Source organism: Dromiciops gliroides, chromosome 5 (assembly GCF_019393635.1).
Source record: "Dromiciops gliroides isolate mDroGli1 chromosome 5, mDroGli1.pri, whole genome shotgun sequence".
Lineage (NCBI taxonomy): Eukaryota > Metazoa > Chordata > Mammalia > Microbiotheria > Microbiotheriidae > Dromiciops > Dromiciops gliroides.
In genome coordinates, this window is record NC_057865.1 from 272,118,803 (window position 1) to 272,179,750 (window position 60,948).

Below are 60,948 nucleotides of genomic sequence, written 5' to 3' on the forward strand. Positions count from 1 at the left end.
AAACCAAATACTGGGGATGTGACTTAGAACGTCAGGAGTCAAGTTGGCTCTTTTTGTTCTGGGTGTCACTCTTGGTGTAACCCTCTTATAGGAATTTAATGCCTATTAAGTTATTCAACCAATTGGATTTCAAGTTCCATAGCCAAACGGACAATTGCTAGATACATACATATTGGACGGCAGGGCTTGTAATGGGTTTAATGAGGTATGTAAGGGGAAGGAAGATCTTTACACATCCTTCTCCATAAGGTCTGAATTCTGATGAATAACTGGGTTCAGATACTTTAGGAGCTGTGTGACCATAGGAAAGTTGATTAACCTCTCTGAGACTCATACGTAAAATGGGGATAATTACAAGACCTTCGTCACAGAGTTGTGATTGTCAAGTGAAATGATGTATGAAAAGTGCTTTGCAAACCTTAAAATGTCCCTAGTTACTATTAAAAGTGATTATTGGGGAGAAGTATGATGTAGTACCTTTTATTTTAAAAGCACTAGTGGAAGAATGTGCTGAAATCATCTTCTAACCAAGAACGGCTTGGAAGGTCAGAAAGAGGGAGCTGCTGTGCTGATACAGGAGTCAGGCCCAACCCCACAGTCACCCTGACACAGATCCAGTCCCAGGAAGGCCTCACCAGAGAAGGAGACCCCCAGAGCCTCTGAATCAGCTAAAGCACCAGTGTCCTCTGGAACTAAGCTTACAGTCTGGTGAGTGGGCTGAGCCCTGGGCAGGGGAGAGACTACAGGAGTCTATGCTGGTGCTGAGGCAGAACTTGGATTTTACACCCCTACTGAGAACCAGGTGGTAGGCTCCAGTAGCAGTGGCCCAGGTTGGGGAGGGGCACAGGCTCATAAGGAGCTAACAACCACAACACACAAAGCTGGTTGATTGGCAAGTTGGTCTGGGGTCATCTAGGACCAGGAAACAGGCCAGGCCAGGGAAGAATCTGATTCTCCTTAAATCATACCACCTGGGACATCTTAAGCTTGGGATACTGCAGCCTGGAAACAGTGCCCCACTTTAAGGAGCTAAAAGTCTAGTAAAAGAAAGGCAAGATGAGCCGACAGAGAAAGGTGAGGACCATAGAAAGTTTCTTCAGTAACAAGGAAGACCAAGGGGCACCCTCAGAGGAAGATGTCAGCATCAGGGCCCCTATATCTAAAGCTTCCAAGAAAAATATGAATTGGTCTCAGGCCATAGAGGTGCTCAGAAAGGACTTTGAAGATAAAATTAGAGAGGTAGAGGAAAAAATGGAAAGAGAAATGAGGGTGATGCAGGAAAGACATGAGAAAAAAAGTCAACAGCTTGAAAAGTCAAATGGAAAAGGAGGTACAAAAGCTCTCTGATGAAAATAATTGCCTAAGAATGAAGATTGAACAAATGGAAGCCAATGACTTTATGAGAAACCAAGACACAATAAAGCAAATCCAAATGAATAAAAAAATAGAGGGCAATGTGAAATATCTTCTGGGAACAACTGCTGACCTAGAAAGTAGGTCCAGGAGAGATCATTTGAAAATTATTGGTCTACCTGAAAACCATGATCAAGGAAAGAGCTTAGACACCATCTTCCAAGATATTCTCAGGGAAAATTGCCCTGAAATTCTAGAAGAAGAAGCTAAAATAGAAATTGAAAGAATCCACCGATCACCTCCAAAAAGAGGTCCCAAAAAGAAAACTCCTAGGAATATTATAGCCAAACTCCAGAGCTCTCAGGTCAAGGAGAAAATACTGCAAGCTGCCAAAAAGAAAGAATTCAAGTACTGTGGAGCCCCAGTCAGGATAGCACAAGATCTAGCAGCTTCTACATTAAAGGACCGGAGGGCATGGAATATGATATTCCAAAGGGCAAAGGAAATGGGATTACAACCAAGAATCACCTACCCAGCAAAACTCAGCATTATCTTTCAGTGGAAAAAATGGGACTTTAATGAAAAAAAAAGACTTTCAGATATTTGTGATGAAAAGACCTGAACTGAATGGCAAATTTGACTTTCAAATACAAGACCCTAGAGAACCATAAAAAAAAAATTGGAGCTGGGGGACATACAGCGAGGGAAGAACCTGAGGGTTATACAGTGGGCGACTGTCTTGTGTCTGAGGCCAGGTTTTGGCTGGGATCCCCCTGGGTCCAGGGGTGATGATTTGTCCACTGTGTCACTTAGCTAGATGATAACATCTTTAGGGTTAAATTGAGGGGTGAAGGGAATTCATTGGGGGAGGGGGAAGGGCAGAAGCGAAATCCTACATGAAAGTAACAGGAAAAGGTTTATGGAGTGGGGGAAGAGATGGGAGAGGAGCAGGGCAGTAAATAAATTTTACACTCATAGGAAAAGGCTCAAAGACCTTAAACTCATCAGAGCTGCCTCAAGGAGGGACTAACAGACACACCCAACTGGGTGGAGTAATCTATTTAATCTGGGCAGTAAATGAGCCTAATACTCATCAGAATTGGCTCAAAGACCTTAGTCTCATCAGAGATTGGCTCAAGGAGGGAATAATGTACACACTCAATTGGGTGGAGTAATCTCTATAACCTTGCAGGAAAATAGGAGGGAAAGGGGATAAAGAGAGAGGGTCAAAAGAAGGAAGGGCAGAGTGGAGGAGGGGACAGACAGAAGTAAATTCCTTTTGAAGAGTGATAGGATGAAAGAAGATGGATAATAGAATAAATATCATGGGGAAGGGAAAAGGATGGAAGGGAAACAGTTAACAATAGTAATCATGAAAAAGAGAAAAGGGGAGAAAATTGTACAAAAAATATTTATAGCAGCTCTTGGTGGAGGCTAAGAATTGAGAATCAAGGGAATGTCCATCAATTGAAGAATGATGGAAAAAGCTGTGCTATATGATTGTAGTGGAATGGTCTTGTGCTACAGAAAATGACAAACAGGATGATCCCTGAAAAACCTGGAAAGACTAATGAACATTGATGTATAATGAAGTGAGCAGAGCTGGGAGGACATTGTGCATAGTGACAGCAGTATTGTTCGGTGAGCAATTGTGAATGACTTGGCTACTCTCAGCAATGCAACGATCCAAGACAATCCCAAGGAACTAATCAGGAAGCTTACTGTGCACCCCCATAGAAAGAACTGATAAAAAGAACACTTGTGGGTTGCACATATATAACCTGGTTGCGATCTTGTGGAGGGGGGAGGAAGAAAAATTTGGAACTCTATATCTTATGAAAATGAATGTTGAAAACTACCCTTACATGTAACTGGAAAAAATAAAATAAATGTTTGTTGCTTAAAAAAAACAAATCTGGCCTCAGACACTTAACACTTACTAGCTGTGTGACCCTGGGTAAGTCACTTAACCCCAATTGCCTCACCAGAAAAAAAAAAAAAGGTACCTCTTCACTTTGTTCCCAAGGGTTTTCTGTTTGTAGTAGGGGTGATGAAATTAAGTCAGCCATTTGCCCTGAAGAGGTCAATGCACAGGTCTAGGTATGTCATTCCCATTGCATATCTTCCACCCCTATAACATACTTCTGCTGGGACTGTCAGTCTAGAAATACAGAACATTAATTTAACAGTACCATTTGAGAAGAAAAAGATTTCTAATCCTAACCTACGTTTGTATTTGGGGCAGCTAGGTGGTGCAGTGGATAGAACAGTGGGCTCAGAATCAAGAAGAAATCTTCCTGAGTTCAAATCCAGCCTGTGTGACCCTGGGCAAATCACTTCACCTTCTTTGCCTCAGTTTCCTCATCTGTAAAGTGAGCAGGAGAAGGAAATGGCAAACCACTCCAGGATCTTTGCCAAGAAAACCCCAAATGGGGTCATGAGGAGTCAGACACGACTGAAAAATGACATGTTTCTATTCAGCTTGATTCTCCCCTTACAGTTCCAGATCTTATTTTAATAGAGTCTAAGGATATTATAAAAGTATGGTCTCTTTAGCTACAGAGCAAATTCCAAATGTCGTGCATAGATTTAAAACTAGAAAGACCATAGAAGTCATCGCAACCAATCCAATCATTTTTATAGACGAAGACAGTGAGAACATAGGTATGGATAAAACTGGGCCAGGTTGTATGTACTAAGCATCTGGCCAATGCTCTAAGAACATTTGGGACAGAGGTCTTGCCCAAAGTCTCATTTGGAATACTGTAAGTAGCAGAAGTGGGATTTGAACCCTGGTCTTTTTGAATCCCTTGAGGAGAATAAAGGAACAAATTCTCTCAGCCAATGTTCCTTGTTGAAGTTCCTTCTGTCCTAGGCTGGAGAGCCAAGATGAACCAGGTACAAAGTGTGTTCCCTACAAGTAACTGATGAAAATCACTGCTCTCCCAGGTCCATCTGGCATTTTGATTGACTGAGCTGGGATGAATGGGCTTTTTTCTGACTGACCTCGGAGTTCACTCAGTTTCTTTTGGAGACCATTTTCAAAGTAAAAAGCATGGAAGTATATTGACCTTGATATATTACAATACAGAAAGGAGCCATGCTTTCAACTTGCAGGAGATTAGCAAACTAGATACAAAAGCATAAAATATCATCCATCCTGTTTGTTTTGGCTTTTCTTCAGAACATTACAGAGTGGCAAAACCAGTATCTCTAGTTCTGGGCCACACAGCTTTGTCATGAAAATTAGCTTACCATATTTTTTGACATCCAGGGCCACTGCCATCAGCATCTGCTCTTTTTTTTTTTTTTTTTTTTTTTGCGGGACAATGAGGGTTAAGTGACTTACCCAGGGTCACACAGCTAGTAAATGTCAAGTGTCTGAGGCTGGATTTGAACTCAGGTCCTCCTGAATCCAGGGCCAGTGCTTTATCCACTACACCACCTGGCTGCCCTAGCATCTGCTCTTAATTGTTTTTTTTGTTTGGTTGGTTTTTTTAGTCAGGCAATTGGGGTTAAGTGACTTGCTCAGGGTCACACAGCTAGTAAGTGTTAAGTGTCTGAGGCCGGATTTGAACTTAGGTACTCCTGACTCCAGGGCCAGTGCTCTATCCACTGCACCACCTAGCCACCCATCTGCTCTTAATTGTAAAGATTCAAATGCACAGAGCAAAGAAATTTGGTTTAAATAGATAAATAGATGAATGAATGAATGAATGATATATGTGTGTGTATTTGTATTTATCAGACTCTGTATTGTTTGACCTACTGATGCAGGTATCTGGTTTCCTGACTTCTACACATAGAATATCAGTGTTTCCAAATGATACTTATATTCTTGAATCCATAATATGTGAATAGAAAAAATTTCAAACCTTCTGAAAAATCAACATTATCCTATGCCTTGCCTTTTGATTATAGCCCCTTTGGGTTCATTCAGAATGGTAATGAGATCACGACTGTATGGGCCACTTGGGAGAGTAGTTGTTTCTTCCATTCACTTTTTTTTTTTTTTTTGTGAGGCAACTGGGGTGAAGTAACTTGCCCAGGGTCACACAGCTAGTAAGTGTTAAGTGTCTGAGGTCGGATTTGAACTCAGGTACTCCTGACTCCAGGGCCGGTGCTCTATCCACTGCGCCCCTTCCATTCACTTTTTAAGGATTTACAAAAGAGTAGTTGAGAGAATGAAGGACTTAGTATAGTAGACAAAGAGTATAGAACTCAGATCTTCTCAAATCCTAACTCCAACACTGACTAGCTGTGTGATACTGGGCAAGTAACAACCTTTCTGTGCCTCAGTTTAAACATTTTTATTTATAGTTTGGGGTTCCAATTTTTATCCCTCCTTCCCTCCTTCCCCTCCCCCTCCCTGAGGGGGTAAGCAATCAGATATGGGTTATACAAGTCCAATTATGTAAAACATTACCATAAGGAATAGGGAATTCCAGAAAAGAGAAAGGTGTCTGTCAGAATAATAACGAGTTCTGTTTTGGATATGTTGAGTTTGAAATGTCTGTAGGATACTCAGCTTGAGATGTCCACAAGGCAGTCAGCTATTCCATCAACTAGAGGTCAAGAGAGAGGTTAGGGCTGGATATAGAAATCTGGGAGTCATCTACCTGGAGATGACAGTCAAACCCATGGGAACTGATAAGATTGCCAAGAGAGATGGTGTAGAGCTGAGGTTCTTAGCCTGGGCTCCCTGTACTTGTAGGTACTTGGGGTATGATCATTCCCGTTTTACAGATGAGCTCACTGAGCATCAACCATTAAGTGACTTCCCCATGGTCATACAGATAGGAAGTAGTAAAGGCTTCATTCAAACCCAAGTTCCTCTTGGCTTTTTCCTGTATTCTTTTTACCCTTGAGATTTTTGTGACACAACTCTTTCCTGGTTTTCTTTCTGACCGCTTCTCTGACCACTTTATTTTACAGACGAGGAACTGAGGCCTCGAGAAGTTATGACATATCCAAGGTTACAAAAATAATGTCAGAGTTTAGATCTGAACCCAGGTCCTCTGACTTGAGATCCAGGGATCTTTCTCTTCTACTGTACTGCTTTCCTAACGCAGTTAGTAGCATGTGTCAGAGATAAGTGTTGAACCCAAGTCTTTCTGACTTCGAGGTCAGATCTGAATCTACTAATCTATCCAGTTCACCTCTCTATAAATGACCTGTTTTTATAAAACAATTCCTTGCCCAGGGTCAGACAGCTAGTAAATGTCAAGTGTCTGAGGCCAGATTTGAACTCAGGTCCTCCTGAATTCAGGCCTGGTGCTTTATCTACTGCACCACCTAGCTGCCCCCTCTTTTTTTTTTTTTAAAGCGTTCCTGTTGCCTTTTTAAAATTTTATTTTTTATTTTGAATTTAAACATCCCATTTTCTACAGGAAGCCTTTCCCAACTCCTCTTAATTCTAGTGCCATGCCTCTGTTAATTATTTCCTATTTATCCTGTATACAGCTTATTTTATAAATATAGATGTGTATTAGTATATGTGTGTGTGTATGTGTTTGCATGTTGTCTCTCCTGTACTATATCTCCTTGAAGACAGGAACTGTCTTTTGCCTCTTTTTTTAGCCCCAGTGCTTAGCACAATGGTCACTTAATAAATGTTGATTGATTGACTGAAAAAAAAAAAGAGTTTTTCCGTAGACAAAACAGAATTCAAAAAGAAGATTCTGTTTGAAATTGTGAATCTCCATTTCTCTGTCCTTGGGTTTGTTTTTTTAAGTTTATAATAAATTAAACCATCCTACTTATCTGTGCAGGAATCACTTTCAAAATCTGTGAGTCTATGACTAAATTTCTCTGGTGTGTGTTCAAAGCTATCAAAGTTATCTTTGACTTGAGTAATAACTATCCTCCCGGATGTGGCCGTTTTCTTTTCTCTGCCTCGGATGCCTTCTCTGAGCTCATCAGAGTGCCTTTCCTGGCAATTCGTCACCCAAATTTAAAAGGATTCAATCGTGTGTGTAGTCTTGTCCCTGAACTCGGAAGGAAAGCAAGGTTCTGGCCGGCGGCCAGTCTGCCCACATCATGGCGTGCCCCCAAGCTACTCCGCAGGGCAGGACAGCTACTGAGCATTAATATACAGCAGTCGGATGTCTAAGGATCTGGTGGATGAGGAAGGGAAGAGGACTAATGTAGGCAGGCTGGCCAGGTTCCTGTCCATGGCATCCCTTCAAAGGGATTCAGGGCTTAAAATCTGCAGGGACAGACAGGTGGGCTGCTCTTACTTTGAAATCAGCCAAGAGATGACAAAGACAAGGGCCTAAATGAAAGCAGCAAATAAGCACTAAATAAAAAAAGCAATAAATAAATCCTCACTCCTGTGTGCAGGACACTGCGAGGCACACAAAGTTATAGAAGAGCTGTTCCTGCCCTTGATTCATTTATAATCTAGTATAGAGCGCTGGGCCTAGAGTCAGTAAGAGGCATCTTCCTGAATTCAAATCTGGCCTCAGACACTTGTTGGTGGTTGTTGTTTGTCCTTCATTCTGGAAGAAGACATCAGGAGGTGATGTCATGACTTGGAAGTGAATTGGATTTAGGTGAGGGAGGGCTGTGCAAAGTCACTAGCCTCACTCTCTCATCCAGAGCTGTGTGATCCTGGGCAAGTCTCTTCACCCCGCTTGCCTCAGTTTCCTCATCTGTAAAATAAGCTGGAGAAGGAAAGAGCAAATCACCCCAGTATCTTTGACAAGAAAACCCCAAATGGGGTCATGAAGAGTAAGACACGACTGAAATGACTCAACAGCAAAGGGGTTCTTAGCCATTTTGGGGACATGAGCTCCCTTGAGAGTATGGTGAAGCCTATGGACCCCTTCTCAGATTGATGTTTTTAAATAGTTAAAGGAAATGTTAAATGTAGTTACAAGGTAGCGATAATTAAGATGTCATTTTCAGGGGGCAGCTAAGGTGGCACAGTGGATAAAGTACTGGCCCTGGATTCAAGAGGACCAGAATTCAAATGTGGCCTCAGACACTTGGCACTTACTAGCTGTATGACCTTGGGCAAGTCACTTAACCTCCATTGCCCCGCCCCCCCAAAAAGGTAGGTGTCATTTTTTTCCCCATCCAAGTTCATGGATCTCTTGCAATCCAACTGCAGGTCTGTGCACTCCAGATTAAGAACCCCTATCTTACAGTGTGCTGCCTCTCAAGGAAGCCAGGATGAGGTATTTTATACTGTGGGTCAGCAACCTGGTGTAATGGATGGAGAGACTGCCCTGGGTTCAGGAAGCCCTGGGTTCAAGTTTTGACTTTGATGCTTACAGGCCTGGCCATGGGATGAGGTACAACCTCTCAGAGACCCAGGAAACTCTTAGAGCTGGGAAGACAAGAAAGCCTGGAGGTAGAAATGAGGGAGGAGAGATTTCCAGGCATGGCAGTGAGGGAACAGCAAGGTGATCTCATCAGCTCGCACAGATTTAATTACCACCTCTTTGCCAATGAGTCTCAAATCTACCCATCCTGCCCCAACCTCTCTGCTGACCTCCGGTTTCACATCTCCAACCACCTTTCAGTTGGAGTTCATCTTTTTTGTTTGTTTGTTTGTTTGTTTGGGTTTTTTTTGTAAAACCAATGATTTTTTTTTTTTTTGAGAGGCAACGAGAGTTAAGTGACTTGCCCAGGGTCACACAGCTAGTAAGTGTCAAGTGTCTGAAGCCAGATTTAAACTCCGGTCCTCCTGAATCCAGGGCCGGTGCTTTATCTACTGTACCACCTAGCTGCCCATATCTCTAGCTTTTAACAGAGAGTATGACACATAGTAAGCTCTTAATGTTTATTGACTGACTGCAGCTGAATCACAGAGTACCTTGGGTATGGGGGAGTAAAGTGTAAAAATATTGGAAAGGTAGGAAGGGACCAGCTTATGGTGAGCTTCAAAAGCCTAACATTTTGATCCTGGAGATGATAGGGAGTCACTGGAGTTTATTGAGTAGGGGGAGTGATAGGGTCAGGGTAGGGAGATCACCCTGCAGGCTATTGCAATAGTTTGAGGTGACGGGGGAGGGCGGGGTTGGGAGGGTCAGAAGAGAGAAGAAGGCACAGACAAGAGATGTTATAAAGGTGCAAAGGAAAGGACTTGGCAACTGATGGATATGCGGGGAGAGAGAGAAGCTGGAGATAAAACTGAGGTGAGGAGAGGCTGGATGACAGAGAGCATGTGAGTATGCTTGACAGTAAGAGGGGAGGACAGCTAACAAGTTTAGTGTTAGTAATGAGACAACTAATTCAAGGTATCAATTAGGAAGCTGGAGATGGGAGACCGAATGTCAGGAAAATAGTTAGAGTTGGACAAACCTAAGAACGATCCGAATAAAGATGAAACAGGAGCTGAACAAAAGAGTATAGGGGGAGGGAGTTTCAATATCAGTTCCCTAAACATGTGAAATCATGGAGCCAGGCCAACAAGAAAAAAACCAACAAAACCCTGTAATATGAGGCCTAAGTGAGCTAATGTCTGTGAAGCACTTTGCAAACTAACCCATTATATAATGCCCCTCCCCTCTCCCTAAATTAAGAGAGAGAAAACTCTGATTAAAGCAAGAATCAATCAGGATTCCAGTAAACTGATGAAAGACAATGGACTCAGGGGTTAGTGTTTTCTCTCTCTCTTCTCTGTGTGTATGTGTATGCACATAAATATATATATAATATGTAATATGTATATGTAACATATTACATATATGGAGACGGATAGATAGATATATCTATGGAAAGAGAGAAAGAGATCTCTATATTTGAACATGGCCAGTGCAAAAATCCTTTTTACTTGACTATATATTATTGTTTGATGATGGTGATGGTGATGACGCGAGGCAGTTGGGGTTAAGTGACTTGCCCAGGGTCACACAGCTAGAACGCATCAAGTGCCTAAGGCTGCACTTGAACTCAGGTTCTCCTGAATCCAGGGCCGGTGCTCTATCCACTGAGCCACCTAGCTGCTCCTTGTTTTATTATTAAATAAAATTTAATTGAAAAAATTTAGGAGCATTAAGTAAGGTCTAGTTATTAACTGAATCTCCCCAAGCTCATGCATAATCTTCAAAGTAGAATGATGTAAGAGAGTTCTTGGAGCTGCTTGTACGTGATACCGGACCCATCAGCAGTTTTCTATAAGCCAGAAGGAACGGTTGTTCCAGTTTTCCCCACTGCTGCTGCTAGTCACAAAAGCCTACCGCTGTTGGTGACTTTTCTATTTGGTTTAAATACCTCCAGGTCAGGTCTTTGGCTCTTTCTTTCTGTAAAGCAACTTCTAAAGGGTCTCAGTAAAGAGTCACAGTAGTGACTCAGCCTCTGATGGAACCACCTCCAGTGACCAAGAGCCCATGGTCTCCACAGGCCCAACGCCCCTTCCATTTTGGAACCAGCTGCCCCCCTGCAGAGGCCTCGAAGGCCCACAGGAGGAAAGGTTCTGCAAAGTGTTTCTTTTCCCAGAGGAGCTCCCTGACAAAGCAGCCCCACCGAGATTCAGACTGCTTGAACTTGTCCAGCTGGCTCTTGGTTCTTTTCATGTGTACCTCCCTTTATTCACTGTCAGCATTGTGATAAATGCTCATTACTAATTATGGGCTTCTGTGTCATTATTTTTTAAAAGAGATTCTCATTGATGTCTTTTGTTTTTAAGTCACCTAAATTGTCTTAGGTATCCATCCTTTCAAAGAGTCATTCCTTAGAGTTTTGGTCTGTTTTTTTTTTTTAAGAAAAAGCAAGAAGAAGGGGAACTCAACAAATCTATTGATCAATTTTAAAAATATGAAAATATATGCATTTTTCTATACTGGGTTATTATTTAATAAACTTAGGAAGCAAGCAAAAAGATGCTTGTGATTAGGAAAAACTTTGTAGGGTGGAGATAGTGAACAATCTGAAATAAGCATGCTGGTGTTCTGTTTCATAGATAGAGATAATGTATAGACAGGCAGACAGATGGATGATAGGCAGATGACAGAGATAAGTAGATATTTAGATAGATATATAGATGCAAGATAATGAATGGACAGGCAAATGATAGATGAGCAGATAGCTATACAGAAGACAGATATTTAGATATAGATGATAGACGATTGATAGATAGGCAGATGATAGGTAAGTAGATATTTTGATTGATAGATAATGGATAGACAGGCAGATGATAAAGAGATAAGTAGATAGATAGAGCACTGATTAAGTGCTTACAAGGGGCTGGGGCATGGTGCTAAGTGCTTCAAGCAAGCAAGACCATAAGAAGCTTATGTTCCAATGAGAGAAGACAAAACATAAATAGAAACTAGAAATGGGGGTGGGGGTGGAGGTATAAGTGGTATCCAGAATGACACAGAAGTCTAGTTTTGGCAAACTAAGGCAAAAACTTATCAGAGAGGGGCTGCTAGGTGGCACAGTGGATAGGGTACCGGCTCTGGAGTCAGGAGGACCTGAGTTCAAATCCAGCCTCGGACACTTAACATTTACTAGCTGCATGACCCTGGGCAAGTCACTTAAGTCCAATTGTCTCACCAAAAAAAAAAAAAAAAGCTTATCAGAGAGCCCTATGTCACAGGGCAGAGCTCCAAGTTGTGGTGGTGGTGGTGGGGAGAAGATGAGAATGCTTTTTAAATCTATGAGTCCAGGGGCAGCTAGGTGGTGCAGTAGATAGAGTACTGGCCTTGAAGTCAAGAGGACCTGAGTTCAAATTCAGCCTCAGACACTTGACACTTACTAGCTGTGTGACCCTGGGCAAGTCCCTTAACCCCAATTGCCTCACCAAAACCAAACCAAACCAAAATGTATGAGTCCTTCTTCTGTTTGATCACTTTCATCCTGACTTAAGAGGATCACCCCTGTAGCCTATGTAGCTTTCTGGGAGAATTCCTTTTTTATTTTTTCCTCAATAAAATGATCACGGGGTCATCATATATTTAGAGCTGGAAGGGCCCTCAGAAGCCATTTAATACAATCTTCTCACTTTACAGATGATGTGACTAAGGCCTAATCAGATGAGAGTAACTTGCCTGAGGTCACATAAGGAATTTGAAGCAGAACTCACCGGGAAGAGGCTGTTTTGTTTTTGTCTTTGTGATCCTGACACCAAGCGTGTGGTCACAGCAGACCCTTGATAATGTTGGTTTATAGCTTTTATTTTTAAACTTTAGAATATGTATTTCATTCACATAGGGAACTCTGGGTGTGTGAGCCCCCTCCATGAGGGACAGAGAGGTCAAGTGACTTGCCCTGGGATACACAGCAAGTGTGTATCAGAGGCAGGATCTGAGTCCAGGCTTGGGCTTCAGTGAGGGCTTCCATTTTGGGGACAGGCCTAAGTTGACCACCCTTCATACCCCCGCTCCTGTGCTTCTGACTCTCTGGACTTTTTGTTTTCGTTGTCCAATCATTTCAATCATATCTGAGTCTTCATGGCCCCATTTGGGGTTTTCTTGGCAAAGATACTAGTTTCCCATTTCCTTCTCTAGCTCATTTTACAGATGAGGCAAGTGACTTGCCCATGGTCTTCCTGACTCCAGGGCTGGTGCTCTAGGCCTGCAAAGCTTAGCCTGAGGCTTTAGCATATGAGTCTCTTCTGAACCCCAGCTCAGTTTCTGCCAAAGAAAAGAAGCTATTTCTGGCCTCTGCCCTGTTTGCATCCTTGGTCTGCTGGCCCAGGTCCCAGTCCAGGTTCCCCAGATTGTAGTATTTCAAATAAGGTCGTTTTAGCATTTGACGATTTCTTGAAGCTCAGGATTTTAAATACTTTTCTTCTCCTTAAACTCACTCTTGTTCAGAATCAGCTTCTCCTATACCTACCCACTAATGCAAAAAAAAAAAAAAGTTCAAAGCTGCTGCTGCTGCTGCTATTTATCTCCAGCTTTTAAAATTGTTAGACCAAACTGAGGCTGCTAGACATTAACTTGTATTTGTATCTCCAGCACAGATCACAGTGCATGGCATTTGATAAATTAATACTTTGTTTCCATTCATCCTCTCAAATAATCCTGGTCAGAATGATTATCCACCCTTCCCTCAGCCTTTGAATATATGTGGGACCTGGTGGTATGCTGGGGTATCAGACCCCGTGGCTGGCCTTTAGGGATTCAAAATGTAGAGGACAAGACTGGATACTGACATGGAAAAATAAATCATTAATTAGGAAAGGATATACACGTTGACCCCCCCAAATGGCAACTGAACCAGGAGGTCAGAGAAGGGAGGGCTTGCTTGTGGCTTAGGATGGTCTAGGTAGATCCTCACCAAGGAGGATAGAGCTGTCTTTAAAGAAGAATAGTAGGTGGTGCAGTGGATAAATCACTGGCCCTGGATTCAGGAGGACCTGAGTTCAAATCTGGCCTCAGACACTTGACACTTACTAGCTGTATGACCCTGGGCAAGTCACTTAACCCTCATTGCCTCTCCAAAAAAAAGAGAGATTTCAGAGGCTACTGAGTCCAGTTCCCTGTGGAAGCTAATGTCTACCCCTCCCCATTGGAAAGATTAAAGAAGCATTTAAAACTATCTTAGTCTAGACCTTCTGGACTAATCTGAAAGAGAAATTCGTATCAGTGTTTTGCAATCAATTGCTCCCTACTTTCTGATCAGTCCAGGAAGAATTCCTCCCTTGACATAATTTAGGGCAGGGACAAGACGAGGAAAAGATGTCTTTGATTGACCCATCCAAGAAGAGTAACCCCTCTCTCTGTTTAGGGTAAGAACCCACCTAACAGAAAGAAGAAGTTTCTTTTGTTGTTCTTCAGATGTGCTTGACTCTTTGTGACCCCACTGGGGTTTTCTTGGTAAAGATACTGGAGTGGTTTGCCATTTTCTTCTCATGAGGAAACTGAGGCAAACAGGATTAAATGACTTGCCCAGGGTCACACAGCTACTGTCTGAGGCCAGATTTGAACTCAGGGAGATGAGTCCTCCTGACAAGGCCAGGCACTCTACCCATTACACCACTTAGCTGCCCTTGATTGACCTACCCAAGAGTAGTCACCTTTTTCTAGGTGCCCTAAAGAGTTTAGGATAAGGAACTAACAGAAGGAAGTGGCTCTTTTTTTTAACTTGAGGTGATATGACTACCTGAAATGATATGATCAGATTAGGGGAAGGACCTTTAGGGGAAGGCATCATAGAGGGACTGAATAGTTTTAGGAAACTGATTCTCCCAGGGCTTTGCTCGAAATTTTAACTACTTCTGGGCTATGAAGCAAAATAGTCACTTTTCCCTTACCTTGAACTGTATATTTGGTCATATTGTGAAATTTTCTTGCTCAAAAATCCTATAAATTTGAACTTCAAAATGATTCATGGGGAGAGATGTTCAAGGGCATGGGAGAAGCCTCTGTCAGTTTGAAATTTCTGTCTTAGCTAGAAAAATTCTAGAATTTGAAATAATCAATTTAATAAAACGTTTCAGGTAGGTATGTGCCTACAATTCAGAGTACAGTATTGATACTTGGTCTTTAACACTCCACATTTTATTGATGAGGAAACTGAGTCAAGAAAGATTAAGTGTCAGAGGTGGCTAGGTGGCACAGTGGATAAAGCACCAGCCTTGGATTTAGGAATACCTGAGTTCAAATCTGGCCTCAGACACTTGACACTTAACAGCTGTGTGACCCTGGGCAAGTCACTTAACCCCATTGCCCCGCAAAAAACAAACAAAAAAAGCTAAAAAAAAAGATTAAGTGTCATAAAAAGCACCAACAAATGACAACATTCTTGTGTTAAGGGCTAAAATTCTAGCTAAACTGTCTAAAATATTTAATGAGTGGTCGCCAATAAATTATAAGCTTTAGCAAGAGTTAGACTTTTAAGCATTTATTAAGGAAAATAAGAATTTGGTAAAGAGAGAGAGAAAGGCCTAGATTCCTATCTATTAAAGGGAGAGCACATTTCTAGCTCTCTTCTCCGCTGGAGTCCTCAGGAAAGAGAGTGAGACGGAGCGCCAGTCTCTTCCTTCCTCCTCTCACTAGCCCGCGTCACTTCCTGACGCCAAAGAAAAGACTCCTGGTCTTGCCCTCAAAGACCTTCGCTTCATGGGCGGAACTCTTCTACAGTAAGTCTCCAGCAGGTGGCGTCATTCCAATCGTTACACTTGTTCTAAGTCTAGTGATCTGTTCACTCTTCTACATTGTCTCCAACCCAATGTTTCTTCACAACGAAACCTATACCCCTGCCTTTTCTCTGTTTTTCTGTCTGTCTGTCTGTCTCTTTCTCCCTCCCTCCCTCTCTCCTTTGCCACTTCTCACCCTCCCCATTTCTAAGTCAGGCTCCTCGAAGCTGGATTGTACACACTACTATAATACCCATCCCAGGTACCACTGGGAAAATTCTCTTTTCTCAAGCACACCTACTCCCATACCCTTCAGATAACCTTAGCTCCCTAGCAGGTGTCTCTGGAGGGCAGACACCGCATTCCTAGAGGCATTCTCAGTGACTAAGAGCCCCACCTTGCCAGTTTTCATTCTGGGATGGGACAAAATGAGTCACATAAAATGAGCTAGAATGGTAGATGGGTTGTGACCTGCATAGCAGAATCTCATTATCTTTCTCTCTAAAACCCACCCCTTTCCAACCTGTCACCATCCTGTCCATGATCTAGGTTTGCAATCCATATCCAGGACTCCTCTCTCTCATCCACATCACATGACCAGTTACCAAATCTTGTTGCTCCTTTTTCTACATCTCTTGAAAATGGCTCCTTTTCTCTCTACTTATCCAGGCACCACCTAAGCTCAGGTCCTCATCACCTCTCTTTTTCTTTTTTCTTTTTGTTTTGTTTTCATTTTGTGTTTTTTTTTATCACCTCTCACTAGGATGAATGTAACAATTGTAATTATGATAGCGTCATGGGTGTCTAGACTTCAAGTCTCTCCCTACTCTGTCCATCCAAGACTTGTCTGCCAAAGTGATTCTCTTAGAGTCGAATCATGGATTTTGTTACACCCCCCCCCACCCCCGGCACACACACACACCCAGGCACGAGCACATAAACACTCTGCTAAGTAAACTCCATTGGTTCCCAATTTATTTTAGGATCAACTGCTATTTCATCTTTTTCTTATCCTTTAAAAATGTATATTTCTTGTGTATTTTATGCTGTACATAATCATTAGTGTACATAGAACACGCATATAATTTATTGGGGATTGTTGTTCGATCATGTCCAATTCTGTGACCCCATTTGGGTTTTGGCAAAGATCCTGGAGTGGTTTGCTTTTTCCTTCTCCATCTTGTTTTACAGATGAGGAAACTGAGGCAAACAGGGTGAAGTGACTTGTCCAGGTTCACGCAGCTACTAAGTGTCTGTGCCATACACCTGCCCTAGATTCAGTGTACATGCATAAAAATGTTTTATTAATGGGTGGGGTGTGTAGTAAAAAATGTTTGCAGAGTTCTTATCTAGATGAGTGGTGAAAATTCCATTAGAATAGGGGGGGTAATCCCTAACCCATACATACAGATCCCTGCTGACGGCATATTGACTTACTTTTAAAATGTTATCCATGTCTTATTGTCATTTTATTTATTTTGCTAAATATTTACCAATTATAGTTGAATCAAGTTCCACCATACTTGGGAGTGTTATGGGAGCCCAGTAGAGTTTCACATCTCTGGTCTAGATGACTTCGCGGGGGTATATGGGGTGTTCAGGAGGTCTAGCACTTCTGGTTGAGAGCTTGCTTAGCCCTTTTCAAGGCTGCTCATCCACCTTTGGTGTCTAACTGGCACTCAACCCACACCTGTGGCTCCAAGAAGCTGTACCCTACACAGTGGCCACACCCTGGCAAACCTTCTGGGCAGCTGGGCTAAACCACATGGAAGGGAAATGACAGGCCTCAAATCCATCAGTCAGCTAGAGGGATGTCTCCCCTAACCACGTGAAGATACTTTCTTGCTTTTTTCCTACAAAAAACAAAAAAAAAATACAGATGTAATAACCTCTGGGTACCATGACCCAGGCCAAAACGGTAGGTTGAGTCCCCAGAGAAGTGGCGGTTACTACTCCCATGGTTCTGGGGTTGGCCCTGTGGCTGCCTATTCTCCTAAACACTAGTTCCCAACCCTCCACTGTGGGCTTCCCCTTAACAATGAGCCAGTACACCCAGTTAGTCCTTTACCAAAGGCATTTATTAACTCAAATGGCATATGGGAAAAACAATTACAAAGCATCTCCCCAAACATCAGAGGCAAAATCTCCCACAAACATGGAAGATGAGTAGGGGGCAGCTAGGTGGCACAGTGGATAAAGCACCGGCCTTGGATTCAGGAGTACCTGAGTTCAAATCCAGCCTCAGACCCTTGACACTTGCTGGCTGTGTGACCTTGGGCAAGTCACTTAACCCCAACTGTCTTACTAAAAAGAAAAAAAACAAAAACAAAAAACCCAAATACAATGGTAGTGAGGAACAAAGGTCAGGGATGACATGAGGGTAAGTCAACTCAAAATCTGAGAACTGCAGCTCTGGAGGGTCCTCACTGGTGATAGTTTCTGATTGTGTCTCCTAGGGATTGGTGGCCCACCTGGATTTGGTTTTCCAAGGGGGTGGTATCTCAACTGCATGGGCCATCCACTGTTTTGCTAGGTCCACACGGTCTTTTAGGGGCTGTGCGGGCTCCCCACCAAGGGCTCTGCTGCTGCTGTTGGATTGGGCCGGGGGTCATGCTGCTAGGCTCTCCTCAGGTCCTGACATCTCCAATGGATGATTCCATCCACTGGTCTTCTGGAATCTCTCTGTTTATTGGCAGTGTAGCATAGCTCTCTTTAGCTAGAGTTTCACTAAGAACCCTTGGTTTACAAAGGGTAGAAGCTTCTTCCCTTTGATTCCCCCAGGGCCTCTCCAGGAAAGACAAGGCAGGGGTCTCGCCTACCATATTTCACTCTGAAACTCCTTTTCCCCTTAAGCAACTCCATGCTGCCTTAGAGTGACAGGTTTAAATTCTGACATTTTTATCTTCCATGTTCCTTTGGGAATCTTATGTAAATGAATGGCTAGGGACAAAAATATATTTATATCATAGTCATCTATGCTCTGGAGGCAAGTTCATTGTTTTGCTGGCTTCTATAAGGTACTCAATGAGGGTATTCAAAGCCTTCACATCTTTCTAATAAGTAATTTAAAAAAACAATGATAGCACATAGTAGCTACTATGTAGTACCACTTATATAATCAATCAATAAACACTTATTAAGCACCTACTATGTGCCAGTCACTAGACTAAGCTGGGAGAGGGGGGGAGACAAAAGTCAGTTCCAGCCCTTAAAGACCTTATATTCTTTTTTTTTTTTTTTTGCGGGGCAATGAGGGTTAAGTGACTTGCCCAGGGTCACACAGCTAGTAAGTGTCAAGTGTCCGAGGCCGGATTTGAACTCAGGTACTCCTGAATCCAGGGCCGATGCTCTATCCACTGAGCCACCTAGCTGTCCCCTAAGACCTTATATTCTAAGGGGGAAACTATGCAAATAAATAACTACAAGGGTAGGCAGGCAGACCCACCAGCAGACTATTTCAATAGCCCAGGCATGAGATAATGAGGGTTTATATCAGAATTCTGGTAGTGGGGGGAGGGGAGAGAGAGGGGGGTGTTGTAAGAAATGTAGAGGTGAAATCAGCAGGCCTTTGCAACATATCAGATATGTCTGTGTGTATATAATACATACATGCATACATGTTTATATGTATGTGTGTGTGTGTGTGCTCCCCACCATATATAGTCCCAGAGAGGGCTAAAGGGAGGGGATTAAGAGATAGTGAGGGGGCAGCTAGGTGGCTCAGTGGATAAAGCACTGGCTCTGGATTCAGGAGTTCCTGAGTTCAAATCCAGCCTCAGACACTTAACACTTACTAGCTGTGTGACCCTGGGCAAGTCACTTAACCCCCATTGCCTCACTAAAAAAAAAAAAAAAGAGATAGTGAGGAATCCAGGATGACTCCTAGGGTGTGAGTCCTGAGGCCCTGGGAAGATGATGTTACCTTTTACAGTAACAGGGAAGGTAGGTGGGGGCAGAATAAGTCAGGTTACCACCCTACTATATGCTAGGCTCTGTGCTAAAACTTTTACAAACATTATCTCATTTGAGTCTTACAACAACCCTGGGACGTAGGTGCTTTCATTATGTCCATTTTGAGAAAACTGAGGCATTCTCATGAAGTGACTTGCCCAAGGTAACAGAGCTAATTATAAATGTCTGAGGCTGCATTTGAACTCAGGTCCTCCTAACTCCAGGCCCAGTGCTTGCTCCACAGCATCCCTGGCTGCCTTTCTAAGATGGGAGAGAATATCTATTTTGCATCTGAGGGCTTTCCCTTTTGAGTTTCATTCTCTCTGGTTCAGCCTCAGAAGACCTTGAGCTTGGATGGGGTGCATGAAGCACCACCCCTTCTTCTTTTTTTTAAAGTGAGGCAATTGGGGTTAAGTGACTTGCCTACCTGTATTTGGCTTCAGACACTTCCTAGCTATGTGACCCTGGGCAAGTCACTTTACCTAGCTACCTCAGTTTCTTCAGATGTTAAATGGGGATAATAATAGCACCTACCTCCCAGGGTTGTTGGGAGGATCAAATGAAGCAATATTTGCAAAGCTGTCACACAGCTAGTAAGTGTCAAGTGTCTGAAGCCAGATTTGAACTCAGGTATTCCTGACTCCAGGGCTGGTGCTCTATCCACTGTGCCACCCACCCCTTCTTAAAGGAACAAGAGGAACCACTCCCTTCTATAATTGGGGTTGTCCCAAGTCTTTTATACAGACAGCACTCTAAGATGCAAGATAAAACCATTTTGAAATTGGTCGTCTTGCCTAACTGCCCTAATGGAAGTTGTAAATGAATAGGCCTCTAAGAAGATAATGACACAGTGAAGATAATGTAACTATGAGGATGAAGGAGGAGAAAAACCATCATTGTCCCTGAGGTTCTCACAGAATGAAAACCCAACTATCAGGCCTGCAGCTGCTGCTTCTTGTAACTGCTGCAATTGTTGCTACTTTGCTCCTCTGTGAAGGGCACGGGGGACTGGAAGAGACTGGCTGGTCCTAGCTGCAGGCTAGTATAGTCAATCATTCATCTGGCAAGTGGAAGGGATGCTCCACAGAGTGGATTAATCATCCCACTCCATCTTAAAGCAACTAACAAGATGCCGATCCCTGCCACCTTTGCCAAGGGAGAATAGAGCTGGATTGACTCAATCCATCAGATGTGTGAGCTAGGTGAGAGCAAGGTCTGGACATCTCCATTCAATCAGCCAATCAGTCAATCAGAGGCATGTCTCATGCAATGAGAAGTCTGCAGCATTGGTGGGGAGATGTGGTCATGTCAAGCTGGTTGGCATAGGGCATTTATTTGAGTGTCTGGCAGTGGAAAGCAATGAGATGATTCTAGTTGAGCCCTTGAGAGGGAATTGCTTGGGGAAGAGATGAGGGGAGCATTGGGGCTTCTGCATCCGCATCCTAGCAACGTACTTGCAAAAGTCACAATGGAATGACTGTCTGCTTTAGGAGCCAAGGACAAACATGGTGTAAATGCAGCTTCAAGATTCTTGGAGGAATTCAGCAGAGAAGAAGTTACATTGTCACTAAAGAAACTCCATACTCTAGGAAGGAGAAAAGGACCTCCCGCAATGGGGATCTAAAAATGTTACCTTTTGATCACATATCTTCCCTAAGTCTGAGCCCATGACTGATGATGTAAGCATGACTGAGGCAGGTAGGTGGCACAGTGGGTAGAGCACTACCTGTATTTGGCTTCAGACACTTCCTAGCTATGTGACCCTGGGAAAGTCACTTTACCTAGCTACCTCAGTTTCTTCAGATGTTAAATGGGGATAATAATAGCACCTACCTCCCAGGGTTGTTGGGAGGATCAAATGAAGCAATATTTGCAAAGCTGTTTGCCAACCTGTAAATGCTATATAAATGCTGGCTACTATTAGCTGGGCAACAGTGTCAAAATGTTGCAGAGTAGAGAAAGAGAGAATTAAGAACTGGCAACTCATCATGACTCTCTGGAGAATTCACTTTTTTTCTGTGTGTGTGTGGGGCAATGGGAGTTAAGTGACTTGCCCAGGGTCATACAACTAGTAAGTGTCAAGTGTCTGAGGCCGGATTTGAACTCAAGTACTCCTGAATCCAGGGCCGGTGCTTTATCCATTGTGCCACCTAGCTGCCCCAAGAATTCACTTTTGTCTTTGCATACCTACCCTAACACAATTCCTTGCTGATGTAGGTGATTAAAAACATTTGTTCAATTAAATTGCATGTTATTCCTTACAAGTTTAAGAAAGTGAGGCAACGTGATAAAAAATACTGTTCAGCTTCAGAGAAAGAACTGATTAACTGAGAGGGCAGATTGAAGCATAGTGTTTCTTTTTCATTTTATTTTCTTGCCTTTTTGGGGGGAAGGGTGCTTAATATGGAAATGTTTTGCATGACTTCACATGTATAATGGTATCATATTACTTCCCTTCTCATGAGGTGGGGAGCACACCTCAAGGGACGGAAAGCATTTGGAATTCAAAATTTTAAAAAAATGAATGTTAAAAATAAATTTAATAAAAGTGAGGCAAAAAAATGGAAGCGTACCTTGTACAAAGTAGGCACTTAAAATGCTTGAATTGAATCTATATGAGTTCAGATTAAGATAGTACAATATTTGTATGTATTTGTAATAACATTACCACAGGCTTTAAAGTTTCCTCCTAACAAGGCTGTCAGGTGGCTAGTGAAAGTATTATTGACAGCTTTAACATCTTTAGGAAGGAAAGAAATAAGCATTTATTAATGCTCCTGCTATACAGAGGCACTGTGCCAAGTTTTTTACAAAAATTATTTCATTCGATCCTCACGACAACCCTAGAAGAAGGTAGGTGCTATTTTTATCCCCATTTAATATTTGAGGAAACTGAGGCAGACAGATGTGAAATGACTCATCTGGGGTCACACAAGGCGCTCTGTACCTAGGCTAGTCACTTAACCTCTGAGATATATATATATAGATAGATAGATAGATAGATAGATAGATAGATAGATAGATAGATATATATCTATCTATCTATATTTTTTTTTTGCGGGGCGTTGATGGTTAAGTGACTTGCCTAGAGTCACACAACAGCTATTAAATGTCAAGTGTCTGAGGTCGGATTTGAATTTAGGTCCTCCTGAATCCGGGGCCGGTGCTTTATCCACTGTGTCACCTAGCTGCCCCCACTCTGGGCATTTAAAAAAACGAACAAAAAACTCTTAAATTGCAGAGAAGGCATCAGTCTGCATTGAGAGAGGGAATTCTCTGTGATTCCACTCCAGAGAGCACTCCCGACTCTCGGGACTTTCTCTAGCATGCTCAGGAGACCTCTTCTCGGTGGATTTTCTCTCCAGCGTTTGCATTCTCAAACTAAGGTACTCTCTGCCCTTGTTGCCTTCCCCCATCTCGGACCCTCCATTTTAAGAAGCACTTCAGGGCGAGCGATGTTTTAATTCCCCTCCAGGTTGCAATGGACTCAGTACCGGGTTTAGGTACTTTCCCCTTTAAGAAGTCAAGTCCTTGAAGGCTGCGCTTGGCACAGTGCCTAAACTAGCACATAGTAAACATTTTAAACATGTCTTTTGATTTGATTTCACTATTCTACAGATTACTCTTAGTTTTTTGGCAACGAGGAAGTTGCAGATTCCGAATACACAGAGTAACAAATCAAATAAGGCAGATTCTGCCCGTAGCGGCCACGGAGGTCTTTTTTACAAACAGAAAAGCTGTCACGCCTGATTTATAGCTGTCGTCTTGCAGAAATGAATTTAGTGTCAGGGTGTCCGCTTGACATGCTGCGCAGAAAGCCGATTTACCCAATCAAAAGAAATGCAACTGGAGAAACTTTTCTAGAAACGTGAATCGTTTGCAAAGGACGCAAACTTTTTTTTTGAATTCTCAAGTAAAATTTAGTTTTTCAATAAAATCTATTTCCTTTCCTTCCTCCCCATCTCCCCCCTGCAAGATCAATTCCGGGAATGCTAACTGTTTCGGGACGCATCGCATAACCTAATCACATTTTCAAAAAATGAACACGGATGTATTTTTCTCTCCCACCTATTCATTGTAAAATACAAATGAAATTCAAGTCCTCCTAACAGATATGCATAGTCAAGCGAAATGAATTCCAGGCATGCACACTTTTCTGGCCAAATTAAATTTTACAAATGAACAGGAATGCGTTTTCTCTCCCACCAATCCTCCGTCCCAATACTTAACGCGAGTCCGCCCAGAAGCACTTTCGCGCAAGAAGGTAGAGGCGGTTTGCCCTTGGGGGGCGTGCGTGCACGTGCACGTGGGTGGATGGCTCTTGCTTCTCCCTAGCGCACGTGGGGCGTGCGGAAGCAAACTTTTCTTTTCCTGCCCGGGACTGAAAGGACGCCCCGCCGCGCGGCTGCCCCGGGGCGCGGCCGCAGCGGGTGACGTCACGCGGGCCGCAGGTCCCGCCCCCGCCTCCGCGGCTCCCCCTCCCCCGCCCGCCACGAGGCCGGCGGGTCCCGGGCGGCCCCGCCCCTCAGGCGGGGGCGGGCGGGCCGCGGCCGGGTCCTCCAAGCATCCCGGCATGCCAGTCGCTCGCTCGCACCAGCGAGAGCGGCTCTGCGGGGCGCCCGGGGCGTACGCGGGCGGCTGCGCGGGGACTGGGCCTCTCTAGCTCGCCCTCTCGTTCTCTCTTTAGCAACATGGCGGGCGTGGAGGCGGCCCGGGCGGCGGCCCCTGAGAGGCACCTGAACGGTGAGCTGGAGCCGGACGACAAGGACGACGGCGCGGCCGCCACGGCCGAGGAGACGGCCAAGAAGAAGCGCCGCAAGAAGAAGAAGGGCAAGGCCGGGGCCGCAGGTAAAGGGGCGGCCATGGGGCGAAAGGCCTCTCGGACCCCGGGGTCGCGGCCGGGCCGGGCCACCGCCTCAGCCCCGTGGAAGGGAAGCGGAGGCGCCCCGAGCCGGGAGGGTTTGGTCACCCGGGCCCCTCGGGGCCGGGGCCCGCCATGTCCCCTTGTCCTTGGCCGCCCCTCACCGCTCTCCCTGCACTCGGCGCGGCGGGGGCATCGGCCTCGCCGCGCCGGGCTGCTGGGACCCCCGCTGGGCTCCCGGGGGCCCCGCTTGTGAGCCCTCCCCCCGTGGCTGCCGAGCCTGGGACCCCTGTGTTGCCCCTCTCGGGACCCCAGCTCCTAGCCCCCTCCCCCCGGGCTCCCGGACCCCGCCGCCTCTCTCCGCCGCTGCTGGCGAGTTTTCCTGGGGTCCTTTGCAAAGGGCTTCGTTGTGGAGGAGGGTGAGGCCCGACTCCCTGGGGGGGGGGTTGTTCCCCCCCCCCTCCCCCACGGGCCTAAGGAAACGGCCTTCCTTCGGGTGTCCAGCGCTGGCCGACCCGGCCGCGTTGGGGGCAGGCGAATGAGGCTCGGCGGAGAAGCGGGAATCGGGGCGCTTGGGAGGTCTCAGCTAGCAGCCGGTTCAGTGGCCTTCTGGGGTGGGGCTCCTCCGGGGGCCCATTTTACAGATGGGGAAACCGAGGCAGACAGGGGTGAGCGACTGACAGACTCCGGCTGGTAAGTGTCATGAAGATGAGTCTTCCCGCTTCCAAGCCTAGCCGTCCTTTGCTTATGGACGGCCTTGGTGCCAGGGAGTCCGCTGAGCTGTGGGAAGGTAAATGGGACCCGACTGAAAGGGTGCAGGATCGTCTCTGTTCTTCATCTTTGTCGTCGGTGGGCAGAGACACAGTGAAAGTTTACAAAATTGTCCAAGGATTTTTTCCCCTCCGTCTTCTTATCAATCAGCAGACATTTGTTAAAACTCCTACAACGCTATGCTAAGGGCAGCAAAAGTGAAGGAGAAACGACCAAAAGTTTACAGAAATTCTGGAATAAATGAATTCATTTTTTCTTTCTTTGTCTGTAACGGTTAACAAATATTTTAGTAATGGATTTATTATATGTCAAGCACTGTGCTAGAGGCTGGAAAGGTAGAGTCACAACTGAAAGTTTACAGAAATCACCCAAGTTATTTTTTCTTCCTCTTTACCAAACAACAAGCTTTTCTTCAGTACCTGCTATGTGCAGCTCATGTCCTACCGTATTTATACCAGAAGCTTTTCCACCATCTGGCTGCCATCCTCCTTTTCCCACAAGCTTTTCTCTCTCCCAGTGTGTCGTCTTTGTATTTATCATGTCTGTACCTGGTTACTTGCTTTCTCTCCTAATGGAATGTGAGCTTCTTGAGGGCTGGAACTGTTTTCACTTTCTTCCTTGTCCCCAAGTGCTTTTGGAATATGCCCCTCCCAACTTCCCTTTCCTAATAGATTTGTAGGCTCCTTGTGTGGAAGGGATCATTGCTTCTTTGTTTTGGGAGCTCTAGAACTTAATGTAGTGCCTGGCACATAGGAGGCCCTTCATGAATGCTTATGAAAGGTGGACTGCCAGTTTCTGTGTGAGTTGATGACAGTCCCTTCTCTGAGGGATGCTGCCATCTTTCAGGATAACCAGAGTGGAGGATGGATTGGGAAATGAATATTTATTATGATGGGTAGGTGGATAGCTGAAAAGGTTATCTCGTGCATCCCTTGATTTTACAGGTGAGCAGCCTGGCCCAGGGAGGGGAAGTGACCTGTCTGGGGTCCAAGCCTATTCCCCATCTCTCAGGCTTTCTGCTCTGGATTTTTGAACATGAAGCCCAGGAGTAGTTGTGGAGTAATAGGTGAGGGATGTAAAGTGCTTGAAATATTTCCTACAGATGTGGGGACTGCAGAACAGGACATTTCAGCCTTCTGTCCAAGGTCACACCATGAAGTTCCAGGAGAGGCAACCACCAAAACCATGAAGAAGGTGGCACAGCCTAGGAACCTGCCACCATGTAATGGTGGCCTTAATTTTCTTGGACACCAGGTACGGTCTCTGCCACTTACTTTGTGACTGTGGGCTGGTCACTTTATCTCCTCAGGTCTGTGAAATGGATAGCATAGCACCACCTCATAGAGATTTTGTGCAGACCACTTGAGCTTATGTGTTAAAGCACTAAGGTAAAAGTTGGCACTTGTTTCAGTAACTTAGAAAAATCATTTCAGTGATTAGCAAGATAGGATTAAGAGGTTGGTTGCCTCATTGCTGTTTCAGGCAGAAGTGAACTGTTGTCCCTCCAAAACCAGCTTCCTTGCTCTTTGCTCTCAAAGACTAACCCTTCTTTTAGTACCTGAAAACTTTGGAGTGATGTAATATGTTCCTGTCCTTCTGGTTACCTCCTGTACACATCAAGTCAGTTATCAAATCTCTTCTCATGTCTTTCTGTTCCCAGTGTGTCTCTAGTCTAAACCATCTTTTCCCTGTGCTGGAATTGTTAGAAGAAATTCCTGATTCTGTTAGCATTTTCTCTCACCTTTCATTTATCTTACACACTACCTGGATAGCTCTCATCAGAAGTCTCTCTTGACCCTTTCCATTGATAAGACTGGGAAATTGTTCCTTTTTTTTTTTCTCCCATTAAGGTCACCTCTCCAAAGAAAAGCAACTTGATTTAGGTAGTTTTTTTATTTTTTCCTTTGTGGGGCAATGAGGGTTAAGTGACTTACCCAGGTTCACACAGCTAGTAAGTGTCAAGTGTCTGAGGCCAGATTTGAACTTGGGTCCTCCTGAATCCAGGGCTGGTGCTTTTTCCACTTCTCCACCTAGCTGCCCCAGGTTTTTTTTTTTTTTTAAAGAGAAATATAAAGTGTTTAATTTGATTTTACATGAAGAATGGAGCATAAACCTTTTCTCTGTCAGGACAGCAAATACTCATTTCTTGTCACTTCCACCCATCTTATGTAAATTCAATTGAATAGTTTATTAAACTTTTTCTACTCACTACCCCTTTTTGCCTGAGAAATTTTTACTCCATCCAGGGCACATAGGAATATAAAATAGGCAGACATAATCTTTGACTGTTGCCAGATTTTTTTGTTACATGACCCCATATGGGGTCAAGACCCAAAGATTAAGAAGCTTTGGTTTATTGAATGAGAAATGGGAGAGAAACGGATGAGGAATGTATGTTCTTTAAGGACAGGGATTGTTTCATTTTTTTCTTAATTCCCCAGACAGTGCATTGACTGGTTTGTTGTGAGAAAGAAAAGAAAGTGAGATAGCATTCCTGTAAGTAGAAAGGCAGATATATCAGAGGCCATTTTGTTCTGTGCCCTTCTTTTTGTGGATTTCAGGGTCTTTGAAATTCAGGCAAGCCAATTAACCTGTGACTCCAATTAAAGCACAATTTAGCCAGTGTTGGGAATTTGGTCTTTCTTGGTTTAAAGATAAAATCCATAAACTTCAACCTCAAATTTAAGTCTTCTACGATATGACTCCAATTTGTTTTTCCCAGCTTATCTCCTGGTCAAGAGTATATCTTCCTTATTTGCTCTTTCCCTTTTCCAAACAATTATGTTGTTACACATCTTTTTTTTTTTTTTTTTAGTGAGGCAATTGGGGTTAAGTGACTTGCCCAGGGTCACACAGCTAGTAAGTGTTAAGTGTCTGAGGCTGGATTTGAACTCAGGTACTCCTGACTCCAGGGCCAGTGCTCTATCCACTGCACCACCTAGCTGCCCTGTTACACATCTTTTTATATATTTTGTTCTGTCTCTTTAGATCGATTTAGTCTGTGAAGAAACCATATTTCATGCTTTTATGAATTAGTTTCTTCAACTGTAAAGTGAGGAAATTGATTAGTGATCTCTAAGGTTCTTTCCAGCTCTAAATTTGTGATCTCAAACAGCATGCACTCACTGTTACAATTTCTTAGAACATTGAGGTTTTCCCCTTTACCTCTTGACATTTTAATACACATTAGCTCTTATTGTTGCTGTAATTATTTATGTGTGTTATGTTTCCCAGGTAGGCTGTGAGCTCTTTGAGGGAAGGGAATTAAAAAAAAATGTATTTACAGTGTCTTGCTCTCATAAGTAAGCCCTTAGTGAAGTTCTGGTGAATGCCTGATGATAGACTGTTCTCTCCTATTTCTCCTGTTCGTTGGGTTTGGTGTTCTGGCTCTTTCTCTTTTTAATTGGGTTGCTTAAAACTCTCTGTGACTCAATCAGTTACATAGACATGATATACTCTCATCCATCTCACAAGATTGTGAGGTAAGCATTCACAGGCAAATTTATGAAATGTGTCTTATTTTTGTGAAACTTTCTCCTGGAATCCTTTTTGATCTTTTCCCATGTTGGTAATGAGTTGTCTCCCCTTAGACACGGCACTTTTTGCATTAATATAATACACTCTGATTTTCTCTTGGAGTTATTTGGTTCTTTCTCTAAATTGCTATGCCATTACCTCCTCAAGGCATGGCAATAACCTGAATATGGCCTGGTATTATATTAAATGTTATTACCTCAGGAACAAGTTAATTAAGAGAGGCTCAGAGGCACCTCCCTAGGTTGGCCAGAGTGAAGACTTTTTTTTTAGCCTAAAATGCTAAGACTCAGTGGGTTTGTGATCTGGGTCAGTGGGGAGAATATGGAATCACAGATTCTTGAAGTAATAAGGGCCAGCTATTTGTTCTTTAGCTTTTCTTTCACACAGAATTTCTTGAGTTGAAAGAGACCTTAGATCATCAGTCCATTTGGTCCCAGAACAGTGGTGTTCTTGAATTAAATCATGGCATTATAGATAAATCCATCAATCAATATTCCTTGAACATGCTGTGTACCAGGCACTCTGCTTGGTTCTGGGGACAGAAACAAAATATGAAATGATTCCTGCTTTCAAGAATTTATAAAGACATGGAGAATGTGCAAGATAAGTACAAAGTAGGGAGGTCAATTGGGGAGGGAGCGGGATTCCAAAAGGCCTATGGTGGAAGGTGGTGTTTGAAGTGGGGCATGCCATGAGGTGGTTGTGAGAAGGGGCTTCATTCCAGGGAACAGAGAGAAGGCCAGTTTGGCTGTGGAGTGCTGGAAGGGGAATAATGAATATCTAACAAGGCTGGAAAGATAGGTTGGAGTTGGGTTGTGAAGGTGTTTCATAGAGCTGGAGCAGTTGGGAGTGCTTGGAGTTTATGACTAGGAGAAGGGGAATATCAGGAGTAGGTTGGCTGCTCTGGGGAGGGACTGAAGTGGGGAGAATTGAGGAAGGAAAAACTTTTAGTGGGTGCCATTGCAGTAGTCCAGCAGAGGGTGATAAGGGTCTGCACTAGAGCATTGGCTCTGTGAGTGGGGAGGACACATACACAGAAGATGTGGAAATAGAAATCAAAAGATCAGACAGCTCATCGAATATGTGAGATAAGGGAAAATGAGGAATTGAGGTGGTGAACCTGGAGATTGGAAGCCTGGTGGTGCCATCATCATCATCATCATTTGTGGGCACTGAGGGTTAAGTGACCTGCCCAGGGTCACACAGCTATTAAGGGTTAAGTGTCTGAGGCCGGACTTGAACTTGGGTCCTTCTGAATCCAGGGCCAGTGTTTAATCCACTGTGCCACCTAGCTGCCTGCCCGAGTGCGGAGCCGGGGCCCCCCCCCCCTCGTCCTTAACAGACATAGTTAAGTTAGGTAGAGGGGAGGGTTTGGGGGAAAGCAGAACGGGTTAGGTTTTGGACATGATGTGTTTGAGATATTTGTGGGACATCTACTGTAAGGTTCAATAAGCATTTGGTGATGTGAGACTCCAGAGAGAGACTCAGGTTGGTGTGTAGATTTGAGTGTTCTGCATCTAGAGAACCATGAGGTTACCAAAGAGAGTGTAGAGAGAGAAAAGGGCTCAGGACAGAACCTCTGTGTTTCAGAGGTCATTTTGTCCAACCTCTTTTTTATGATGTGGGAACAGAAGCCCAGGGAGATTGAGTGACTTGCCTAATGGCACAGAAATAATAAGTGACTGAGGTGGGATTTGAATTCAGACCTTGTGGCTTCACTGTGCGTGGCACATCTGCAGCCTCCTGCAAGCATGTAGGCGTAGTTTGAAAACCTTTTTTAGTGATAGGAAACTTTTTAATTCTCCATTTTTGCATAGCTATCATTATGGGAAGTTTTTCTTTGAGTTGAAGACTGACTGAAACTTGTACTCATTGTTCCTAGATGTTACTATTTCTGAAGTTAAACAGTAAATCTAATTTATTTCCCATTTATTAGCACTTCACATTCTGGAAAGGAGATTCTTGGATTCTTTCCCCACTTCCAGGCTAAATGTGCTTTGTAGGTTCTCTGACAACCCTCCAATATCCATGTTCCAGTTGGCCATTTATCCTTTTTTTTTTTTTTTTTTGGTGAGGCAATTGGGGTTAAGTGACTTGCCCAGGGTCACACAGTAAGTTTGCAAGCGTCTGAGGCCAGACTTTTGAACTCAGGTCCTCCTGATTCTAGGGCCAGTACTCTATCCACTGTGCCACCTAGCTGCCCCAGGCCATTTATCTTTAAAAGTAGGATGCTCCTGATGTAGTTTGACCAAGGCAGAGTATAGCAGGGATGTCACCTCACTTACTTTTTTACAAAGATCCTTTGCTTCTGTTCATGCAGCCTGACGCTGTTATGTCTTTTGGTTGCCCCATCACATTGTTCATTCTTACCAAGCTTTGGCCAGTCCCACACCTTTTTTTTTTAGTGAGGCAATTGGGGTTAAGTGACTTGCCCAGGGTCACAAAGCTAGTAAGTGTTAAGTGTCTGAGACCAGATTTGAACTCAGGTACTCCTGACTCCAGGGCTGGTGCTCTATCCACTGTGCCACCTAGCTGCCCCTCCACATCTTTTTTCAGATGAACTGTGATGTGGTCACTCTTTCTTTCCTCCTGTTTTCAACTTAGGCAGTTGATAAAAGTTGGACTTAATCTTTATCCTTTTTAAAATCCAAATAAGACTTGGTCCTCTTTGTTGCCTGAGTGCTTTTGTCATCCACAGTTTTGGCCAAGCCTCCCGATTTTGTGTCACTTGCCAATTGGGTGATCAATTACATCATAGAAAGGAATCCTAGAAGCCGGCCTCTGTGCTGGGCAGAGGGGATACAAATACAAGCAGAAGGAAAGACAGCTCTTGCCCTCAAGGAGCTTATATTCTGTTGGGGAAATATAATGCTTTAAAGAGTTGGGGGGGGGTGAGGAATAATGAAGACACCTATAAGGGAGGTGGTAGAGGGATGGGGAGGGGGTGGACTCTGGAATTGTGGGAAAGCTTTCCTCAGGTGAAGGCTGGAAGGCAGCTGGGCCAGTTTAGATGTACATGTAGCTAACGTGAGGATTTCCCCAAATGGAGGTTCTGGGAAGGAACTAAACAACCAGAGGTGGAAGGAGACTTCGGAGGAGGAGGTGGATAGACCAGGCCATTTATCTTGTAACTGAAATCATTGATAAAAATGTTGGCTAAAACAAGGCCAAAGAAGGATTTCTGAGGCACTCTGCTGTAGACCTCGTTCCAAGTTAACATTATATTCCAGTAACCGTGTATCATTTGCTTTCTTTCTATGCCATAAATGTTGTGAGGGCTGGAAACCTGCTTTAATATAATTTGGTCTGTCTCCTAGGTCCTAGCATAATGTTCTGTGAACAACTCTTTAAAATTATAATTTATTTTTTCAATTAGCAAAAATACAACTTTCTTAACACCCCCCCCCCAATTTAGAACAAGAAAAATCAAACCCTTTACAAAATGTATAGTCACAAAAAACAAATTTCCACACTGATCATGTAACAACACCCCCCAGCCCGGTTTTGTCTCATTTGGTAATCCAAGTCTTTCATTTCTATCAGGTGGTAAATAGCACCTTTTAACATTAGTTTATGGATTTGTGGTTGGTCATTATGCTGATAAGAATTCCTAATTCTTTCAGAGTCTTTACCAAATTGTTGTTTGTATAAACTGCTCCCTTGGTTCTATTCACTTCACTCTGCATCAGCTCATACAAGTCTTCCCGTGTTTCTCAAAAAACATCTCATCATTTCTTACAGCACAATAGTACTGCATTATATTTATATTCTATAACTTAATTCATCCATTCTCCACTTATGGGCACTCCTTCAAAGTCCCATTCTTTGCCACCTTAAAATGAGCTTATAAACATTTTCTGCATATGGAAGAGGCTGCTTTGCTAAGGACTAATCTACTCTTTCTAAACCAGGCCTTTCCCACCTCATCATTTCCCTGTTGAGTGAAATGTTCTGTACCCAGTTCTGTGCTCAAACACAAGTATTCCTTCCTTTGACCAGTTCAGATGAGAGAAGTTGAAGTGTTGGCTGCTCATCCACCTCCTTCTCCTTGTTATATAAAAGGCTACTTGTGCACCCTGATTATGAGATAAATCCTAACTCTTTCTCCTCAATGTGTTCCTTTCCCCCTTTCCAGTCTTAAGATCAAGACATACCAGATCACTCCCAGGCCTTGTCTAATCAGACTCCTTTGACTCCTGATCATAATAGGGTTCACAGGGGACATGAATATTCCATAATATTCTCCTATTAAACTGCATTTATTCCTTTATTTCTTCTTTTTTTTGGCAATGAGGGTTAAGTGACTTGCCCAGGATCACAGAGCTATAGTAAGTGTCATGTGTCTGAAGCAGCATTTGAACTCAGGTCCTCCTGAATCCAGGGCTGGTGCTTTATACACTGCTCCACCTAGCTTCTCCTTCTGTTAAGCCCTTTATATTCATTAATGGTCCATTTTTCAGCCTGTAGAATTATATTGTTTTGCTAAGCAAGGTTTTTTTGGCTTTAAGCCTATATCCTTTGTCTTCTGGAAAACTATTCCAAGCTTTCCACTCCTTTATCATGGTGGCTGCTAAATTGTTTGTGAGCCTGACTGTGGCTCCTCTTTTTCTGGCTGCTTACAGTATTTTTACTTTGACCAGGAAGCCCCGGTTTGACTATGGTGTTTTCTGAGTGTTTTCATTCTTCGGTTTCTTTCAGGAGGTTAACTGGTCAAGTCTTCCTGTTTCTACTTTGCCCTCTGGTTCTAAGCTATCTGGCCAGTGTTCTTGGAAAAGATTTCTTGAAATCTAATGTCAAGGCCCTTTTGGGGTCATAACATTAAGATAGCCCAAGAATTCTTAAATTTTTTCTTTATCTATTTTCCAGGTCAGTTTTTTTTGCTCAGAAATAACTTGTATGTTCTATTTTTTCACTCTTTTGACTTTGTTTTAATATTTCTTGTCTCATGGAATTATTGGCTTCTATTTAATCCATTCTAATTTTCAGAGAGTTTGTTGCTTGGATGCGGTTTTACTCCTTTGCCAAGCCGTCAAATCCCTTTCCAGTTCTTCCATAACTTTCGTTTCTTTTCCAATTTTGTCCTCAAGGGCTCTTATTTCATTTATAAAAAATATTTTTAACTCTTAAAAATCCCCAACCTCTTGCTTCATCTTTTCTAGGAATTCCAGTTGAGCCAGTGTCCAGGCTGTTTTTACTCTGAGGTTTTGCTTGTAAATGTTTTGGAGCCATTCTCTTCTTCTGGTTTTGTGTTTGTGTCTGGAGCTTCTCCTGCCGTAATAGCTCTTTATGGTAGGATTCTGTTTTTGTTTTGCTCTTCTAGACTTTGGACTTGATGTGAGGTTTGGCCTCTGCCATGCTGGTCTTGTTCCTGCTTTCTTGGGTGTTGTGTTATTCTAGGATCTCTGGCACGGAGAAGGAGCTCAAGCTTTCTTTCAGTGCTCTCAAAGTGTCTGATCCTGGACCAGGTCTGATTGCTGCCTCCTAGGCCTGAGCTCTGCAAGTGCCTCACTTGAGTTGGATCTGAGCAGCTGTAGAGGGCTGCTGGATTCAGCCCCGTCAGCCAGCTCTGTTGGTTCAGGCCGACAGGATTGTTTTGGTTTGGGATTCGTGCTGGTTCTTCTGCAGGCTGGGCTAGATGCTAGAACTGAGATGCTCTTGTGCTTCTGGGTTCTGAGCCACACCTCTACTTCTTACTTCTGAACTTCCTCCTTTGTTGGTGGAGAAAGTCCTCTCTACCTGGGAACATCACCCCAGCGTCTGTGACCTAGAACTGGAGAGCAGCTGACAAAGTTGCCATTGGTACCTGTCCCTTTTGTGGTGCCTTGGTAGGCATCTGACAGTGTCAGGGTATGGGTCCAGTATCTCCTTTTGCCCACATTCACATCTTTTCCCAGGGCATTGTAGTGCTACATGTGGGCAGTATGCTCCTAGCCTAATACTATCTCCATTGTCTGCAAATCTTTGTCTCCTTATGCTGACCATTTTGGATTTCCTCATCAGGATTCAGTCTGGTGCGTTTTCTAGGTCTCTGGAGTTGTTTGGGGGGTGGGGCTGGACCTCTCTGTTACTCCAACATTTTGGCTCTGCCACCTCCAGCATAGAGGTGATCCTTAATAAATATCTTTTGAGTTGAATTGTAAATGATCTGCTAGCATGCTCCTACCAATTCCTTTTAAGGCCCAGAACTGGCACCTCCTCCCTGACCAATCACCTTCACTGATCTTTCTGCGAACTTGTACGAATTTATCATTTTTAGCTACTCATTTGGGCCTTTATCATATGCTACTTTATATGGCTATTTAAATAGTTTTTATTTATTCTTTTTTTCCCTCTTGAGGGAAAGAAATGTCCCTGTGCTGTGTACATGGAAGATGGCAAATGTTTGTTGAATTGATTGTTATCTAATAGCTTGTCCCAACTGGGCTCTCCATCCAGCGGGGCTTCTCCCTCCCTAATTGATTGTCCCTCTCATCATCCAGCTCCTTCCTACTGACTCTGTCCCTGGAGACTGTCTTGGATCCTTTTCTCTCTCTGGCTTCCACGGCTTCCAAACCATCTCTATGCCAGATGACTTTTAGATCTAACTGTATTTTAGCCTATCTCCTGAGCCACAGTCCTCTATCAGAACTGCCTTTTGGACATTTCAAACTGGATGTCTCTTAGCTAACTCAGACTGTTCAAAAACAGAACTCATCAATTGCCTTTCTCTTCAAACTTACTCTTTGGAATTTTCCTGTTCCTGTTGAAGGTACCATCATTCTTCCAGTCTCTCGGGTTTACCAACCTTGGGGTATCATCTTTGACTCATCTTTCTTCCTCACCCTTTGCTTTTTGGCCTCATGTACCTCTTATTCCAATCTGTCCCCTCTCTACAGCTGCTAAAATAGTTTTCCTGAAGCATAGGTCATGATCCCCAGTACATTCTGACGACTCACTACTCTAGGGTAAAATACAAACCCCAGCTTGCCTCTCCAGCTCCTCTGTCTCCTCTGAGGTACAGCCACACTGCTTTAGGAGCTGAAGATGGTCTGTGATCCATTTTTCATTGCCATGCCTCTGCACTGGCAGTTGCTTTGCCTGGAATACTTCACCTCTACCTCTTGAAATTGCTTCTTCAGACCATCTTTCCTGGTCTGTCCCCTCCTCCTGTACTCCTGGCTACCAGTGCCTTCCCAACCAAGCACTGGTCTATACTGAAATGTCAATGTATATATTACATTAGAGAATGTAAGCTTTTTGAAAGGTGGGAATTGTTTGAGTTTTGTCTTTGTATTCCTAGCCCTTAACACAGTGCTTGGTGTATAGTAATCACTTAATAAATGTTGATTGATTGATTGATTGATTTTTTTTTTTTTTTGCTGAGGCAATTGGGGTTAAGTGACTTGCCCAGGGTCACACAGTAAGTGTCAAGTGTCTGAGGCCACATTTGAACTCAGGTCCTCCTGACTCCAGGGCCCGTGCTCTATCCACTGCATCACCTAGCTGCCCCTTTATTGATTTATTTTAAAGTATAATGTTACTAATGTTAATTTTTGACATTAAAAAACAATCCCACCAAATGTACCATATTTCTGATGTTTTGTTTTCCTGAACTTGAGAATGGGGTCTCTTTAAAAATTCATTCTCTAGAGGGCTTAGTAAGTGATTTTAAGCTGTTGTCAATGAAGTTTGATTTATACAACTTTATTTAACTGGCAGGACAACAGGAAACAGAGGGAGAATCGGGGACTTCAGTGGATGAGGTAGCCAAACAGCTGGAAAAACAGGTCCTGGAGGACAAAGAAAAAGAGGAAGATGATGAAGGTAGGGGGGTGTGTGTGTGTGTGTGTGTGTGTGTGTGTGTGTGTGTGTGTGTGTGTGTGTGTGTGAGTGAGAGTGAGAGAGAGGGGGGGGGAGGGATTGATTGATTGATTTCATGCAGTGTCTAAATAACTGGGAAGTGATGGGAGCCTTAGGGAAGCCTTTGTATGACTTGTTCAGAATGGGCTGGTATATATCAAGTGTTTTATAAACTTGAGAAGCCTATCTAAGTATCAGATCATCTAATTTGTAACCTGTGTGAGACGTCTCAGGGATGGGCATTGTAACAGTGACGAGAACATTCAGCCAGGAGTAGAAGGGTTTAGATCCCAGTTCTTCCATTTTTTAGCTATGTGACCATGGACATCCTGACCTTTTGGGCCTTGGGTTTTAACAGTAACTCATAGAGTTTGCCAAAGAAATGGAGATATTCGCCACTTAGAATCATAGACTTAGAATTGGAAGGGATTCTAGAGGTCATCTAGCTCAATTCTCTAACTTTGTAGATGAGGAAAGTGGAAATCAGAAAAACAAAGTGACTTGGCCAGAGGCGCACAGGTAGTGACCGGCAGAGCCAAGGCTTAAACTGGGGTCCCTGTGACTAGTACGGTGTAGTAGGTACAGAAACCAAACCAGGAGGACCTGTGTTCAGGTCCTGCCTCTGACTCCTGCTGTGACTTGGTGACCCTGAACAAGAGAGTTACCTTTCAGTGGTCTTGGCCACATTCTGCAATGCCTACTGGTGGAGCGATTTTCTTTACCCAGTGCCAGGGAAGTCACTGGTCCAACTCCTATTCCTCAATGTGTGTAAATCTATATTTATATGTTACCCAAAACCCAATTTTTAGTAGTCTTTTTATTTTACTTAATTCAGATGGATGATTGTGGGTAAAAAAGATGTTGAAACAAATTTTGCTGTTTGTTGACTTAAGATTGGACATTGAATGTACATTCAGATAAATGATACTTTAGTTAAAAGAGGAGTTGAAATATTAACATCGTAATGACATGGGGTACCCATAATTTAGTATTCAGAAAAGCAGATTAGAATACAACAAGTATTAAAACTAGAATATCAGAGGCCTAGGGCTGAAAAGAAGCTTATTCTACAGAAGAGGAAACTGAGGTCCAGAGGTTAGCAACTTGCCCAAGGCCACATAGCTAATAAGCATCAGCAGAATTTGAATCCAAATCCCTGAGTCCACACCCACACTCTTTCCATTAGGTTTATTTCCACATAATTTTGGAAAGGTAAAGGGGTGGTAGAGCAGCAGTTCTGTTGATATAACCCTAAAATGCTGTGTAAGCCCCTGATCTTGGTTCCTTGGAGCTCAGGTTTCCAAGGGCTGTGAGGTTGTGAGGAGTTGAGAGCTGGCTACTAGTATTAGTGTGGTCTTAGAAAAGAGGCAGTTCTCAGCAGCCTCCGTCTGGGAGGCAGAGATTATCTCCAGGCCTTGCTCATATCTTGAAACCTATCGCCACATTTGATTGATGCTACATGCCCGGCCCCCATCCTTTGCTACTGTAGGACTTTTGGACTATTGTTCAGCAAACATGTGGGGGCTGTGGGGAACACAAAAGAATGGCCAGGAATCCCATACCTGACTGGGGAAGAGAACAGCAGACTGACTAGATCTAATGTTTGTCTAACCACTTTAGGCCCAGCTTCTACTTCTTCCCTCTCATCATCCTTTCTCCGCCCCCCCCCACTCCTCCCCCTCCCCTCTAAGAGCCTTACCTCATATTACACAAAAAATTGAGGCCATTCACCATGAACTCCCTCTTCTCCGATCACTCCGATGCTTACTGGTATTACCTTCATATGATAAAGTGGCTTTACTCCTTACCAAGGCTATCTGTTCAAGTGACCCCATTCTCTCCCCTCCTCCAGCAGATTGCTCCCCCCCTCCACTGACTTAATCCCTACTACCTATAAATGTACCCATGTCTCCTTCATCCTGAACAAAACAGTCACTTGCTGTGTCTGCATCCTGATAATCATTCTGTATCTCTTCTGCCCCTTTTAGCAAAACCCCTTGAAAAGGGGTTTCTCACTTTCTTTTTCCTCTGTCTTCTTAACCCCTTACAATCTGACTTCTGACCTAATTTTTCCACTAAAACTTCTCTCTCCAAAGTCCCCCCCCCCTTTTTTTTTGGTGAGACAATTGGGGTTAAGTGACTTGCCCAGGGTCATACAGCTAGGAAGTGTCAAATGTCTGAGGCTGGATTTGAACTCAGGCCCTCCTGACTCTAGGGCCAGTGCTCTACCCACTGTACCACTTAGCTGCCCCCAAAGTTCCTAATGACCTAGTTACCAAATTCCTTTTCTCCATCCTCATTCTCCTTGGCCTCTCTGCAACCTTTAACACTGTTGATCACTCTCCCCTTCTTGATAATCTCTTCTCAAGGTTTTTGGGATGCCCACTCTCTCCTAGCTGACAATTCCTTCTTGTTCTCTTTTGCTGGTTCTTCATCTAGATCGCTATGTCTAAAGACATTTTTTTGGGGCAGGGCAATGAGGGTTAAATGACTTGCCCAGGGTCACACAACTAGTAAGTGTCAAGTGTCTGAGGTCAGATTTGAACTCAGGTCCTCCTGAATCCAGGGCCGGTGCTCTATCTACTGCGCCACCTAGCTGCCCCAGATCACTGTCTAACCAGAGGCATCTACAGGATTCTGTCTTGGGCCCTCTTCTCTTTTCCCTCCATACTCCTTCACTTGGTGATCTCACCAGTTCTCATGAATTGAATTACCATTTCTATGTTGATGGTTCTCAGAAGTACCCATCTTGCCCCAGACTCTCTGCTAACCTCCAGTCTTGCATCTCCAGCTGCCTTTTAGACATCTTAAATTCAACATGTCCAAAGCAGAATTCGTTATCTCTATCCCTAAACTGTCCCTATTACTGTAAAGAATGTCATGTCCCTTCCCAGTTCTGCAGACTCACAACCGAAGAATGATCCTGGATTCTTCACTCTCTCTCACACTTCACCCCCCCCCCCAACACTGCTTGCCTCCAGTGGCGTTATCCTCTTCTGCATAAACTCCAATAGCTTCCTGTCCCATCTAGGATCTAATACAGGATGACCTGTTTAGTGTTCAAAGCCCTTCATAACCTAGTGCCTGCCATGCTCTCTTTGAACCAGTGACACCAGCCTCCTGCGTGGTCCACAAACAAGACACTCCAGCTCTTCCCTCCAGGCATTTTATCAGGCTGTCCCCCATGACACACCTCTGCTCTAACTGCTGACCTCCTTGGCTTCCTTAAGACCCACCTGAAATCTGTTAAGGGGCCCCACGAACTTGTCTTTGGAGTTACCATGTTTTCAGGAGCAATGGACTCAGAGCATGCAGGAGGCCCTAAATGTGCCAAGGATGAAGCTCCCCTTGAGCTGACATTTGTTGTTGCACCCTAAGCTGGGCTCCCTGTTTGTCCTTGGGAGACAGGACAGGCACCAGCCAATCTGTGCAGGCTGGATAATGTTTGTGCAGATGAGAGGACCTTCCTTTCTTCATAGTTTAGCTGTTTGTTCCCTGTGGGGAGCGGTCTTGTCTTCCCACCTTTGCTGCACCATTCCTGCTAGTCCCTCTGTCCTGCTGTTATAAAAATGTAAACTTCTCTAAAGACACTTTCACCTAAGTCTTCTGAAGTTGTGATTGCCTGTTGTTCTACAGGAAGCCCTCCTCAGCTTCTCCCCCCTGTTCATTATTTACCATTTATCCTATTTGTAGCTTGCTTCTTGTCTCTCCCATCAGATTGTGAACTCCTTGAGGGCAGGGGCTGTTTTTTCATTTTTTCTGGTATCCCCAGCACTTAGCACAGTGCCTGGCACATAGAAGGCAACCAATAAGTGTTGATTGACTGATGGAAACTAATTTGGAGCAGTATTTTTTGTTGTTCAGAAACCCTGGGGCTAGTATGTGTAGTATTTGTGCTATCTTTTGGTAGCTATCTGTTAACAGACATTCCTTTCAGCACACTCCTTCAGAGAGATTCATGGCAGTATAGCATGTGGATGACTTGAATCCAAACTGAACCAGCTTCTTCTTAGCTGGAAAGTTTTTGAGCCCCAGGCTGGTGATCAGCAGGCTATCTTTTGTTTTTTAATAGTAATATATATTTTTTAATTAATAAAGTATTTTATTTTTTTCCGTTACGTAAAGATAGTTCTTAACTTTTGTTTATACAAGCTTTCCAATTTCAGATTTTTCTCCCTCCCTCCCCCCTCCCCTAGACAGCAGGTAATCTGATATAGGTTATATATATATATACACACACATAATAGCATTAATCCTATTTCTGCCTTAGTCATGTTATAAGAGAAAAAATCAGAGCAATGAAAAAACCTCAAAATAGAAAAAAACCCCAACAGCATCAAAAACAAAAGAAATAATATGGTTCATTCAGCATCTATACTCCGCAGTTCTTTTTTTTTTTTTTCTTGGATTTGGAGATCCTCTTCCATCACTAGTTCCCTGGAACTCTTCTGTACCATTGCATTGGTGAGAAGAATATAGTCCATCACAGTAGGTCAACACTCAATGTTGATGATACTGTGTACAATGTTCTTCTGGTTCTGCTCATCTCACTCATCATCAGCTCACGCAAGACCCTCCAGGTTTCTCTGAACTCCTGCTCATCATTTCTTACAGCACAATAGTATTCCATTGTATTCATATACCACAACTTGTCCAGCCATTCCCCAATTGATGGGCACCCCCTCAACTTCCAATTCCTTGCTACCACGAAAAGAGCAGCTATAAATATTTTTGTACATGTGGGTCCCTTTCCCCTTTCCATGATTTCTTTGGGAAAAAGACCCAAAAGTGGTATTGCTGGGTCAAAGGGTATGCACAGCTTTATCGCCCTTTGGGCATAATTCCAAATTGCTCTCCAGAATGGCTGGATCAGTTCACAGCTCCACCAACAATGGATTAGTGTTCCAATTTTCCCACAGCTTCTCCAACATTTATTATTTTCCTTTTTTGTCATTTTAGCCAATCCCAGCAGGCTATCTTAACTTTAGCTTGGTGATACAGAGCTGGTTATTAAAGAGAGTGATTCACCAAAGAGAAGTCCTGTAGAACTGAGATGAAACATATTTGTTTGGTAATAGTTTGAATCCTAAATCTTTTTTTTTTTTTTTTTTTGGTGAGGCAATTGGGGTTAAGTGACTTGCCCAGGGTCACACAGCTAGTAAGTGTTAAGTGTCTGAGGCTGGATTTGAACTCAGGTACTCCTGACTCCAGGGCCGGTACTCTATCCACTGCGCCATCTAGCTGCCCCTGAATCCTAAATCTATTAGGTTAATTTCTACAGATTTATGGAACTTTTCTGACTATTACATACTAAATCTGGTTATTAATCTTGATTCTTGACCTAACTTCCCAAGTCTTTGTTTTTTGAAGTATATGGTTTATTGCTCTTGATTCTGAAGTATAAGAAACATCAGATATTTTCCTCAGTTTACATGCAGGTACTATGTTATACTTCTTCCTGGCAAGTGCTGCCACAGGGGAGGGGTCCCTTCCGCATATATAAATGAGTTTTCACTGAATTCTTTTGCTAAGTATCAGATGTGTGAACCAAATTTGGATACTTGAATCTCTGTGGATATTGTGATTCCTTTACAGTACTGGGTCTTGTTTGTCTTATCCTCATTTAACTGTTATTTCCTTTACTTTGTGATTTAAATCTCTTCTCCCCCTCCCCCCCCCCTCCCTTTAGATGGAGATGGTGATGGAGATGGAGCAGCAGGAAAGAAGAAGAAGAAGAAGAAAAAGAAGAAAGGACGTGAGTTTCTAAGTTTAGTTTTATCTGATAAGACTTAAAATGGACAGTGCAGGAGTTTGGGCTGGTCTAGAAATCTTGAATAGTACAGCAGTGGACATAATTTCCTCAGGTGCATCTTAAAGCCTGTAAGATCACATACCTTCTTGTGTCTTGTGTGATTCTCATTTCCAGCCTCCCAGAAATCCTGCATTGCAGACCTCTTAAGTTTTGCCCACAGTAAAACTTAGTAAAAATAATAATTCTACAACATATCCTATTGTTGGTGTAATTTTTTCCTTAAAATAGAATTGACTTTTTTGCGTAAAAAAGATTTTAGGGAAGCAAAGTAATATAGTCTGGACAACAGTATCAGTTTTTTTACTGTGCCCCTCCCTCATCTGTAAAATAATATTTGAGCACATGTTCCTATCTGTGAATTTATAAATTATTGACTACTGTTGTGTAGTGATAAGTTATAAAACAAAAAGAAATAGGGGGCAGCTAGGTGGCGAAGTGGATAGAGCACCGGCCCTGGAGTCAGGAGTACCTGAGTTCAAATCCAGCCTCAGACACTTAACACTTACTAGCTGTGTGACCCTGGGCAAGTCACTTAACCCCAATTGCCTCACTAAAAAAAAAAAATAGAAAGTAAAGGGTATCCAAGATGAAATGTAATTTAAAAAAATGATTTCTTACCCTTTTTGCTCTCACTAAAATTAATAGTACTAAAACTACTAATATTAGTGAGAAGAATGTGATTGATTGTGCTTCATTCTTTTCAGTAATCTTTGGTTAACTGATATAGTGGGGGTTTTTTTTGTTTTTTGTTTTTTTTGTTTTTTTTGTTTTTGTTTTTCAGGGCAATGAGGGTTAGGTGACTTGTCCAGGGTCACACAGCTAGTAAGTGTCAAGTGGCTGAGGCCGGATTTGAACTCGGGTCCTACTGAATCCAGGGCCGGTGTTTTATCCACTGCGCCATCTAGCTACCTTGGTATAGTGTTTTAAAGGTCTAGTTCATACTTTTTAGGAGTAGGGTTTTTGCATTTTTCTTTTTTTTTTTTTTTTTTTGGATAATTTGGGTATCATTACATTTTCATCTTCACTAATAGAATTTGTTCTTGTTAAGTAATCAAAAAGTAATAAACTAGAACCTGGACCCAGGAGTCCCTGAGCCCAAATCCAGCCCCAGACATAAGACACCCATCCTGTTTGCCCCACAAAGTATAAGGATAAACAAACAATGAATGCTTTACAGATATCATCCCTTCATATTCAGTTCAGACCTGTGTCCTCTGTGGATTCCTTACTGAAAAAGTTCTTATGAGTTGGAAGTATTATCTTCTCATGTAAGAATGTAAACAGTTTAACCTTTTAATGTCCTTCATGATTTCTTTTTCCTGTTTACCTTTTTATGCTTCTCCAGGGTCTTGTATTTGAAAGTAAAATTTTCTATTCAGTTCAGGTCTTTTCATCATAAAGTCCTCTTTTTCATTGAAATCCCATTTTTGCCTCTGAAAGATTATAATCAGTTTTGCTGGGTATGGGATTCTTTCTTGGCTGTAGTCCCAGTTCCTGTGCCCTCTGGAATATCATATTCCATACCCTCTGGTCCTTTAATGTAGATGCTGCTAGATCTTGTTTTATCCTTACTGGAGCTCCACAGTATTTTAATTCCTTTTTTCTAGCTGCTTGCAATATTTTCTCCTTGATCTGGGAGCTCTGGAATTTGGCTATAATATTCCTGGAGGTTTTCCTTTTGGGATCTCTTTCAGGAGGTGATTGGTGGATTCTTTGAATTTCTATTTTACCTTCTGCTTCTAGCATATCAGGGCAATTTTCCCTTAAAATGTCTTGGAAGATGATGTCTAGGCTCTTATTTTGGTCCTAGTTTTCAGGTACTCCAATGATTTTCAAATTATCTCTCCTGGATTTATTTTCCAGGTCAGCTGTTTTTCCAAGGAGACATTTCACATTGCCCTCTATATTTTCATTCAGTTGGATTTGCTTTACTGTGTCTTGCTTGTTCATAAGGTCACTAGCTTCCATTTGTTCAGTCCTAATTCTTAGGCAGTTATTTTCTTCAGACAGCTTTTTTATCTCTTTTTCCATTTGACTTTTCAAGCTGCTGACTTTTTTCTCATGACTTTCTTGCATTGCTCTCATTTCTCTTTCCATTCTTTTCTCCCTCTCTCTAAATCTTCTATCTTCCATGGCCTGAGACCAGTTCATATTTTTTTGGAAGCTTTGGATGTAGGGGCCCTGAGGTTGTTTTTCTTCTTTTTTTGAGGGGCAGTGGGGGTTAAGTGACTTGCCCAGGGTCGCACAGGTATTAAGTCTCAAGTGTCTGAGGCTGGATTTGAACTCAGGTCGTCCTGAATCCAGGGCTGGTGCTTTATTCACTGTGCCACCTAGCTGCTCCCAGTTGTTATCTTCTTCTGAGGGTGCACCTTGGTCTTCCTTGTGGTTGAAGAAACTTTCTATGTCTCTAAACCTTGCTTGCTCATCTTGTTGTCTTTTATTTGACTTTTAACTCCCCACTGCGGGGCCTTGCTTCTAGGTTACACTACTGGTTTCTCCCCCCCCCCCCTCCCCTTTCAGAGGATCCCAGGTGTTTTGGTTTGAGGGAGGGCAGGTTTTTCTCTCCCCTGGCATGTTCTCTGGTCCCAAGATAACTTCAAGCCTACTTACTAAACATCCCACCAGCAAGGCTTTCTGTGGTACGGTTCTTAGCTTTGATGAGCCTGTGCCCCTCCCCCACCTGGCCCTCCCACTGCTCAGGATTTCTTCCTGGTTCCCTGCTGGGGAGGGACAGCTGAATTCCTTCTTAGGTCCTATTGACACCCCTGCACTTCCCCCTGCTAGCTGTTCAGCCCTCTCACCCAACTGAAAGCTCAGTTCCAGAAGACACTGGTGCTGCAGCTGATTCAGAGGTGCGGCGTGCCTGGGGTCTCTGTCGGTGTGATTGCAGGGTTGGACTTTACCTGTAGCTCAGCACGGCCCCCTTTATTTTGTCTATGGCTGGCAAATAATCTCAGCCCGTAGTTTTGTGGGGTTTTCTGCTCCAGGGGTTCTTTTATTGCTGTTTTTTGGGGTAATTGTATCAGGAGCTCTGTGGTTTAATGTCTTTCCTCTGCCGTCTTGGCTCCACCCCAAATCCATTGTTTCTTTGCAGGATCCTTTTTTTTTTTTTTAAGTGAGGCAGTTGGGGTTAAGTGACTTGCCCAGGGTCACACAGCTAGTAAGTGTTAAGTGTCTGAGGCCGGATTTGAACTCAGGTACTCGTGACTCCAGGGCCAATGTTCTATCCACTGGGCCACCTAGCTGCCCCTACAGGATCCTTTTTAAGGCACTGTTTCATGTTGTGAAGGCTAGTTTAGTTAAAACTAAATAATCGAAATCCTCTTAAAACAGGTGCACATAAACTTTTGTACAGCGAAATGTGTTGAAAAGTGAATTAATGAGGGTGCCATCTTCATCCCCCCTATCATGTAAGTCCCATTCTTGCCTCAGGATATCTTGTGACTTATATGTGAGTCAGACAAAGTGAGGGTGTCCATGTCAACCTGTATACTAAATGTTAGTAAAGTTTAATTTCTTGATTATTTTTGGGCTTAAAAAGTACATATAGGATTTCTAGTGTATTTTCTTCCTATATCAGAGTGGATCGTTTTATATTCCAGAGTACACGCACCCCACTTTAAAGATAATTAGTGTAGGGTAAAGAATACAGGACTTTATGACCAATTAGCTGTGTAACTTTGAGCAAATTATTTGAATAATTTCTTTTTCCTCATCAAAAAATTAAGGCGGTTGGTCATTCTAAAGATAACAATTTTTATTCAAGAATTTGGAGGAATGTATAGAAAACATTTTTGTCAGACTTTTAGATAAGGGATAGCTAATATATTGGATGATAGTGTCTAGAGGTGGAAAGATTTCTAGAGATTTGAAGGATAAGAAGAACCTATCCTATCCAAGCATACAAAATTGGAAACCTTTCTTAATAATAATTCTGGGCTGTAAGTGCCAAAGAATTTTAGGATTGTAGGATTTAGAATTGAAAGGGACTTTAGAGATCACCCAGTGCAGGGATTCTTTTTTGTGTGTGTGGGCACGGCAATTGGGGTTAAGTGACTTGACCAGGGTCACACAGCTAGTAATTGTTAAGTGTCTGAGGCCGGATTTGAATTCAGGTCCTCCTGAATCCAGGGCTGGTTCTCTACCCACTGCACTACCTAGCTGCCCCAGAGCAGGGATTCTTAACTTTTTTGAGTATGTGCCATGGACCCCCTTTGGCATTGTCCTGTTGTGAAATGCATAAAGGAAAATACCTGGGGGGAAAATGCAAAGGAAACTAGTTATATTGAAATAGTTACAAAAATACTTTAAAAAACGATTAGGCTTGAGGACTACAGTGTAAGAATCCCAGATCTAGTCTACCATTGTCCTTTTGTTCTTACTTGGCAGAAGATGAAGTAACTCAGATTCAGAGATGGCATATTAACTGTTTATGGTCTCCTAAGTCATAAGTTGAAGAGCTGGGTTTTTTAAACCAGTTCTTCTGACTTCAAATCTATTGGTTTTTTTCCCCTGCGCCACTTGCATTGTATTCCCAGGCAGTATGGAAGCCAAGAGTGTGGCGTGGGTGCCGTCAGAGAGTGGCTGACATCTGAAAAGAAACAGTGTCTGGAATGAGGGTAGGAGCCCCCACTGTGTGCTCTCTGCTTGTCAGAACACTCTGGAGAGAGGCACCAAAGTCAGATTCCAAGGGACCACAGGAGGCAAGAATAGGGGCTAAGAAAATGGTGATGGAAAGGAAAGTGCAGACTGGGCAAAGAGTCACTGCTGTTAGATAATTTATGAGCCTTGACTTAAGGGGAGGTATTTAAATGTTATGTCTTGGACCACTGACCAAGGAATGGACAGACTCCAGGAAGTAGTGAACCACTTCAATACTGATTTACTTACATTAAAGAAAACCAGAAGACAAAAAAGTTTTGCAGCCTAATGTAAGGACAGCTTCAAGATTCTCCTTGGAGAAGGAGAAAGATGGTTGAGTCATGGAAGCTACTTGCCACCAGGTGGTGCTGAGAATGACGAGTAGAGAACTGGATGAATCTGTCTAAACTAAGCCATTTATACTGGGACACTTACTGACTTCAATGTGAAATTGTGCCTGGAGAAGGTGGCAAACAGTGCTGGGTAACTGGCCAGGGTTGAGAGAGAGAAGCCAGAAGCTTGTAGTTGATTCAGAAGCCATATCTCTGTGCATCAGAAATCCTTATTTCCAGAAGGCAGGTGAAAGATTTGGGGCATTGCAGCATTGACTATCACAGAATATGAAACTGTTACTTGAAGCAAGTGTTACAGATGGGCAAATGTAGAGCAAATTGTCACAGTCAGCATTGAATTAGAAGGAAAAGACTGAGAATGAGAAATCAGTGTAAACAATTGCAGCGACCTTAGTCTGACTAACTCACTTAAGCTGTTGTTGCCCCAAAGTAGGAAATGACAAAAGTTGTTGACCTCAGTTATCACCAGTTCTTGCAAAAAATCTGATATAAAACAGTCTTGCAAGGAGGAGGCCAAAGGATTCTCAGATCATTAATGGCAAGTGAGTCCTAAAATGAGGGATATCTATGCTTGCCAAAGGTGTTGGCGGCTTTTATGGACAGTGTCTACAAGTTCAGTACAAGTTCCACATGGAAGGATTCCCTGTAGATGCTGAGAAGACAGTGTTTATGAATGATACTGAGCTGATTTTTATCAGGCTAATAAAGCCTGAGAACCTGGCAGGGCCCTTCTCAGTGTTTATTCAGAGACTGATTTTACAAGCCATACAGAAAAAAAATGTATGAAAACCGTCTGTTAACTGTGTTGTGACATGGAATGAATTGGCAGTTCCTGGAATTGGGACCTCGATATTTATTTGTTACAGATACTGCCAGTGAACAATGAGTTGGGCCTGGAATTGAATGGGGGACAGTGTAGAGATTGTATTTGTAGATTTAAAATAGATTTCTTTGGGACATAATTCTATACATTACTTTCAAAACTGTCTTGTCTGTGATTCCTTGTAGCTCCTACTTCTGTTCTCTTCTGTGTGTGTTTAAAAACAATGTTACAATGGCCCTCCTTTTCTTCTTTTTGGAGGGAAGCATGCCTATTTCCTTCCCCCTATTCCCCAGCAAAAAAAAAAAACAAGAGAAAGAAAGAAAAGACCCTTTCTAACAAATGAACATAGCATATCCACATAGTGACCATGACAAAAAAAAAATCTATCTGCCTTTCTCTGCCTCATGTCCATCACACCTTTGTCAGGAAGTGGGTGACATGCATCATACCATCCAAGGTTAGGCCCCCCATCTCAGGCCTGGAGTGGCGCCCCCCCCCCTCCCGTTCAGAGTGTTGTGGGCTGTGTTGCCTTGTCTCTTCCTGGGAACCCAAAACATTCTCAGGGAAGACTGCAGCTGGTTGCCTCCAGACACAGCCTTGCAGGCTACTAATGTCCTGTTTCTGGTGTTGCACTGGGAGATGATGGCGCGTTGGCTTTGCTGACAGAGGCGTAATATTCCTGTTGCCTACGAGCCCCTTTCTATTGCCTGTCAGCTTCTGCTCAATCTCTTCTGCACTTACAAGGTGGAAGAAGTCACTATTGTTTCTCATATTTAATGATCATCATTCAGTCTGATGTGAACTAAAGGGTTTTGCTGGAGGATGTTCATTTTGCTGGGCGATCTGACTCCCATTCAGGTAGTCATCTTGTCAGGAAGATTTGGGTTGGATTTGGTTTGAGAAATTCTGTAGTGATTTTCAAACAGAAGAGCTCAAAGCCCCATCTTTTTACCATAGATGTTCTGGTGAGGCCTCAGGAATTAAAGTTGCAAATTGTCAAAGGGGCTTGTGTTTTCAGTGATATCTTACCCAAGAGAAGGGGCCTAAGGGACCCTGTTGAGGAAGTAATTGGGAAAAAAGTTGGCTCTGTCATGTTGCTGTCCTCCACTGAGGGAGGATACCAGGGGACAGCCCAAGGGCTTCATGGGGATCTCTCAACCTAGAATGACTTGAGAGCAGCACCTCTCTTCTGGTAATGGGTTGATCTTCTAGGATCAGTGGAAGGATCTGAACAACATGCCTTGCAATGTGGACCAAAAGAAAGAAAAATGCCCAGAGAGACTGGATTCCCAGATTCACTGAAGTATTGAAGACTAGGCCTTTCAAAAGTGACCGTGTGATTTTGCTTTTTTAATGCCAGTGTGGTTTTATAGTTTTGCTTTGTTCCTGTGGAATTCCTTTCTTTCTTGTTTTCTCGGAGGTGGTTTTGATTTTGCTTTCACAGCCATCAGGTCACTTTTCTAAGTGGTGAAAGAAGCAGAATTCTCCTGACTGACCTTCAGGGAATGATAAATAAAACCTAAGGTTTTCTGTGTTTCTCTAGCGTTCACAAAGTGCGGGACAGACTCCGTTTGATGTTCATAAGTACTTTTTTGTTTGAATTCCAACCGTCATTTCCTTTGTTAGAGATGAGAAAGACGCTTCGATAAGTGTCAGAGGCTGCAGTCAAACTCAGGTCTTCTGACTCAAAGGAGAGCGTTCGAGGAAGCTAGAGAATTAACTCGGTACAAGATACGTGTCTTCTGAGAAAGTCTGAAAAAAATGTGAATCAAGTTACACTTTAAACACATGGTGTAGAAAGAACTTTTTTGTAAAGTGAATCATTGCCCTGCATTTCATTTTCTGTGGATCTGGATTTTAGCATGCTTGTTTGGGACAAAGTTGGGCACTTAAGGTCACTGACCACAAAATTTATGAGCAGCAAGATCTAAAGGATGTAAAAAGGGGCCCAGATAGAGGCCCCGCTGAGGAGTTGGCAGTCTTGTGTTGATATAAACTGTAATGCTTCATTCGTCTTCCACAGCGAAGGTACAGACGGATCCGCCCTCAGTTCCCATATGTGACCTGTATCCCAGTGGTGTTTTTCCAAAGGGCCAAGAGTGCGAGTACCCCTCAACACAAGATGGGTGAGTAGTAGTATGTTTTATTTCAGGTGGCCCCTGTGAACTCATTAGCATGGGGACCTCCAGGGGAGGAAGGTCCTCCTATGGGTTCAGATTAGCACCTTCTCTGCAACCTGGAGCCTTAGACAGTTTGCTGGGGGCACTGAAGGCTTACTGACTTTTGCCCAGGGTCACCCAGGCCTTAACTTCAGGCTTGTGTTTAACCATGACATGAGACTGTCTCATCATCTAAACATTATTTATCTTGAAGTGGAATTTCATGCAAAATAATATAATTGTTTTGAGGATACTAGATAGAGTGATACCAAGAAGAAAAAAATGTGTTTCAAATGCCATAGGTATTTTAGAGGAAAATGGCTTTTGGAATTTGTGTGCCAAAGTGATCTGTCCTTTTAAAAACAAGTCAGGGTCTTTGTTCACAATCTCAGTACTTTAAAAATACTGCCATTTCCCGGTTAACCATAACGGGACAGAGCTAAACCTTGAAATTCTCTGACAGTTACTACATTTTAAGTCTTAGCTGGTTCTTCTTCACATTGGCTTCTAGTTGGGGTACTAAGCACTGAAATGACTCAGGGAGAAGTGAACCCTACATCAGATAGTCTGTTTCATGTACTTTGGGGCAGACGGTACTTAGGATGAGTTCTCCTTCCCACATATTGGCACCCTTGCAGTCTAGCACTTCACTCATTTGTTAAGGCAGTCTGCAAGTGTAGCTTGCTGTAATCGTGCCAAAGGTAACATATTTGTCCTTGTGTTCAGAAAGCTTGGGGTCTGTTGCAGTTTTGTCCTTTGAGAGGAATAATTGCCTTTTGAAATATGTGCTGTACTCTTGAGAATAGTGGCCATGCCTTCTGCTAGTAATTGCCTCATTCTGTAAAATTGGCAGATGATCAGAAGGTCAGAGTGACCATAAATTAGGTAGAGGACCAGACCCCCGGTTTGTGACTGCCCACAATTCAGGGTTTAAACCAAATTTTGAGTTAAGTACAGCTGTTGTCTCTTATTTGGTGTCTTTCACCTTGGTGGTATCAAAGGCCTTTTGGCTTCTGAAGAGTGAGATTGATGAACTGCTGAGGGCAGTGGAGTCTCCGCTCTGTCTTTACTACCCTCTCCCTTGTAAAAGGTGTTGGACCTTTTGGGGAGGAACTGACTAGACTGATGAGGGAGGAGCTTTGAGCAAGAGGACAGGATTGATGGTGCTTGCTCAGGAATCCATTGCTGCTGCTGCTGGATGTCCAGCTCCTTCTTTCCCTCCTTGCCCCAAGGGTCATAGAATTCATTTTATTCTCCCAGCTCCAAGACAGTTTGCATTGATTGGCCTTCTCAGCACCAGGCCCTGTGCTGTGCCATGGGGCTACAGAGACAAGAATGAGAGCGGTCCTACCCTCCTGGAGCTTCCTTTCTCATGGGGGTGGGGCATTACCAGATTGGGGTACGGGGCGCTTGGTGTCATCATTCCGAAAGTTTGGTTTGAGCCAGGTGGTGAAGGGCTTGAAATAATGGGAGCGTTTGTATTGGATCCTAAAAGCACCAGGGAGCCACTACTCTATTGAGCTGGAGGGTGACCGGCAAGTAGCCAACCATCCATGATTATATACAAAATTAGCCATAGAATTTCAATGAACCAGTGAGCATTTATTAAGTGCCTACAAGGTGCCAATTTCCACACTTGTGAGTCTCCCTCCAATTGAATCTCACCCAGAACTTCTCCCGTTTCAAATGTATGTTCAAGCTGATTGTCACTCATCACTGGCCAATCCACATTCCCCAACAAAGTTGGTTTCTAGTTTTATCAAGTGTGGCTTTCCCTAACAGCTGCTTTGCTGTCATGCAAATGTGACCTCCATTTTCCTTTTGGCTAAGTTGTTATAAAACTTAATCTAAATCCCAGATAGGGAGCAGCTTCAGAGAATGGGGGCCAACTTGCAGGAACACATCTAATTTACCTGCCCTGTAAATTTTGCATGGCAGAGGGAAACAGGAGTCTACTGTTAGAGTAGACTAAGGGTACCAGAAGGACCTCACATCCCCTCTGGCCCATCGAGTCTGTACATCAGGGTTTATGTCTCTGGGACTGGCAGTGCAGCTGGTCAGTGAACTGGGGCCAGAACTGCAGGCATGGTAATGGCTTGGATCGCTCTAGGGAAAAATGCAAAGCTTTTACCAACCCGTGCTTGCTGTTGGCAGCGAAGGGCCCATCTTTGCTGTTCTAGCGTGATGATCCTGGGAGAGGTGGCAGCGAGACCCCACTGCCTCAGGAAAACAAAAACCGAGTCTTGTAGAGAGAGCCTGGTAACGGGGGACAGGCTGCGAACAGAACCAGCAAGGAATCGCAAAGAACATCCTTGATTGGAGGAGAAAATGGGCTCATCACCTGATGAGAATGAATGATGACAGGGAGAAATTGTCATCTGACGATGATTGGCTGAGGAAGAAAGCTCCCAACTTGTTGGTTGAGTCCCTTGTGAGAATCCCCTGGAGGGCTGTACAGGAGGGATGGGCATGGAAGGGTTTTGAACTTCAACATTTGAGGGGACTGGTCAATCAGTGAGATCACAGATCCATTGAGGTGAGAGTTTATTGTGAAGAATAGGAAGTAGAATTAGGTAAGAGACCGTGAGCTTCTTTTAAGTACCATTTGTTTTTTTAAGACATTAAATTTAACAGGGTAGTGACAGAATTTGCTTCTGTGCTTTTTAGAGGTTTTAGGTCTATGGCTCTTCAGTAACCTCTGCCCTCCACTAATTAGAAGCCAGTCAAGCAAAACAAATCAACACACTGGCCACGCCAGAGAATACAGGCCTCGGCCATTGCTCCTCTGCCTCAGTCTTCTGAAGCCACAGTTGGCTGGTGCTTTGGACAGAGTTCTGGAATCTTTCATAGTCATTCCCCTCCCTGGATGGTGGTGGTCATGGGGAGGAATTGTTCTTCTGATTCTTCTTACTTTACTCTGTATCAATTATGCACATCCTCATGTATTTCTCTGAATTTGTCATTTTGAACATTTCTTATGTGGTGCTAGGTTACCCTTACCATCATACCCCAGTTGAGTCACCTCTTTTGTTTCTAGTTTTTTTGCTGTGAAAAGTGCTGCTAGAGAAATGTTCTGGTAGATGTGCATTCTTTTGGGGGGGGGGGGTGAGGCAATTAGGGTTAAGTGACTTGCCCAGGGTCGTACAGGTAGTAAGTGTCAAGTGTCTGAGGCTGGATTTGAATTTAGGTCCTCCTGACTCCAGGGCCGGGGCTCTATTCATTGCACCGCCTAGCTGCCCCTAGATGTGCATTCTTTACCTTGGATTATATGTTACTTGAGATAAAGAATAGTTTAATGACTTTTTGGGTGTAGCCCCTATTCACAACTTCTACCCCATTCACAACCTCTTGGGGAGATTTTATTTACCTTTTTTTTTTAGTGAGGCAATTGGGATTAAGTGACTTGCCCAGGGTCACACAGCTATATGTGTTAGGTGTCTGAGGTCGGATTTGAACTCAGGTACTCCTGACTCCAGGGCCAGTGCTCTGTCCACTGTGCCACCTAGCTGCCCAAATTTTATTTACTCTTTATCAGTTCGGGTCAGTAGGGCTTGTAATGTTCTCTAAAATTTGTTGGTACTTTCTGAAGTTTAGATTTCCTCCGGCCTATATTTCCTATTTTATTCTTTACTTGGATTTCTAATGTCAGGTTCCAGAATGTTTTTCTCTTCATGCCTAGATGTTTTTGTCATTTTTCTGTGGTTGACATATAGTGATCCATACAACTTGATTTCTGTACCAGGTAAGAAAGAAAACAGTGATTCTGCTAAAATTTTTCAGTTTCTGGATGTTATTTCTCATCTTTACTGCCCAGTGGTAAATGGCATCTAATTTGTCTTTTTTTTAATTTGTCATTTTTTAACACACATGATAGTTTATGAAATAGATGGTCTCAGTACTAGGCTCTCCAGCCCAGGAATTTTAGAGAATTTATTGTCCTAACTCTGGGGCAGCTGTGTTCATTCAGGTCAGGAATAGAAGGTGTCCCCAAGCCAAAACCCTTTGGTTTCTTCTCAGTGTCTTTTTGTGGTATTCTAGAGAGTAGTCTGGACATCGACTCTGCTCCTTAAGAAAGAAGAGGACTCAGGAGAGTTCAGGTTCCTTAAGAAAAGCTTTGGTTTATAAAAACTTCGTTTACCTGGATAACTCAATTAAATGGAACGAGTTTTCTGGTTTTCTCATGACTAGCATTGCCATTTACTTGTTGGGTTTGTTTCTGTATTTTCTATACAGCGGCACCACATGGCATGTGGGGTGTAAAGTAAAACTCAGGAAAAGGGGAATCCTGAGTGACATGGTCTAGTGAAAGGAGACTGCCTGCCTTTAGAGTCACAGCCTTGGCTCCCATTCTGGCTCCGTCATTTACTACCTGAATAAGTGGCTTGATTTTTCTAGGCCTCAGTGTCCTCATCTGTAAAACAAGGGGTTTGTACCAAGTGGCCTTGAAAATGGTGTATAAAGTTATGAGGCCCAGGAGTGAAGACTTTGCCTCACATACTCACTGGCTGTGCTCTCTTCCACGGTGGTACATGGTGCCACTTGTACAAGAAATATGTGTTCTTTTTAATTTTTTTTTTTAGTGAGGCAATTGGGGTTAAGTGACTTGCCCAGGGTCACACAGCTAGTAAGTGTTAAATGTCTAAGGCCGGATTTGAACTCAGGTCCTCCTGACTCCAGGGCCGGTGCTCTATCCACTGCGCCATCTAGCTGCCCCGAAATATGTGCTCTTTGTCCCAGTGGGGATCACACCACAGTACTGAAGCCCTTGATATCTGCCCATGCAATGTGCAAGCCCCAGAAATCTCTTGAAAATCTCAGGGGTCGGGCAGCTAGGTGGGTCAGTGGATAGAGCACTGGCCCTGTATTCAGGAGGACCTGAGTTCAAATCCAGCCTCAGACACTTGACACTAGCTGTGTGACCCTGGGCGAGTCACTTAACCCCAATTGCCTCACCCAAAAAAAAAAAAAATCTCAGGGGTCAGTAGACTTTTAAGTCCTCTCAGTCATGTGACCCCCATTTGGGGTTTTCTTGGCAAAGTTACTGGAGGGGTTTGCCATGTCCTTCTTCAGTGCATTTTACAGAAGAGGAAAATGAGGCAAACAAGGTTAAATGACTTGCCCAAGGTCATCTAGCTGGCAAGTATCTGAAGCCACATTTGAACTCAGGTCCTCTTGACTGCTGGCCTGGTGCTCTACCCACTGCATTACATGAGGGCCCTTTCATTTCACTAGTTCTGCATGTTATCATAGAATCTAGATTTTAGAGCTGATGAAACTTAGGCTCAAAGAAGAATTGACCTGTCCAGGGTCACACAGCTAGTTAAGTGTCTGAGGCTGGAGTTGAACTTGGGAAAACTCCTCTTCTTGACTCTGGGCATTGGTGTTCTGTGCACTCTGGCACTACCTAGCTAGCTGCTCATTCAAACTCTTTGAAAATTGGTCATTTCTACAGTGTTGGTCCTGTGATCTTAAGTTTAATTGGGAAAGAACTGAAAGCATCTTATTTGCATAAGCTTTTTAGAAAATTGAAAGTGTAATAAGTAGTAGGGGTTTTAAATTAAACAGTAGTGTCATTTTACTTTTACAGGAGAACAGCAGCTTGGAGAACCACAAGTGAAGAGAAGAAAGCATTAGACCAGGCCAGTGAAGAGATCTGGAATGATTTTCGGGAAGCTGCGGAGGCACATAGACAAGTGAGGAAGTATGTGATGAGCTGGATCAAGCCTGGGATGACAATGATAGAAATCTGGTAAGTCTAGAGGCCTCTGTAGTAGCATCCCAAGGGCCCTGGAGGACTGCAAAGCTTGGCAACAAATTGGAGGTGGTGTTAGAACTGTACCTGTTCCACTCATGATGCACTATGAAAGAAGACAGTTGTTTGCTTGGCTGTACTTCTTTGTTACGAGGGATGGCCATGGCAGGGGCAGGTGAGATTATTGGGTGGTGATATGGAGATTTTTAAAAAAAAATTTTAAGTATTTTAGAAGAGAAACCTAGAAAATTTCTAGGAAACAGTTGCATAATTTTAATGTTCTGCTTTGGTTGGTTTTCAGTAGATTTCTAGATGAGCTATATCAGAAATGCTTCAAATGTGGTTAGGGTGAAATTGAGAAAAGACAACGGGGTTGAACTTGACACTGACCCAGCAATCTCTATTGGGACACTTTTCTTCTGGATTTCCTAGTAGTTTAAAGACTAAAGTAGGGCGGGGGTGGGGGGGATGTCATTTAGAAATCATTTAAAGTGAATTGTTTTTAAGTTAGGAACAGAAACTATATAGTCCAGTCCCACAATAGAAATCTCTGTGGCTAAGAATTGCCCAAGTAGCCTACATAGTGAAGCCAGAGGAAGAAAAAGAAGCGAAAGTCCTTGTTCTAAGTTACCTGATTGTTTTTCTCTTCGGGGAAAATAAATATGTAGAATAAAAAAATACCTAAAATTAGCAGAGCCAAGACAGCAGCTCATAAAGAGTGGCTTGTGTGTGTGTACCTTAGAGGTGAGTTAGCAGTTCTATAAATCTCTTGCCTCACAGGTCAACTAGTTTCAGAATAGCAAGCAAACTTTCCTGATTCACCTCCAGAGAGGACAGTGTATGGTAGGAAAGTAATTAGGTTTCTCAGGGGTTGTTTTCTAAGTGTGTGTTCATCTTTTTTAGATTTATGGATAGGTTATACTGCATGAGGGAATAATTTCATTTAATTGTAATGCCCATTCTTTTTTGTTTTAGTGAAAAACTGGAAGATTGCTCCCGTAAACTAATCAAAGAGAATGGCCTCAATGCTGGCCTTGCCTTCCCTACGGGCTGCTCCCTCAATAACTGTGCAGCCCACTACACTCCCAATGCTGGAGACCCCACAGTCTTGCAATATGACGACATCTGCAAGATAGATTTTGGAACACACATCAGTGGTGAGTGGTGAAGAATGATTTGTAATGGGGAAGAACTAACTGGTGGTAAAGGACCTTCCCAGAGACGGCGGCAAGCAGTGGAATTGTGGTTTCATTGGTACAAGAATGGAAAAGTTGAGACACAAACCTAAGTGAGGGTGGCTCTTTGCCACACAGTACGCTTCCAGTAAAGTCCTTATACAGTATAGGTCTGACTTTAATCTCTGCTAAAGCTACTGATAGGAGGAATCTATTCTATTTTCTCTGTGAGTAGTAATGGAAAATAAGGAGTGCTCCAAAAAGTTAATTTTTATAATAATCAAAGCTTCTACCCTTTTATTATTATTATTATTATTTTTGGTGAGGCAATTGGGGTGACTTGCCCAGGGTCACATAGCTAGTAAGTTCTCAAGTGTCTGAGGCTAGATTTGCACTGAGGTCCTCCTGACTCCAGGGCTGGTGCTTGATCCACTGCACTACCTAGCTGCCCCCCATGTCTTTAAATTTTTTGAGACTGGGTCTCCCCATCTCTTCAAGGCTGGTAGCGCAGCAGCCACTCCTGGGCCTGATCCATTGCTGATGATGGTGAGGGCTTTGACTTATTTCCCATCTGGGACAGTTCACCTCTCCTTTGGCAGCCACAAGACCCCCTTCCTCCACCATAATGCATACCAGACTTAGCACAGCCTCCTTTTTGCTTTCACCCCGCACGTCCCCAGCTCACAACTCCCAAACCAGAGTGATTCCAGTAGCAGAAAGTAGGAATTAAGAGTTCTATTTGAAAGATTAAAGTCTTTTTTGGGGATTGATCTGAATAGAGATTACCTTTTGAATAATTATAGCCTATACTTTGATTTGGCCTATATTTGATTCTGCTTTCTTCAACAAATCATACTTAAGAACATAATCAGTCTTTATAAGCCTTATTATATAGTGTCATTATAAAGTATTAGTCTATTTTTTCCCTGTAATGAGTGGACATTGAGTGCTGTGTAAATTTATCTTTTTCTCCCAATGGTTGTCTGTTGCTTTACCTAGTTGCTAGCTGTGGGGAGTTGTATGTCTTCCAGGTTTCCACCTAATTTTGGCATTTGGGTTCTAGATGGCTGGGTGAGGTTGCTGGTGTATTATCTGTCAGCTGTCACTATGAATGAACAAAAGACATATAGGATCTGAATAGCTTCAGTGACTAGAGGATGTTGGAATTTTGTCATGAGAGTAAAGAAAAAAACCTAAAGTGAGAATTCTTTTTCAGGCAGGATTATTGATTGTGCGTTTACTGTCACTTTCAACCCCAAATATGACACGTTATTAAAGGCTGTAAAAGATGCTACTAACACTGGAATAAAGGTATGTGAATTCGACATACTATGTAACAAATTACCCTGATTCCTCAATTTTAAGAAAATCATTTAGGAGTGAGCTTTGTACTTTTTAAAATATATTAATGTTTATATCCAGTGTGCTGGAATTGATGTTCGTCTTTGTGATGTTGGTGAGGCCATCCAAGAAGTTATGGAATCTTATGAGGTTGAAATTGATGGGAAAACATATCAAGGTATGTTCTTTTAAAATGGAACCAAGCAAACGAAACTTATTTTGAAATACAAGAATACCTTAGACATCTGCAAGATTCCCTACCAGAGTACCCTCCCTTGACAGGTGGCTGTCTGCTACAGACCAGTGTGCTGCTTTACTTTTTTTTTTTTTTTTGGTCTTTTAGTGGGATGCAGTGATGAGGAACACAGCTAGGGGGAAAAAATGGATCTTGGGATATTCTGTTTCTGTTTTTCCTCTCAGACCTAAGATGGGAGGGTTGTTGGGGACTTTGGATAAATCACTATACCACGTCTCTGTCGGGTTCTTTGGCGATAAAATAGGCTTTATTTATTTAAGCCTCATTTATGCTTTTGGTGGTATTTATAAAATAAATACTTTTTATGTAAATAACGTGGCTCTCAAAAAAGGCTTAAAAATTCCTTTGTTAGAGGGTATGTTAACTGGAGTTAGTAATGATTGTGTTTCCATCTTGGGGTGCTTAATACTAAGATCTGGGTGATTATGTGTATGAGTTGGCATGATTATGTATCAGGAAAATCTAGCCCTGGACATTCCAGTTGCTCCTCAATATTGTCAGCGAACATGATTCCTCAAGCAAAATAGCCTGTTAAAGCTGCATGTGTCACCTCTCCCTCTAGCTAATAATATTCCTTTTCTGTTTGATAGTGAAGCCCATTCGAAATCTCAATGGACATTCAATTGGGCCATATAGAATTCACGCAGGGAAGACGGTGCCCATTGTCAAAGGAGGAGAAGCAACAAGAATGGAGGTAGGTGACTTAACTCCTTCTCTGTGACTACCCATACTTAGAAAGCAAGGAAGACAGAGATCCCCAACTAGTCTGTGGCAGAGAAGGGATTTAAACACAGGTCAGTGCTCTTTGTACCAGGCCTCACACAAATACAGAGGCTCGTTAGTTTGACAAAGGTAGATCAGTCATCACTTATTCTCCCAATTGAATGTGGTATCAACCATAGTGGTGGTGTTGAAAACAGTTCAGTTTCAACTACAGTGCATTAAATATGTACCTGTTTCTCCTCAACCCGCCAGCACGTCATTTTCCTTTTCATATGACTTCAGTTGTTTTAGGAATGATTTATTATTATAAATTTGAATCAGTTCCCTTAGAAATGAAACCTTAAAAAAAAAAAAAATGACCTGCATGTTTTGTTTGTTCCTTTAAGGAAGGTGAAGTATATGCTATAGAAACCTTTGGTAGTACAGGAAAAGGCGTGGTGCACGACGATATGGAATGTTCACATTATATGAAAAACTTTGATGTTGGACACGTGCCAATAAGGTGAGAAGCCTGCCCCTGCCCTCCCACCCCCGTGTATTTCACTAAGTGCAAAATAGTGATGTAATTTGTACTATTACAACTTTCCTGAAGCAAATACCTGTTGTGCCCAAGGAACAACAACAAGGTGGTCTGGTCATTGTGGCCAATTTGTACATCATTTGGAGGGGAGGAAAGCCGTTTACTTGGTGATGGTGATTCAGGGAGAGCATTGAGTGGGTGTGGTCAGAGAGGGACAGGAGAGAACAGGGACAGACACAGGAAGACGACTGAGTGAAGTAAGGGGGATGCTTGTTCTTCAGCTGTCCTGTCGTAAATTGGTTTGAAATTTTTTTTTTTTTTTGCCTTTCAGACTTCCAAGAGCAAAACACTTGTTAAATGTCATCAACGAAAACTTTGGCACTCTGGCCTTCTGCCGCAGGTGGCTGGATCGCCTGGGAGAAAGTAAATACCTAATGGCTCTCAAGAACCTGTGTGACTTGGGAATTGTGGATCCCTACCCCCCCTTATGTGACATCAAAGGCTCCTATACAGCACAGTTTGAGCACACCATACTCCTACGCCCGACATGTAAAGAAGTTGTCAGCAGAGGAGACGACTATTAATCTAACCTGAGGCCACCTCAGCAGCTTTATCTAGGCTTGTTGGAATACATTATACCAGAATTAATTGGCAACATATTGTCTGTTTTTTAACAGTGGACCTCTGTAATAATAATACTTTCCCATGTGTGAAAAGGAAGGAATTCAGTCTCAAAGGCAAGTCTGATGTAACTAACCAAGGAAAAAGGCTTTCAGGGCTTTAGAGAGATTTCACAAATGTTAAATTGTTCAATATTTTCTGTTCAGAAAAACATGCTATGAAGCATTTAAATTTTTAGTTTGGAATGAGTTAAAACATTTTGTTATAAAAGATGCTTTTCAGATATTTATATGACCATATTCCTTGAATGCTTTGAATGACCACCCAGTTCTACCACATTTAAGCCCTCTGGTCTATTTTGCCTTTTAAAATTCCTGGATTCCATTTTGTAAAAAATAAAGACAAATTTTCAGATCTGAGAGATA

At 43.0% G+C, this 60,948-nt stretch overlaps 1 protein-coding gene across 1 annotated transcript; it reads left to right on the forward strand.

Annotated features, from left to right (window-relative positions):
- The first annotated feature begins 23,936 nt into the window (after positions 1–23,936).
- Positions 23,937–60,745, forward strand: METAP2 (methionyl aminopeptidase 2). Its single transcript, XM_043968883.1, has 11 exons — positions 23,937–24,187; positions 36,207–36,311; positions 42,037–42,102; positions 50,000–50,102; positions 55,723–55,884; positions 56,863–57,044; positions 58,279–58,373; positions 58,485–58,581; positions 59,250–59,353; positions 59,769–59,884; positions 60,234–60,745. Exons 1-11 carry the CDS (start codon positions 24,031–24,033, stop codon positions 60,484–60,486), a joined length of 1,440 nt encoding a protein of 479 aa, XP_043824818.1. The 5' UTR covers positions 23,937–24,030; the 3' UTR covers positions 60,487–60,745.
- Positions 60,746–60,948: the final 203 nt, after the last annotated feature.

What these genes read in the sequence shown, in the direction of transcription:
- METAP2 (XM_043968883.1), top strand. Translation starts at nt 24,031, where the DNA reads ATGGCGGGCGTGGAGGCGGCCCGGGCGGCGGCCCCTGAGAGGCACCTG. An exon ending in GAAGAAAAAGAAGAAAGGAC is followed by an intron (nt 42,103 to 49,999) that starts GTGAGTTTCTAA and finishes CGTCTTCCACAG; the next exon opens with CGAAGGTACAGACGGATCCG. An exon ending in TACCCCTCAACACAAGATGG is followed by an intron (nt 50,103 to 55,722) that starts GTGAGTAGTAGT and finishes TTACTTTTACAG; the next exon opens with GAGAACAGCAGCTTGGAGAA.